The 72,089-nt window shown below is 33.6% G+C and overlaps 4 protein-coding genes across 7 annotated transcripts in view; 3 read left to right on the plus strand and 1 right to left on the minus strand.

Moving 5' to 3' along the window:
- The first annotated feature begins 6,853 nt into the window (after positions 1-6,853).
- LOC111380364 (putative Myb family transcription factor At1g14600) lies at positions 6,854-8,395 on the plus strand. Its single transcript, XM_023003897.1, has 5 exons — positions 6,854-7,464; positions 7,704-7,780; positions 7,870-7,922; positions 8,042-8,108; positions 8,366-8,395. Exons 1-5 carry the CDS (start codon positions 7,338-7,340, stop codon positions 8,393-8,395), a joined length of 354 nt encoding a protein of 117 aa, XP_022859665.1. The 5' UTR covers positions 6,854-7,337.
- An 8,364-nt stretch (positions 8,396-16,759) lies between these two features.
- LOC111380361 (myb family transcription factor PHL13-like) lies at positions 16,760-20,409 on the plus strand. The gene is made up of 6 exons (XM_023003895.1): positions 16,760-17,370; positions 17,610-17,686; positions 17,776-17,815; positions 18,214-18,346; positions 18,508-18,772; positions 19,933-20,409. The coding sequence occupies exons 1-6, from the start codon at positions 17,244-17,246 to the stop codon at positions 20,209-20,211; spliced, it is 921 nt and encodes a 306-aa protein (XP_022859663.1). The 5' UTR covers positions 16,760-17,243; the 3' UTR covers positions 20,212-20,409.
- A 3,493-nt stretch (positions 20,410-23,902) lies between these two features.
- On the minus strand, positions 23,903-27,128 carry LOC111380369 (NADH dehydrogenase [ubiquinone] 1 beta subcomplex subunit 7-like). Of its 2 annotated transcripts, none has more exons than XM_023003907.1 (2): positions 26,673-27,103; positions 23,903-24,149 (listed from the first exon to the last, which is right to left on the minus strand). In XM_023003907.1, the coding sequence occupies exon 1, from the start codon at positions 26,988-26,990 to the stop codon at positions 26,682-26,684; it is 309 nt and encodes a 102-aa protein (XP_022859675.1). In that variant the 5' UTR covers positions 26,991-27,103; the 3' UTR covers positions 23,903-24,149; positions 26,673-26,681. The 2 variants fall into 2 exon arrangements, with proteins under 2 accessions (XP_022859675.1, XP_022859674.1); XM_023003906.1 differs by having other exon boundaries at positions 23,925-24,131; positions 26,673-27,128.
- Positions 27,129-51,641: 24,513 nt separating this feature from the next.
- Positions 51,642-72,089, plus strand: part of LOC111380368 (probable manganese-transporting ATPase PDR2) — a 22,479-nt gene continuing 2,031 nt past the window's right edge. The window contains exons 1-21 of one of the 3 annotated variants that reach the window (XM_023003902.1): positions 51,642-51,792; positions 52,808-53,095; positions 54,729-54,818; positions 55,769-55,971; positions 57,335-57,407; positions 57,554-57,726; positions 57,834-58,005; positions 58,796-58,900; positions 58,989-59,099; positions 59,183-59,269; positions 59,357-59,539; positions 60,765-60,815; positions 60,898-61,023; positions 62,683-62,762; positions 64,059-64,167; positions 65,641-65,769; positions 69,869-69,934; positions 70,053-70,124; positions 71,319-71,470; positions 71,714-71,825; positions 71,902-72,018. In XM_023003902.1, coding sequence (XP_022859670.1) covers positions 52,847-53,095; positions 54,729-54,818; positions 55,769-55,971; positions 57,335-57,407; positions 57,554-57,726; positions 57,834-58,005; positions 58,796-58,900; positions 58,989-59,099; positions 59,183-59,269; positions 59,357-59,539; positions 60,765-60,815; positions 60,898-61,023; positions 62,683-62,762; positions 64,059-64,167; positions 65,641-65,769; positions 69,869-69,934; positions 70,053-70,124; positions 71,319-71,470; positions 71,714-71,825; positions 71,902-72,018 — 2,460 coding nt within the window. In that variant the 5' untranslated portion in view covers positions 51,642-51,792; positions 52,808-52,846. Of the gene's footprint in view, positions 51,793-52,768; positions 53,096-54,728; positions 54,819-55,768; positions 55,972-57,334; positions 57,408-57,553; positions 57,727-57,833; positions 58,006-58,795; positions 58,901-58,988; positions 59,100-59,182; positions 59,270-59,356; positions 59,540-60,764; positions 60,816-60,897; positions 61,024-62,682; positions 62,763-64,058; positions 64,168-65,640; positions 65,770-69,868; positions 69,935-70,052; positions 70,125-71,318; positions 71,471-71,713; positions 71,826-71,901; positions 72,019-72,089 lie in introns of those variants that run through there. The other 2 variants (XM_023003903.1, XM_023003904.1) reach the window with 2 other exon arrangements.

A 72,089-nucleotide genomic window follows, 5' to 3' on the forward strand; every position in this document is an offset into this window, starting at 1 on the left:
GATATAATTGTAAACTTGGTGCTCTTAGCTGCCTTTCTTTCCTTGATGAGTTCGATTCTTAATTAAAATAATGAATATTCTAAACTTGTGTTTGGTTTTCATTTTCTAGATTTCATTTATCCTCAAAAATCATTTTTAAATATGCATTTCAGGGTATTCACAATTTTTATTAGCTTTTCAATTACACGATTTATCAACCTTTATTAAAATTTACGGCAAATATGATTTTACCTAAATGAGTTAATTACCCAAATGGTCACTGAATTTTGCTAAAAATTTTCAGGAACTTGAAAACTTTCCTAAATAGTTATTGAACTTTGTTAAAAGTTTTCAGGGGATTATTGAATTTCATAACTTTTCTAAATAGTTACTGAAATTTGCAAAAAGTTCTTAGAGAGTTACTCAACTTTGCAAATTGGGACCTTTACGTCACTGGTTTAGTGATTGAATAGGAATTTTTTACAAAATTCAGTGACTATTTATGAAAATTTTGAAGTTTGATAACTTCTTGGAAACTTTTAACAAAGTTTAATGACTATTTATGAAAGTTTTAAAGTTTGATGACCTCCTGAAAACTTTTGATAATGTTCAGTGACTATTTCGAAAAGAATCGTGCTTTTTAGCCAGGTTCAAAACTAGGCCTAAAAACAGGGTCGTCATGTGGCGCCCCTATTTTGGTTTTGAACTTGGCTTTATGACTTTTTTGATTTGGGAAATTAACTCTACCTAAATCATAGAGGGTTTAATGTTCAAATTATTTCATCTTCCCCCATGTTGTAATCCACTTGTTTGTTTCGTTTTTGCGATGACATTTTTGCTCCTCTTTTAAATGGGAATCAATTAAGCCTATTTGTCGAATTTATGGAAATTAATTTTTAAAATTATTTTCAATTACTTGTCTGAAACTCAGTACTTTTTTAACCTTTTCACTGTACAGTTTTACCTTGAAAAAGTCTTCCACCAAACAAGTTTTTAGACCTTCATGATTGAGTGAGAATCAATTTGGATTTTTTTTCAGCAAAAAATCTAATAGTCTATTATAATTATATTTCTATTTATCGAATCATTCATTAAATTCCCCACACACATGTCGAGGATCGATACGTACACGCCAAAAGTATACCTATTGCAAACCCTAGTTCTGTTTGACGTGACAAGGTCAAACTTTCGACGTGATAGATTTTGTTCTTCTTTCTGTAATTGAATCGTTTATTCTGAATTTATTATCATAAAACAATTATTATTGTCAATAAAAGCCATCAAATATTTAGCTATATTCTTTCTTTAGATCAACATAATTAATATTGCACTCATGAAAATGTTTATTGCTACGTCTCATTTGACGAGGCTTCAGAGAATCCTACGTAGCATGGCCTGCACTTCACCTCACTTTGCTCAAGAGGCAGTAGGCCAAACCCCGTGAAGAGTCCAGAACCTATGTGGGAAGTCGAGCTCGTTTGACTAAGTCAACCCCATACGAAGAATTGAAACCTCGTTACAAGAAAGGGGGCCTAACAAGAGATCTTTTGTGCACTTATTAGTATGTGATTTGATGTAACAGTTAAATGTTACCGCTGTCTTATCCAACCAATTAGATCAAGTCTCAGTCCTGTGTTAGATTTATGGACAACAATATGGCATTACACAAAAGCTTCTTGTCAAGAGTATATGTATAATTTAAATATTTAAAGGAGGAAAAATATATATTTATTTTCTATTATAATTTCAAGAAGCCTCTTGATATACGAAGTACGCCATTGACTTCATAATTGCTACAGCACGCAACAAATAAATTTTCGTAAAGTGAATTGTGGATAAAATAGGTTGTGAGGCTTCCATTATCCACTGGTTGATGGAAGCAGGTCCTCAAAGGTTTTTTAATGTCTAAAAATTTTTTCAAGGAAAATATTGTTTGGAGATTTGTCGTAACGGCCAAAAATTTCATCAAATGGTATTCAAACAGGATCAATGACAGACCCTGTTGACAGGATCAATGACAAACCTTGTTGACAGGCCGAGATGTTGGCAACACCTTGGCCCTTGATTGTTAGGTTGCGGGCCCCATAAAAGTCAAGATCAAGGGTCAAGGTAAACACCTCGACCTAGATTTAATCCTGAGTTTTGTAGTAGGGCTCAATAAATTAACGTTAGAGTAATAAATAACATATAAAATTAAAAACGAAATCACATCATCAAATTGTTATATTTACGTAGACGCAATGCAACATTCCGAAGTTTTGTCAAATTTTTATACTTGAGCCTCATTAAAAGGTTAAAAATGTACTTAGGAATAGTAAATTGAAGAACAACGTGATTAAAAAGTAAGAAAAAATTTTGAATTTACGTGTAATATTATGTTATTGAAGAATGTGTGGTCCAAAAGAAAAGAGAAAAAAAATGTATTTTTATAAGAATGAGGATCCAATAAGGCCTTAATTTTTATATGAGTGAGACAAGTAAAATTAACATCAAATAGAATTTTAATTATTGACGTATAAAATTTAAAAACGAAATTACGTTATTAAATTCAATTTTAATATTCTTCTTTACCTAGTTATTTTGAACGATACTTTTCAGCGTTGCATTTGTCATGAATACTGTGAAACATTACCAACCTGATGATAGAAGAGTATAACTCCAAAAATAAGTTGAAAAAATTGATGTGGAAATGGAATAAAAAAAAACGAATTATTACATTTATTCATAGTAGCTATTTTTAGTTCCTTATTTTGAATTCACCACTTAGAACCTGTTTAGAAGTGATTTTTTCTCCAAAAAATTGATTTTTTGATCGTTATTTAACTATTACAGTCGTCATATTTGACTTATTCTCTCACTGATAGATCCCACTTTTTTCCCAACGATCGAAAAATCAATTCTCAAAATCACTCCCAAACAGGCTCTTAACAATCTTTTCAATATGAGAAATGCATTGTGAATTTTTCATGAACACTTCGATAAGGTAACAAAAACTTGCCCCGACGACTTGAGAAGATGCATAAAAAATAAGTCAAAAGAGGTGAAGTCAGAATTAGAAAAATTTAAAATTTCTAATTCATTTTTGACTCATTACTTTGAAAACTCATTCTTTATTAATTTTTAAATCAAAAGATGTGTTGTGGAAAAACAAAGCCTTGACTCTACCACTGCCACACTAATCTATATTGTCAACCATGCTATGTTTACAAAAAATTTGCTAGATTGACAACATTTTATTGGAGTTTGTTAAAAATAGTTTGACGATTTTTCAAAAAAATTGTCGGCAATAAGATTTCATTGAATGTTAGTCAAAAAATAAAGTTAAACCAGTCGATTTTGTCTCTTCATTATTTTTAATGTTTTCCATACCTAATTCCAAGTTCCTATTGAAAATTATGAAATCGAGTCATTAGCGTTGTGGACAAAGAAAGACATAAAAGAACTGATGTGTTATGGTTCGGATGTTTAAGCATTAAAAATAAAATAAATTGTAAACACCGTGCCTTGTTTGGTAGATATTAAATTAATTTTAACAATATATTTTATAATCATTCATTTCATAATTTTTTATTAAAATTTACTAAAAATCTAACCGTCAGCTTTTTGCTAACTTTTCATAAACTATTATTTTTTTGAATGTTCATAAAACAAATTAGGAATATACTACTTGTTCATATTGTGATGTCCATCAGAAGTGAGTCCTCCTCCATATAAGTGGACAGACATCGTTATGGATACCCCGACATATCATATAAGCGTAGCATCACCCAACAAATTATCTTATAACCAAATTAAAATTGAGATAAGTAGTTAGAACCAAAATTTGGGCTCCATTTTTTTAAAACTCGTTTTCAATCACATATTTCTCATAAGCTAGTGTTATCCGTAAACTCAATTTTTTTTAACTATATATTCTTTTTGGATTGGTTTTAGATAGAAGTATCCACTCCTTAATATCAAAGAAATCACCTAAAAGTAAAGTAAAGTTGACTTTTACTCCAAACAAAAAGAAAGAAAAAGTTGAGTGGTGAATGTGAGTGGGATATATGAAAAAAATGAGGCCATCATAATAATTCCTTTTGTCTGAGGGAAGACCAGTACTTGCAGGGAGAGAGGGAGGAGGATGTGAAAGATAATAAATACTTGGTTTGGAGTTACTGATGGGAGAAAAAAATAAAAAGAGGCATCATTCTCTACTGCAACTGCACGCTGGAATTCCCATCATTCTCCTTCTCTGCCGTCCTATTTAATGCCTTGTTTGTCTGTTGCTCCCTTAGATCTCAAATCCCTAAACACATTTCTGCTTTCTGCTCCCTCTCCTTCTTACATATCATCTCAATCAACCATATTCTATATTTCTATGGCCCCCTCAATTATGGTCACTTTGCTCTTTGGTTTTGGGATGAAATTATTATTGATTTGTCAGTTTAATTTAATGCTGGTTTGGAAAATTTCATCATAATTTTCTTCAAACAAGCGATAATAAATTAGTTCTTTGTCTTTGTATTGGACTAGTGTCTATCTTAGGTACACTTTCATCTCTAATGGTTTCATACAAAATTGTACAATAATGAAACTGCAGTTGTTGGGGTCCGATCTCGAAGCACGACCCCCATATCTACTTTTTAAAATGATTAAAGATAACTTAAAACGTAGGATTTCCAAAATCTTTAAGGAGTTCGACATGTGGACAAACAATTAGGTCGACTAACGGTTGTTTCTAGAAACATAATCGTTACCCAACTGAAAAGTTGTTCCCTGATAACGCCAACATCGCTTCAGCCACTACTCCCAAAAAAATCAAATAGAGCACTTGACGTCAGCACCTCACTGACCACTAATTAAAACAAAAGTAACAGTTGCCACTGCTAAACTCATTAGCAAATCAAACCTTTTCAAATGCGATGATAACACACGTTATACGTCGCAAACAATCATTCTAGCAAACTACATTTTTCTCTTGTAATGCACTACTAAACCACCTAATGAGAACTCAGACCCTTGACACAAAACGGGTTTATATCCATCCGATCCCCAAGTACCAAGCAAGCTCTTCATCACGTGGCTAGGAATGCTTATAGTAGAGGTACGGTGCGAAGAGAGGTTAAGTATGAGCCTTGACCCATCTTGACCTGATTGTACATTGATGAGATCAAGTGCTCAAGTTTTAAGTCGTCATATTACACATTTTTACCTCGTGGTTGGAATTGATTGATCATATGTATCATCCTACCCAAACAATAATAAAATAATAATGATAACAGAGGACGATTTAAAAAAAAAATAAAAAATAGTCAAACAAATATTTGAGTCATTTTATTTGTTAAAATTTAGAATAAATATGTTATGATAAATATATTCATGCTACAATTTTGTAACTACAACACGTTATAAAATAAAATGAAGATTACATTTACATCCTCAATTTTTCGCCGGATTTTATTTAGTATATTTTGTTTCAATGCTTTGGAATTAGGAGATTTATCTGTTGAAGTGAAACTTCAAATTGAATCGATTAAATCAAGTATCCGATCTTAGTGGCCTTTCATCCTTAGCCCTTTCTTAGCTTTGTAGTCCCATATCTTTTGCTGAGATTTATTTAAACCTTCCCTTAAGGGTACGCGTTATTGGCTTCACTCCGGGGTCTAAGGGGACAGGATAAAGCCGACGCTTTGTTAGCATAAATTTGACAAAATATTTTACTCATGTTAACATAATATTTGGACAAAAATCACTATGAGAGACACATTTTAAATAATTTAAAATTAAACAAAAAATATGGCTTTGTAAATATTATCAAAATTTGAGGACTTTCATTATAATTGAAATATGATACAATTAACAAAGAGTAGTTATATTTAGAATTTTTAGTTTTTTTTTGTTAAAATACCCTATTTTGACTACATCAAATGTCATTAACATTTATTTACACTCTGTTTGAGCCCAATTATTTCCTTATTAAAATGAAATATGATCGTTATCTATCACATCAAGCTATCATATCTAACTTTTTATTTATTGTGTGGACCCATAACCGTTATATTTTTCATTCTCATTTTTACAATAATGTAACTCAAATGGGGGCTTAGTGTGACACTTATTTTCTTAACATTTTTTTTCCTCACATTCTTATTTTAATATTTCATTGATAAGAAAATTATTTTTCTTAATTATTATTTTCGTTCAAAAATATTATTAACGTGCTTTAAAATAAAGGTCAAATATTTAATTGTATTCTTGTATTATTATTTGTTTTGCTTATTTAAAAAGGGTGAAGAAATGAGTATTTTTACTCTATCTTAAAAAAAACTATTTGGAGAGAAATATAATCAAGAATAATTTATATTAATTTTAGAGTAAAAATGCAATGAAAATTTTGAAATATAAATACAATAATGTATAAAGACTATGAACCTTTCATATAATTAAAATTTAGTCTTACGATTAAAAACCGTCGTGTGATATATTTGGCCATTAACAAAACCTATCCCAGTAGCCCTTGTTTGTGCATCGTTTTGTAAGAAAATGTATTTTAAAATATTGATTAAAAAATAAGAAAAACTTTTAAGTTACACGAAAAATTATTTTATCAGAGAACGTATATGATTAAAAATGAGATTTTTAAAAAATACCAAACATAGGGTTAATATAATTCCTGTAAGTTAATTGACCAACTTTTCTAACTTATATTATAAAAATAAGAAAAGGAATAACTTATGAAATTAAACAAACGTACAAATAAAAATAATTTATTGTATTAAATTAGACAAAAGGTTTTGACAAGAGTACCGTCGCAAATATATTAATTTTTAAATGAAATGTACATATTCCTGGGCATTTTATGATCATGACGACGTTAGCGTATTCACAAGATTCTAGAGAGAGAAAGGGAAAAAGAGTCAAAGCAGCTGCAGGAATGGCTCGGCGTAGCAGTTGGTATTTGTAATGGTAATCATTCGGGTTTACAGGTGAAGATTAGAAGCTCGTGACCAGAATTTTTTCTTTTGCAGCATTACAAATAAGAATCACAATGCTACCCTTAGCTATATCATCAGTATCCTTCTCGAGGAATTTGCAGACACCATCTTCTTCACCTTCGTCTCTCTCTCTCTTCCTCTTTTTTTCTTGTCTTCATAGCCTCTATATGCTGGAGCTATAAAACCTCAGCATTTTTAACGGGTTTTGCCTAAAAAGGGAATTCTTTTCAAAGCTGAATATGATAGAGTTCTTGTTCTCGTTGAAGTTCTCTATAGAAAGAGTCTCTCTTTTACCCTTTCTGTGGTAAAAGTCCTTTATTTTGAGAGGATCCTTTGGGATTTTATTTTATTTTTCTGTGTTTCTGTGAGGAAGATTGAAGAATGGGTAGTTGTGCGAGGAACAGTGGGGTTAGGCAATATATAAGATCAAAGGTGCCTAGATTAAGATGGACTCCTGATCTTCATCACTGTTTTGTTCATGCCATAGAGAGGCTTGGAGGCCAGGACAGTAAGTTTTTTTTTTTTTTTTTGGCTTTATTTGTTTACATTCTAGCAGGGGATTTTTGTCAAGTTTTGTTTTGTTGTTCCGGTCTTTGGTTTGCTTTTTATCTGATTGTTCTTGATCATGGTGTGCCTTTTTCTTGTAACTCCATGTGCATGTGTCTGCATGTGAGAGGACTCGCATTCTAATGTTAAAAAGTTATTATTTGGTCTTTTGACTTGATTCTCTTTTCTTCTGATGTACAGAGGCAACTCCAAAGCTTGTTCTCCAGTTGATGGATGTTAGAGGACTCACCATTTCTCATGTCAAAAGTCATCTTCAGGTTGGTTTATTTTTCACTTATGCTTCAATTCTTTTCACCTTTTTGGGTTTTCTTCATTTCTGGGTTTGTCTCTCTTTGTTGTTGAACAGATGTACAGAGGCATGAAGTCTGATGTGATGAGCAAACAAGGTACATATTCATTGTCTTTTCTCACCTATACCGAACCACTTAATTTTTATGGATTTCGTTAAGGGATAAATAGTCTTAACATATCGGATATGTTAAGGGAATTCTATGTTGGTTATAGATTTTATGAAGCAGTTTGGGAAATGATGATGGTTTCCTCTATTGGTTCACTTCCGTGTCCATTGTTAATGTTGATGACATAGTATCTTTTCATATCTTTTAGAAATGAGTGGATATCTCCCTTCATTTATTACTTATTTCCCCATAAAGTTGCATCCAACAAGCATGAGAATGAACCCTCATTTCTTTAAAATCTTCTAATATTGGCATTTCTAATGAAGACTGCCGTTCTACAGATTCCCAAATCATTTGACCAGATACTTTTTTTATTCAAATGTAGACAGAAGCTCTGTTCTCTATTTTAATTCTGTTTAATTAAATTATCTTTTTTTTATACAGGTTGTTGATTCCTTGATACTGACTATTTAACTGCAGTACCATGCACATAGTATATTTCGTAAAGAAAATTGATTTAAGTAAAAATAATTTAAAATATCAAATTTAAAAGCTTGTTTGGAAGTGTTTATGAACGGTTTAAATTATAAATAGATAGAAATGAGTTATAAATAAGTGGATAATACTTGTGGGTCCATGAAATGTATGGATAAAAAGTGGTTTGAGTGATAATAATCAGTTAATAAACATTTGCCAAATATAGGCTAAGATTACTCATGGGTCTAGAATATGGATTTACTCATAAATTGAACCTAATTGACTTGTGTAGCATCTGAAGTTTGCAATTCTATACGTTGATACTTGATGAAATATTAATTAGATCCTGATTAAGCCATTTCATTCCGGACCCTAGCTCAATCTATTTACCAGTTTCAAGTTTGAAATGGAACAGATATTTTCAATATTCCTACCTTTATTCATTTTCTACCATTGTTGTATTATTTAAATAATAACAGGATTCATGGATTGGAAGGATTACTTTGTCCCCAAGGAGTTTTTATTTCTTTCGTTTGAACGCATTGAAGCATTTCAATTTTGCTAAAATCTAGATACAATGACCTATAAGGAAGTTTGAAAACTGAAACTGAGGGCCTCTTTGGCATAGCTTCTCGTAGCAAAGCTTCCTGAGTAAGCTACCTTGGATTAGTTTCCTCTAGAACCTCTTCTAGCTCGACAAAACACTTTTAGAAGATGTTCTAAAACTGGCCAAAAGCTGCTTTTTATTCTCAGAATCAGCTTTTGGTTTTTTTTTTTTTAAGCCCTGCCCATTGACCTGATACATACAAAATGAAAGCATAAAGGAAATATTTTCCATTGCAATCAATAGAGACATCCAAGGATTTAATAATTTCGAGCATTATTTGAATTAGTTATCATCTGAAGTTTTTGATTCTTAAAGTATCAAATAATTGACATAATTTTCTTACACTGCAGGTTTCATGAGATATGGGATGAAGGTGTACTTGTAAGCCAGGAGAAAGTCGATTCCGATGCTGTAGCTTGTTGATTTTTCCGTTCATTTTGGATCTGTAAATTTATTGTTTGCTTGGCAAAATTTTCTTCTCTTGCATTGCCACATGAACAAGTAAATGGTGTCTATTTTGTTGATAGAGATGGAATTAGCACTCAATTTCTCACTTGGCTACTTTCCCATTACTCTTTTGGTGAAGTGCACAAGTGACAGCATTCTCGTCTGTGTTTGTATAGAGAAGTCATGTCTACATATTTATAGAAAATAGCGGATTGGGTTCAATACATAAATGTGACATGCCAGTGGTGTTGATATAATTGTAAACTTGGTGCTCTTAGCTGCCTTTCTTTCCTTGATGAGTTCGATTCTTAATTAAAATAATGAATATTCTAAACTTGTGTTTGGTTTTCATTTTCTAGATTTCATTTATCCTCAAAAATCATTTTTAAATATGCATTTCAGGGTATTCACAATTTTTATTAGCTTTTCAATTACACGATTTATCAACCTTTATTAAAATTTACGGCAAATATGATTTTACCTAAATGAGTTAATTACCCAAATAGTCACTGAATTTTGCTAAAAATTTGCAGGAACTTGAAAACTTTCCTAAATAGTTATTGAACTTTGTTAAAAGTTTTCAGGGGATCATTGAATTTCATAACTTTTCTAAATAGTTACTGAAATTTGCAAAAAGTTCTTAGAGAGTTACTCAACTTTGCAAATTGGGACCTTTACGTCACTGGTTTAGTGATTGAATAGGAATTTTTTACAAAATTCAGTGACTATTTATGAAAATTTTGAAGTTTGATAACTTCTTGGAAACTTTTAACAAAGTTTAATGACTATTTATGAAAGTTTTAAAGTTTGATGACCTCCTGAAAACTTTTGATAATGTTCAGTGACTATTTCGAAAAGAATCGTGCTTTTTAGCCAGGTTCAAAACCAGGCCTAAAAACAGGGTCGTCATGTGGCGCCCCTATTTTGGTTTTGAACTTGGCTTTATGACTTTTTTGATTTGGGAAATTAACTCTACCTAAATCATAGAGGGTTTAATGTTCAAATTATTTCATCTTCCCCCCATGTTGTAATCCACTTGTTTGTTTCGTTTTTGCGATGACATTTTTGCTCCTCTTTTAAATGGGAATCAATTAAGCCTTTTTGTCGAATTTATGGAAATTAATTTTTAAAATTATTTTCAATTACTTGTCTGAAACTCAGTACTTTTTTAACCTTTTCACCGTACAGTTTTACCTTGAAAAAGTCTTCCACCAAACAAGTTTTTAGACCTTCATGATTGAGTGAGAATCAATATGGATTTTTTTTCAGCAAAAAATCTAATAGTCTATTATAATTATATTTCTATTTATCGAATCATTCATTAAATTCCCCACACACATGTCGAGGATCGATACGTACACGCCAAAAGTATACCTATTGCAAACCCTAGTTCTGTTTGACGTGACAAGGTCAAACTTTCGACGTGATAGATTTTGTTCTTCTTTCTGTAATTGAATCGTTTATGCTGAATTTATTATCATAAAACAATTATTATTGTCAATAAAAGCCATCAAATATTTAGCTATATTCTTTCTTTAGATCAACTTAATTAATACTGCACTCAAGAAAATGTTTATTGCTACGTCTCATTTGACGAGGCTTCAGAGAATCCTACTTAACATGGTCAAACACTTCACCTCACTTTGCTCAAGAGGCAGTAGGCCAAACCCCGTGGAGAGTCCGAACCTATATGGGAAGTCGAGCTCATTTGACTAAGTCAACCCCATACGAAGAATCGAAACCTCGTTACAAGAAAGGGGGCCTAACAAGAGAAACAAGAGATATTTTGTGCACTTATTAGTATGTGATTTGATGTAACAATTAAACGTTACCATCGTCCTATCCAACCAATTAGATCAAGTCTAAGTCCTGTGTTAGATTTATGGACAACAAAATGGCATTACACAAAGGCTTCTTGTCAAGAGTATATGTATAATTTAAATATTTAAAGGAGGAAAAATATATATTTATTTTCTATTTTAATTTCAAGAAGCCTCTTGATATACGAAGTACGCCATTGACTTCATAATTGCTACAGCACGCAACAAATAAATTTTTCGTAAAGTGAATTGTGGATAAAATAGGTTGTGAGGCTTCCATTATCCACTGGTTGATGGAAGCAGGTCCTCAAATGTTTTTTAATGTCTAAATAATTTTTTCAAGGAAAATATTGTTTGGAGATTTATCGTAACGGCCAAAAATTTCATCAAATGGTATTCAAACAGGATCAATGACAGGCCTTGTTGACAGACCGAGGTGCCCTTGATTGTTATGCTGCGAGCCCCATAAAAGTCAAGATCAAGGGTCGAGGTGTCAACACCTCCACCTAGATTTAATCCTGAGTTTTGTAGTAGGGCTCAATAAATTAATGTTAGAGTAATAAATAACGTATAAAATTAAAAACGAAATCATGTCATTAAATTCAATAACATCAAATTGTTATATTTACGTAGACGCATTGCAACATTCCAAAGTTTCGTCAAATTGTTATACTTGAGCCTCATTAAAAGGTTAAAAATGTACTTTGGAATAGTAAATTGAAGAACAACTTGATTAAAAAGTAAGAAAAAATTTTGAATTTGCTTGTAATATTATTTTATTGAATAATAACGTGGTTAAAAAATAAGTTTTGAATTTGCATGTAATATTATTTTATTGAAAAATGTATGGTCGAAAAGAAGAGAGAAAAATGTATTTTGACAAAAATGAGAATCAAATAAGGCCTTAATTTTTATATGAGTGAGACAAGTAAAATTAACATCAAATAGAATTTTAATTATTGATGTATAAAATTTAAAAACGAAATTACGTTATTAAATTCAATTTTAATATTCTTTTTTGCCTAGTTATTTTGAACGATACTTTTCAGCGTTGCATTTGTCATGAGTACTGTGAAACATTACCAACCTAACGATAGAAGAGTATAACTCCAAAAATAAGTTGAAAATTTTGATGTGGAAATGGAATAAAAAAAAAAAAAAAAAAAAAAAATTATTACACTTATTCATAGTAGCTACTTTTAGCACCTTGTTTTGAATTCACCACTTAGAGCTGTTTGGGAGTGATTTTTTTCCCAAAAAAATTGATTTTTTGACTGTTATTTCACTATTACAACCGTCATATTTGACTTCTTCTCTCACAGGTGGACCCCACTTTTCTCTTAACGGTCAAAAAATCAATTCTCAAAATCACTCTCAAACAGACTCTTAACAATATTTTCAATATGAGAGATGCATTGTGAATTTTTCATGAATACTTCGATAAGGTAACAAAAACTTACCCCGACGACTTGAGAAGATGCATAAAAAATAAGTCAAAAGTGGTGAAGTCAGAATTAGAAAATTTTAAAATTTCTAATTCATTTTTGACTCATTACTTTGAAAACTCATTGTTTAATAATTTTAAAATCGAAAGATATGTTGTGGAAAAACAAAGCCTTGACTCTACCACTGCCACACTAATCTATATTGTCAACCATGCTATGTTTACAAATAAATTTGCCAGATTGACAACATTTTATTGGAGTTTGTTAAAAATAGTTTGACGATTTTTCAAAAAAATTGTCGGCAATAAGATTTCATTGAATGTTAGTCAAAAAATAAAGTTAAACCAGTCAATTTTGTCTCTTCATTATTTTTAATGTTTTCCATACCTAATTCCAAGTTCCTATTGAAAATTATGAAATCGAGTCATTAGCGTTGTGGACAAAGAAAGACATAAAAGAACTGATGTGTTATAGTTCGGATGTTTATGCATTAAAAATAAAATAAATTGTAAACACCGTGTCCTGTTTGGTAGATATTAAATTAATTTTATCAATATATTTTATAATCATTCATTTCATTATTTTTTATGAAAATTTACTAAAAATCTGATCGTCAGCTTTTTGTTAACTTTTTATGAACTATTATTTTATTGAATGTTCATAAAACAAATTAGGAATATGCTACTTTTTTATATTGCGGTGTTCATCAGAAGTGAGTCCTCTTGAATAGACACCGTTATGAACACCCTGACATATCATATACGCGTAGCATCACCCAACAAATTATCTCATAACCAAATTAAAATTGAGATAAGTAGTTAGAACCAAAAGTTGGGCTCCATTTTTCAAAACTCGTTTTCAATCACATATTTTCTCATAAGCTAATGTTATCCGTAAACTCAATTTTTTTTAGAATTAATCCATTTGTACTTATTTGTAGATACTTCCCCACCGCTCCTTTCACATGAGGTCGGATCCCATGTGGGGGTTATGATGTGGGGTCCGACCCCCATGTGAGAGGAGGAGGTGGACTCGAGTAAACAAATAAATATAAGTAGCACGATTCTTTTTTTTAATCATACATTCTTTTGATTGATTTTAGGTAGAAGTATCCACTCCTTAATATCAAAGAAATCACCTAAAAGTAAAGTAAAGTTGACTTTTACTCCAAACAAAAAGAAAGAAAAAGTTGAGTGGTGAATGTGAGTGGGATATATGAAAAAAATGAGGCCATCATAATAATTCCTTTTGTCTGAGGGAAGACCAGTAGTTGCAGGGAGAGAGGGAGGAGGATGTGAAAGATAATAAATACTTGGTTTGGAGTTACTGATGGGAGAAAAAAATAAAAAGAGGCATCATTCTCTACTGCAACTGCACGCTGGAATTCCCATCATTCTCCTTCTCTGCCGTCCTATTTAATGCCTTGTTTGTCTGTTGCTCCCTTAGATCTCAAATCCCTAAACACATTTCTGCTTTCTGCTCCCTCTCCTTCTTACATATCATCTCAATCAACCATATTCTATATTTCTATGGCCCCCTCAATTATGGTCACTTTGCTCTTTGGTTTTGGGATGAAATTATTATTGATTTGTCAGTTTAATTTAATGCTGGTTTGGAAAATTTCATCATAATTTTCTTCAAACAAGCGATAATAAATTAGTTCTTTGTCTTTGTATTGGACTGGTATCTATCTTTGGTACACTTTCATCTCTAATGGTTTCGTACAAAATTGTATTGTAGTGAAACTGCAGTTGTTGGGGTCCAACCTCGAAGCACAAGCCCCATATCTACTTTTTAAAATGATTAAAGATGACTTAAAATGTGGGATTTCCAAAATTTTGAAGGAGTTCGACATGTGAACAAACAATCAGGTCGACTAAGGGTTGTTTCTAGAAACATAATCGTGGTCCAACTAAAAGGTTGTTCCCTGATATCGCCAACACCTCGTCAACCACTACTCCCAAAAAAATCAAATAGAGCACTTGACATCAACACCTCATTGATCACCAATTAAAAAAAAGTAATAGTTGCCACTGCTAAACTCATTAGCAAATCAAACCTCTTCAAATGCGATGATAACACACGTTATACGTCGCAAACAATCATTCTAGCAAACTACATTTTTCTCTTGTAATGCACTACTAAACCACCTAATGAGAACTCAGACCCTTGACACAAAACGGGTTTATATCCATCCGATCCCCAAGTACCAAGCAAGCTCTTCATCACGTGGCTAGGAATGCTTATAGTAGAGTTACCGTGGGAAGAGAGGTTAAGTATGAGCCTTGACCCATCTTGACCTGATTGTACATTGATGAGATCAAGTGCTCAAGTTTTAAGTGGTCATATTACACATTTTTACCTCGTGGTTGGAATTGATTGATCATATGTATCATCCTACCCAAACAATAATAAAATAATAATGATAACAGAGGACGATTTAAAAAAAAAATAAAAAATAGTCAAACAAATATTTGAGTCATTTTATTTGTTAAAATTTAGAATAAATATGTTATGATAAATATATTCATGCTACAATTTTGTAACTACAACACGTTATAAAATAAAATGAAGATTACATTTACATCCTCAATTTTTCGCCGGATTTTATTTAGTATATTTTGTTTCAATGCTTTGGAATTAGGAGATTTATCTGTTGAAGTGAAACTTCAAATTGAATCGATTAAATCAAGTATCCGATCTTAGTGGCCTTTCATCCTTAGCCCTTTCTTAGCTTTGTAGTCCCATATCTTTTGCTGAGATTTATTTAAACCTTCCCTTAAGGGTACGCGTTATTGGCTTCACTCCGGGGTCTAAGGGGACAGGATAAAGCCGACGCTTTGTTAGCATAAATTTGACAAAATATTTTACTCATGTTAACATAATATTTGGACAAAAATCACTATGAGAGACACATTTTAAATAATTTAAAATTAAACAAAAAATATGGCTTTGTAAATATTATCAAAATTTGAGGACTTTCATTATAATTGAAATATGATACAATTAACAAAGAGTAGTTATATTTAGAATTTTTAGTTTTTTTTTGTTAAAATACCCTATTTTGACTACATCAAATGTCATTAACATTTATTTACACTCTGTTTGAGCCCAATTATTTCCTTATTAAAATGAAATATGATCGTTATCTATCACATCAAGCTATCATATCTAACTTTTTATTTATTGTGTGGACCCATAACCGTTATATTTTTCATTCTCATTTTTACAATAATGTAACTCAAATGGGGGCTTAGTGTGACACTTATTTTCTTAACATTTTTTTTCCTCACATTCTTATTTTAATATTTCATTGATAAGAAAATTATTTTTCTTAATTATTATTTTCGTTCAAAAATATTATTAACGTGCTTTAAAATAAAGGTCAAATATTTAATTGTATTCTTGTATTATTATTTGTTTTGCTTATTTAAAAAGGGTGAAGAAATGAGTATTTTTACTCTATCTTAAAAAAAACTATTTGGAGAGAAATATAATCAAGAATAATTTATATTAATTTTAGAGTAAAAATGCAATGAAAATTTTGAAATATAAATACAATAATGTATAAAGACTATGAACCTTTCATATAATTAAAATTTAGTCTTACGATTAAAAACCGTCGTGTGATATATTTGGCCATTAACAAAACCTATCCCAGTAGCCCTTGTTTGTGCATCGTTTTGTAAGAAAATGTATTTTAAAATATTGATTAAAAAATAAGAAAAACTTTTAAGTTACACGAAAAATTATTTTATCAGAGAACGTATATGATTAAAAATGAGATTTTTAAAAAATACCAAACATAGGGTTAATATAATTCCTGTAAGTTAATTGACCAACTTTTCTAACTTATATTATAAAAATAAGAAAAGGAATAACTTATGAAATTAAACAAACGTACAAATAAAAATAATTTATTGTATTAAATTAGACAAAAGGTTTTGACAAGAGTACCGTCGCAAATATATTAATTTTTAAATGAAATGTACATATTCCTGGGCATTTTATGATCATGACGACGTTAGCGTATTCACAAGATTCTAGAGAGAGAAAGGGAAAAAGAGTCAAAGCAGCTGCAGGAATGGCTCGGCGTAGCAGTTGGTATTTGTAATGGTAATCATTCGGGTTTACAGGTGAAGATTAGAAGCTCGTGACCAGAATTTTTTCTTTTGCAGCATTACAAATAAGAATCACAATGCTACCCTTAGCTATATCATCAGTATCCTTCTCGAGGAATTTGCAGACACCATCTTCTTCACCTTCGTCTCTCTCTCTCTTCCTCTTTTTTTCTTGTCTTCATAGCCTCTATATGCTGGAGCTATAAAACCTCAGCATTTTTAACGGGTTTTGCCTAAAAAGGGAATTCTTTTCAAAGCTGAATATGATAGAGTTCTTGTTCTCGTTGAAGTTCTCTATAGAAAGAGTCTCTCTTTTACCCTTTCTGTGGTAAAAGTCCTTTATTTTGAGAGGATCCTTTGGGATTTTATTTTATTTTTCTGTGTTTCTGTGAGGAAGATTGAAGAATGGGTAGTTGTGCGAGGAACAGTGGGGTTAGGCAATATATAAGATCAAAGGTGCCTAGATTAAGATGGACTCCTGATCTTCATCACTGTTTTGTTCATGCCATAGAGAGGCTTGGAGGCCAGGACAGTAAGTTTTTTTTTTTTTTTTTGGCTTTATTTGTTTACATTCTAGCAGGGGATTTTTGTCAAGTTTTGTTTTGTTGTTCCGGTCTTTGGTTTGCTTTTTATCTGATTGTTCTTGATCATGGTGTGCCTTTTTCTTGTAACTCCATGTGCATGTGTCTGCATGTGAGAGGACTCGCATTCTAATGTTAAAAAGTTATTATTTGGTCTTTTGACTTGATTCTCTTTTCTTCTGATGTACAGAGGCAACTCCAAAGCTTGTTCTCCAGTTGATGGATGTTAGAGGACTCACCATTTCTCATGTCAAAAGTCATCTTCAGGTTGGTTTATTTTTCACTTATGCTTCAATTCTTTTCACCTTTTTGGGTTTTCTTCATTTCTGGGTTTGTCTCTCTTTGTTGTTGAACAGATGTACAGAGGCATGAAGTCTGATGTGATGAGCAAACAAGGTACATATTCATTGTCTTTTCTCACCTATACCGAACCACTTAATTTTTATGGATTTCGTTAAGGGATAAATAGTCTTAACATATCGGATATGTTAAGGGAATTCTATGTTGGTTATAGATTTTATGAAGCAGTTTGGGAAATGATGATGGTTTCCTCTATTGGTTCACTTCCGTGTCCATTGTTAATGTTGATGACATAGTATCTTTTCATATCTTTTAGAAATGAGTGGATATCTCCCTTCATTTATTACTTATTTCCCCATAAAGTTGCATCCAACAAGCATGAGAATGAACCCTCATTTCTTTAAAATCTTCTAATATTGGCATTTCTAATGAAAAACACTGCCATTTTACTACTTCCCTAATCACTTAACCAAATATCTTTTCTTCAAATGTAGATAGAAGCAGCAGTACACAGCAAAAGAAAAAGTTGCTTGAAGAAGATCATCAAGAAGGATGTGTTGAACAAGAAATTCCAATGGAAAGATCAGATCCACAGCAGTTCATTTACTCTCCTCTACCTGTAAAAAGGTGAGCCCTTTTTTAGTTTTTACAGCCTCAACATTAGGCTCACATCTCAAAAAGGGTTCTAGTAAGAAACAAAAAGGATTTGCATGTTGAGCTTTTATCTTTTATTTTATTTATGCATGAATAGTCATGATATTCTTTTTGCTTTCACATATTCTGGTCAGAGCTCGAATCGAGAAGATTAATTCTGTCTCAGAGAAGCAAAGAATACGTGAGTCAGTTGCAAATCCGTACTGTGATGATGATTATAACATGCAGACTAGGGCCGAGAAAAGTGACAATGAAGAGAGAAAATTCAAATGGCAGATTCAAGAAACACCTCAAATCTGCACTGCTACTCCATTCTCTATGCTACAGCAAGATTTCTTACACACCACCCTCAAACCTTATTCCCTTGCAGGTTCACTAGTAGAATCTGAGTTTTTCAAGGTACAGTAGCCCCACTTTTTTCTGTTTTACCTCTTCCATTCTCTCTGGAAACCTATTTCTTTTGCACAGCTTTTCTAGTTGTGGATTTAGTTTAACTCTCTCTCTCTCTCTATGCCATCTTTGAAGAAATTTAAAAATCTTATTCTCACTCTCATAATTAATTCGTCTACTACGACCTTTTGTACAATGGAATGACACAAGATGGAAACACAGAATGAGTTTCTTCTTGGAACAGGAAGCCAGGTTTTCTAATGCTTAATAGATTGTTTGAGTCCCATTCTTGACGTACATTTTTTAATAGTGTATCGATGTGAAATATGTGGTTAGAAAATAAAATTTTTTTTTGAATTTATTAGTAATATTATTTTATTGAATAATATATGATTGAAATGACGTAAAAATATTTTTTCCAAAGAAAAGCTCAAACAAGGGCTTAAAATGTAATAAATTAACACATCCTTAGCCCAAAAGTTGTTCAAGTTGGGTGAGAAATGATTGAAAAGTGTGGCTAGGAGTTTGAAATCTTCTGCCCTAAATTCTCAATAATTCTCTCCTTTCTGATGCAAGGCTGGACAAAGACAAAATGAAGGATTACAGTTCTTGTGTTTGACTATAGAATTCAATGTGTAATTAATCTTTGTGCCTAATCTTTTTCAAGTGTTAGACTTTTGACTAACAATTCTTGCTTGAAACTTTTCATGGTTTGACTTGTAAAAAAACGCAATTTTAGGTCCATTGTTTTTTTGTCTATGAATTTTTAACAACGGAAAAAAAAATATATTTTTTTTTCTTGTTTGGCACGTGCGTACATGACCCTGCTGTCAATGGATAATTGCATGTGGCACGTGTAATAGTATATTAATGATCCTATGGTTTAAATGTAAATATCTCACATGTTAAGTTGTGGGGGTTTGCCTCTTGGGGGAATTTTCAGAATTCATAATTGAGATTTAATGCAATGGAATGGTGAGTACAAATTTAGGTACTGTGTTAATAGTAAGTGGGACATCTTATTTAAGAAATATGTACTATTTGGTTTGATAAATTAATTCTCTTTCTATTATTATTCCTCATGAAATAGAATTAGAAAATATTAAGACTCGAAAATATGCGAGATATATGATTGGCAAGCGAAACTATCACCTTTTCTTGTTTTATAGGTGGTTCCGAATCAAGAGAAGGAAAAATGTGAATCATTTGTGCAAAGGAAACTCGAGAGCTTAAGCCATATTCACAATGCAGCTGATGAAATTGAGGGTTGTGAATTGTCATTGTCCCTCTCATTGCAGAGAAGTAATGGTTTTTCCACTAGCGAAATCGTCAGTGAGGCAATATCGTCGACCTACACCAGAAGGTCTAACATTAATCAGCACTCGGCTTCTTCTTCGCAAAATCATAATGTTAATCTAGACCTCTCTATTGCTCTCTGTGGTTCTTGATTTTGCAGTCGAAGAATTTGTATTTGGCTCGTATTTTGGATATCATATTTCGGTCTACTATAATTGGTTCTGTACACAATGTTTAAGTTAGTCTAGATATCCTTGCATGGTCTTAGTTAAATGTTTGATTACCAACTATTTTGGTTGGGTGGTTTACTAAATATTAGTTTTCCTTAAAAAGTAGGTTTGGGTACTGACTGTAGAAGTTTATAATACCTAGTAATGTGTGCTCAAGGTCAAACGATAGATTGGAATGGATTATGAGTTGATAAATGGTTTTCTAAATTGTTGGTCTAGTAAAGCATACGAAACATACTAATCATGGAGTTAATTGTTTCAATAATCACCTAATTTATACCATGGTCACGATTTACTCACTGAATTTCAAATTGTTCCATAGTGCTCACTCGCTAAATTGTCTGTTTGCTCTTCATCCATCACCCTAAAAAATTTGTTATCTTATTTGTTGACGTGGCTAACAAAAATTTGATGTGTCAAGTTATATTCGTAAAAAAATTACAAATCGGTCAAATGATTGTTTCATCAATCATCCAACTTACATTAAGTCGCAATTTACTAATCAAATTTCAAAATGCTTTGCAATGATTATATTCGTAAAAAAATTACAAATCGGTCAAATGATTGTTTCATCACTCATTCAACTTACATTAAGTCATAATTTACTAATCAAATTTCAAAATGCTTTCCAATGATCACTCATCTTCGAGATATTGGATTTCATCTATCATTCACATATTTAGTTCCTTTTGATGCTAATGTTCACATAGAAATTTAGGCCTCGTTTGGATGTGATTTTTCATCTCAAAAAATTGATTTTTTTATTGTTATTTCACTATTTCAGTGGAAATTTTTGACTTATTTTCTCACAGGTAGCTCCAACTTTTCTTCTAACGGTTAAAAAAATAATTATCAAAATCACTACCGAACACTCTTAACAGAGTAAGTTACAAATGTTAAAAAAAATTACATTTCAACAAAACTATCAATTTACAAGAATCACCAAATGGTAATTTTGGTGTATTGATGATTTGGTTGAGTTGTAAATTTTTTTGTATGACTGTACTTGTGAAATTTTCGTACAATAAGTTGGATTTAGTGCACAAAATATCACAGATAATGGATTTAGTGCAATATCTCAAAAATGAGTGACCATTGAAAAGCATTTTGAAATTCGATGAGTAAACTATGGCCTAGTGTAAATTGAATGAGTGATGATCAATGATTTGGATGATTTGTAATTTTTTAACGGCCGTAATTTGACACATCAGATTTTCGTTAGCCACGTCAGAAAATAAGGTGATGGATGGAGTGTAAACAGACAAAATTTAGTTAGCACCTTGAAGTTTTGTTAGTATATCATGACGATGATATAAATTGGGTGATTATTGAAACAATTAACTCCTAATCATGCTATTAATATTTTAATATTTCAGCCATTTCAAAATTATTAGGCTGTCAATTAATAAAGTGAATGATGCGCAGAATTCGATATCTGCGAAACAACTAAGAGAGAAAAAAGGAAGAAGCAGCCTTTTTCAATTTCAACAACTCCAGACAAAAGTCCAAATTATTGAAAGTGAGAAACAATACAGAACTCAGGTCATTTTTTGCCGACTGGATTCCATGCTTCAATATTGGCAATACTATAATAATTTCATGTTAAATTTCCCTTTTTCCACATCCAATAATGTAAATGGCCCAGAAATAACAGGAGAAAAAAAAATTTAATTACTTTCTCTATTTGTATTGTTTAATCACCTCTGCGACGGAAAATTTCAACGTTTGCAAGATGTGTCCATGCTAGTGAAGACGAAGAGAGAGTATGCGAAGTAACCCTTGTTGTTACCGTAGATTTTCACAATGTCAACTGTGCTCAAGTTTTGATGATGTGATTAAAATTAGAGTTGTGTGCTTTATAATAGTAAAACCTCCATAAAATAATAATAGCATTATTGATTTATCGATAAACGAATAATTTATTACTTTATATATAAACTATGTGAAGCCATTTTTTAGTCAATGAGTACAAAAATGCAACTAATGTCGAGCTCTTTCTTGAATTATCCTGATCGAGATAGGATAATGGAATAGTCAATTACTGAAAATATTATTTTAAGGATATTGAATACGCCGATTAAGGATGATAATGACTTATATGATGGTTATGTTTTACCTACTTTTTCTCTCGAAAAAGCCTTTCAAATATCGTAGCATTAAATAATCAATTTCTACAAAATAGAAAAAATATATCAAACGTGGTTATGCATTACAAGAAAAGTATGGATGAGTTTGAGTTTAGTTTGGGCACAAAGAAAAAATAACTAGGTTTAGACGCATATTTTCTTTGAAGTTTGAATTGAATATTTGGAAGTTATCAAATAAAAAATTCATTAATATTTATTAAAAAAAATTATGTATTTAACCAATTATTATTTTTATATATTTTTGTTGGGCTCCAAAGCATTTTATATAAAAGTATTATCTTATACATTTAGCAGTCTCTATTTAGCAAATTTATAAAGATAAAGTAGTAGTAGATCCCATGAAACATGAGAAAAATAATAAACAATAGTTATGAATGTTTGGTTTTAATATTTAACTTCGATTGAATAATAAACCATTTATATTTTTGTATTCGAAGGGATGCTATTAATTTATCACACAAGCGATTCGAAATTGAGGATATTCTTATTTAAATGAAATGATTTAGAACATCTCCAATACAACTTTTTTAAGTATAAGATCATTTCTATTTTAAACGGTCGATTCTTAAAATTTTGCTTCAAAAGGCTATTTGAATTAACATTTTAAAATAAAAAGTGGATTTGAAGGGCCAAATTTACTCTTTATATAATGTACTCAAACTATTTCAACTTTCAATGTACAAAAATAATATAATATTTTAAAATGAAGCTAGTAAAAATAAAAGATGGATAAAAATAATAAATGCTTTTTGAAAGTAGCAAAATTAAGTTATAAAAATAAAAGGCATTGTAACACTTAATATTTTTTTGCTCTCTAAATTTATAAACTCCTTAGATTGTTAAATATACTCTTTAAAAATAGAATATCTCTTGTAAAGATTGTTAAATATACTCTTCAAAAATAGAGTATCTCTTGAAAATACTTTTTGTGCGCAAACAAATAGTATTTGAATTGAACTAATAGAATCTTATACTTTAGTTGAGAATCCTATTTTATTTTTACAATAATGCTTAAAAAGCCACTATAAAGATCCAAAAGCTGGTAATGAATGTCTTAATGAACTCAAAAAGAAAAGTACATATACAGCTCTAAATTAGTTGCTTTCTCGGTCAGAGGTCGAACAAGACAAGCAAGTGATACTATGATTATGCTAGGCTTTTCCCCAGAAAAAATAGAATCAATCTACTTGTATATATTTTGTGTACATTTTGGATGACATTCCAATACGTGTCAAAATCGAGGCCATTCATTGAATCATTGCTTGTGTTAGGACAAATCAATGGCAAAATTGTGTCACATTGTCAAATATAAACTAGAATTTTAAGTGTAGCAAGACTGAAAAAAAAATAATAAAAAAAAATCGATTTTCTAGAAGTAGAATTTGTAAGGAAAATTCGTACCAGAATACGAATATTCACACCGCATCATTCGTCCTTTTAGTAACGACATTATCTAAGCCTTGACAAAGTTACAAATTTATCATAAACTTACATAAAAGTTGAACTAATAATCACTTGTGAATAATCAAAAACCTCAGAAAACATTTGTAAAATAGACATCAAATATGTAAAATTTATTTAGAACTAAATTACCAGGGAAAATTCAGAGTAGTCTAGTATCATGTTTACATAATACCAAAACAATTTCAAATTAAGTCCTCCAATGACTACCACTTCCCACAGTTTAGCTTCTTCCTGAAGAGAAAAGCAACCCTGAAAACTTCAATGAAGGAACTAAAAAGGAATTCGCATGAAAATTTCAATAAAGGAACTAAAAAGGAATTCCGTGACATCTTACGAAAGTCTAAGAACAGCTATGGAGAAAAATATAAGCAAGTGCATTATATCAATTAGTAACGACAATATCTCCTTTGCCATTGCAAATATGTTTCCTATAGAAAAAATATGTTAAAAGTGTAGAAAAGCAACTTGCTATCTTCTTTTTTAGTTATAAGTCCTGAATAACTTAATGATATACAGGATATAGAGCAAGGATAGAGACGTTCCAGGTTTCTAGATTCTTGTAGAAAAAGTGAATTATCAAAGAATGAAATTGGCAAACATCAGAACTACCTGAACTTCAGAACTTGTTCCAGAACCATAATTCTGAAGTACAGTTCATTGAACTCCAGTTTTTTCTCATAAAGGAAATTCATACAAAATCACAAATTGGAAAGTGACTAGATTATTTTTGGTAATTCCCAAAAAGGAGGCACTGGAATCTGAAACTTGTACAATAGCATTCTACTCAAAATCATTGCTCTTTCTAACATGTCGCGAGATTTTTATCTTCTTGAAAGTTTTTTTATTTTCTAAAAGCACTTCTAGCAGGGCTCCTATTTGAAGCCTGAAGATGCCAATAACATAAAAATAATTAGTAGGAAGACGGGCAGAAAAATAAAGGGAAGTACACAATGATTTGCAAAGATGAACATCACCTCAACCTTTTAATAATTAAACAAAACCAAATTGCAGTACTGCATCCATATAGATGAGCACCTAATATGGTAATATAGATGATAAGATACAAATAATATTCTGAAGTGGGAACATTCTAAAGAGCCTTTAAAAAAATGGTACAAGTGGGTAAAAGTTGTAATTTGAACAATTTAGCATTGAAACTGCCCCCAAGATAGTGTAAATTACAGCAGTTTATATGATATTAGTCAATATAATCCAAGATACTGTTCGTTTAAATGTGGGTTTTTCTATGTATTATAGCTAATTGGTCCAGAAAGTCTGTAAGACCATAAGATAATAGAACTCAGCCAAACGAGTTTAGTCTCCAGGGTGTACATAATTCCCTTGTAAAGAGGATGTAATAAAACCTTGCCATGCCATAAAGGAAATAAAAAATAATTCTACAGGTGCATGAGTGAGGCATCATCTCTATGATCAGAAGCCTTATGTTTTTTTTTTCTTTTTCAGAGATTTTCTTATTCAGTCTCTGAAATCCGAAGGCTACCTCTCTGTATTTAGATCTAAACAATTTGCTTCCTAGTTCCTTCAAAACTTTTCAGTCAATGAAAGATATAAACCGACCACTCAAAACCTATAAACGCTGAGGATATACAATACATGGCAGTGTCACAATGCTGCACATGCAACCTGATAGCCGCCATAGATCAAATCTTCCAATCCATATCTACTGTATTAAGATATGCTTTCTGACTGAAGCAAAAATGCTATTAAGACGTATCCAGAAAGTGCCAAAATTTTTACGGAAAAACCCACTTGCACTCAAGAAAGCAGCCATAAATTACATGGCTTAAAAATGTAGAGTTAAAACCTAGTAACTTGACCTGAAAATTTCCATAAACATCCTAGTATTGAAGAACTTGAATTAAGCAAAGGTCCAAATGATACATTGTCTTTATTGTTAACAGAATCATTGTCTTTATTGTTAACAGAATCTGGCAAAGAAACTATCATGGAACCGCTTAAAGATTTAAATTAATTACCACCTTTTTTACATAGAGAGTAACAAAACAAATGAGAAAAATGATATTTGTGCATATACACCCATGAGGCATCAATTTGTATGTGTATCCCCAATTTAACAAACCTCCATCGATAAAATCTTCAAATTAGAACAATTATATAGAACTTAGCAAACATGCAAATATAGATGTGTAAATAAAACACAACTGCAATATCTAACTCACAGAAACACGAGAAACCAATCGATAAATACTTCAAAAGCATAAAATAAACTTATCTGAGTGACCCATTTCATAATAAAAGAATTCGAAAAAACAAGAGAAGCCCATCAATAAGCTCAATGTAAAAAGTTGAGAGAAAATGTCAGATAATTCACCAAAAATTGATTCAAAGAGAATCCTGTTAATCGAAAAACTCAAACCCCGTTAACTAAAAACTCAAAGTAAACACGAGTGAGCATTCAGACACCACACTCGTCCAATCATAAAGAGGCGGACAGCAGATTGGTTCTGCACATTAAGTCGTACCCATAAGTTTAATAGATTCCGCCTTGACCTGGCAAGACAAAGTATTTTCTGGCACTATAATTTCCCGTTCAGATTACGCAAAACATAAAATCTCTTGAAAACCAAGGAAAACCCATATCCGACAATCAAAAACACAATTTAAGAAAAATACAAAATAAACGCACAATACTTAAACAGCAACGTATGATTGGCTATTTAAATACACCATCATACTATTAATTTCACACAAAATCCGCAATTGGATTTATCAAGGGCTTAAAGAAATCACCTTTCAGAGTCAAGCATCGGCTGTTTTGGGGATAAGAGGAATGGGCAACTGGCCTTTCTGAGAGCCCTTCATCTTGGCTTCTTGCTCTCGAATCTTCTGCATCTGGAGCATTCTCTCCATAACAAGCTCATACTCGCACTTTTCATAGGTGTGGCGCTCCGACTCACACTTCCAGGGCAAATAGAACTCGGCCTGCCTGCACTTGTTCAGTGGGATCAGCAAATGGGCGCATTGGTCTCTGTACGGTATTGGCACCTTGGCCTCCACCATCTCTTCCTGTGTAGCTATCATCTTCTTTGAAGAACCCGGCACCTCCATCGGAGTGAATGATCGATTGAGTGATTCTTCAATTTCGGGTGAAATTTGGAAATTGGGATTCAGCGCTTCCTTAATTCTTCGTGAGACCCTTGAAAGGCTGAACCTTTGGGCCTTTACTCTGATGTCGGGCCGCGTACGGTTGGACAAGGTCGGGTTTGGTCCATCATTATAACCACATTTTTGTTTCAAAATGCATCACAATGACTGATGTTATAAGTAAATCCAGACTTTCTCAATCGAAATATTAATAGATTCTATTGAAGTTCATTGAAATTTAGGTGTATTCAATTTAGGTTATTAGACACTTAAAAAATTTTAAGGTGCGTTTGATTGCAAGCATGAAATCTGTATGAAAAGAAAATACATGGAAATTGTCAAATGTGTTTGATTGATTTAATTTTTAATTTATAAAATATTATACTTCTTCATTTTTTATTGGTGGGTTGACGAGATAGTGTGGATAAATGAGAGAGAGAAAGAGTGAGTGAATTTCTTGGAAAATAAAATCCTACTATCCCTAAAAAAAAAATATTTTCCTTGATTTTGAGGATAAAAACGGTTACGCGATCAATAGTAGAAAAATATTTTTCATGAAAGAAAATTGCAATCAAACAGCATAACAATAAGAATTTTGGTGAAAAACACATTTTCATAAAAGATATTGACAATCAAATACACCTATAGGGTATTCAATCAAGATTACATAAAAATCTTGGGGTATTCAGTAATAGATTTATATAGAATTTTAAAGGGATAATTGCAGTATCGGTCCAAAACCTTTAAATTTTTCTACACTTTACCATAATCTTTACTTTGTGCCACTCACGATTTCCCAAACCTTTCAAAAATTAGTACCGGAGGTCCAATTGGATGATTTATGTTAGTTTGACCATCAGTTGACCCAAAAAATGAAAACTTGACTAATTTTGACTAAATTGAACCCATCTTCTTCGAACAATTTTTAGATCTCAAAATTCAAAATTGCTTGAAAAGTTGAGGAATGCTATTGAAAATCCAATAATTTCTTCATGATGTTGAGATCAAGGTACTAATCCCTCAAATTGCGGAATATCATCTTAACTGATAACATCACGTGAAAATTATTCATGCTTAATGTTTATGCATAGCAAAATGCTGTTTTAATCCACGCAATTGTTGGATGGAAGTCCTCAATCGGAAGGTGATCAAGAGTCCAAGTAAGTGGTGGAAGTCCAAATACATGGTGCCCAAACATATTAAAGCTTCAAGCTTCAACAATGATAATTAAACTACTTTGACACAATTATTTTTTTTTTTATATAATGGTTGACATTCTGACATTCTGTAATGGCTTGTGGGCATCTCGTCAATGTGAATGTCAGTCATCCATTATGTCAAAAATATTATATCATCATTGCATTGTTGCAACAATAATGGTGGAAGTCCTAGGATTTTTTTTCTTTCCAAGTACTTATGTTTTTGACAATTTGTTTTGTTGGAGATTTAGATAATAAGGGTGGTCTGGGTGTGCTGACGATGTTTTGTGATGAATTATTGCCCAGCTTGACTGGGCTTTGGTGGATCTGATGATAGGCGATAAGTGACAACGAGATTGTGGTGACGAGTTTTTTTTATTGGGTTTAGGTGGAAATGGTGGTGACCGTGGGTTTGAAAAGGAGAAGGTGAACAATGACTGAATTTTGTTATTGGTTTTTATGTTTTTTAGTTTTTAATTTTAATTTAAAGTTATCATTTTTTAATCCCTTTTAAAATTAGTCAAAGTCAATTTATTGGGTCAACTAACGATCAAACTAAGAGAAATCATCCATTTAGACCCCATGTGTTAATCTTTGAAAGATTTGGAATTGTAGGTAGTACAAATTGAATTTTAAGTAATGTATGCAAAGAAGTGAAAGATTTGGGATCGCTGATACTATTATCCCAATTTTAAAAGTCGATAAAAATTATGAAGTATTAAATCATGACTTTTTAGAAGTTTTTAAAAGTCGCGAGTTATTCAAAATATCAATGACTTATATTAAAAAAATATAAAAAAAAATCACGCATTAACTTTTATGTTAAAAATACAAATACAGAATCTAATTTTTATTGTCAAACCAAAATTTTGAAAGACTTTAATAAAAAAGTGTATTCACCGTTGACTTTAAAAAATGTCTTTTCGGTTGACTTAGAAGAATGTAAATTATTTTCTAAAGTCAACAATCAATATTTCTGTCCGAATTTTTCGCACATTTAGGGGATACTTTTAAGTTTGACCCAGTCAAAGGGAGGAAATTTTACTTTGACTTTGAAAATCATGAATATTATCACATTGGCCTCTTGAATGTTAAAAGACAAGGATGCCCTCAAATGTATTATACAATTACAAAACAATGTATTATTGAAAAGACTTTACTACCCTTTTAATTAATAATTGAAAATCAAACACTTCCCCACTTATAAAATTTCAAAACGAGCTTCCAAGACAGAAAAAACTCTCATCTTTCATCTGCTTGAACCTCAACTTCTCAGAAAACGTTCAAACGCTGAAACCGGAAATTTTTTTCATATCAATTTTTTCAAATCGGTAAGTATATTTACACATGTTTAATTTCTTTTTCAGTAAATTAGTATACGTTTGAATAGAAAAAATTTATTTCGACATAATAATAGTTAGTATTAATTTTTTTACCAGATCGAATGTATGAAAAAAAATTTGAACAGATGTATAATTTTTTTCTTCTACGTAATGCGGAAAACATAAAAGCAGTCGACTGTTTGGCTGTTAAACAGCCAAACAGTCACGTGACAATCGACTGTTAACAGCCGACTGTCTATTGATAGCCGACTGTTGGCACTGATTTTTGTTGGCAATGCATTATTTTTTTTATAATTAATAAATGAAGTTGATTAAATCCATTTCTTCATGCAGATATGATAATCCCCGTCTGTTATTTCGGTGATTTCGAATTGAATGAAAATAATCGGTGGGAATGGAGATGGACGAGTGACATACATGGTTGTATTGCAATTCCCATAATAGAGAGTACACCATATTTAGAAATGTACCACGATTTGCAAAATAAGCTGAATGTCGATCAATCTCAATACGATATGCAATCGAGATGTTTATTCAACGGTTATGGGAATTCATCCATTCCGATACCACCGGTATTCGTTACTAATGATGTTGAATTGAATTATCTATTAGAATTGAATAAAATGCATCGGACTCCGACTGTTCTTGGTACGACTTTAATTATGAAGGATGTTATCGAAGGTGAATGCGAAGATTCAGATAGGGCCGATAACAATGATCGAAGTTTTTGGGAGACGGTGGAGATAGTTCCTGCGGATGATGTGGTTATTCCTGAGACAGTTGCTTCTGATCGTGATGTTGCTGTTACGCGCAGAATTCCGTTGAAGACAATGAGAATATAAACGAGTCTACAAATAAAAATTTGATTGCTTTATTCCGACAGAGACATGAGCTGAGTGGGAGCTCACAGGTTGGAACAAGTTGACTGTCCTTCAATTCTTCCCGTGTGGCTCCCGATTATGAGGACTTGTATGTCGAGTAACTGTTTGAAATCAAGAAAGATTTGCAGGAAGCTATCCACCGGCTGGCATTAAAATATAACTTTGAGTTCAAAGTAAAGAAATCAAACAAGTCATTATTGACAGTTGCCTGCGTCGAAGGCAGTTGCAATTGGCGCTTGAGAGCAACTAAAATTGACACGAATGAGTGTTTCGTAATTCGCAAGTATTCACGGAACATACTTGCGAAGTGGGAATTTTTCGAAACGATCACAGGCAAGCTCGAGCATGGTTTATTGGTCAGGGATAATTGCAGTATCGGTCCAAAACCTTTAAATTTTTCTACACTTTACCATAATCTTTACTTTGTGCCACTCACGATTTCCCAAACCTTTCAAAAATTAGTACCGGAGGTCCAATTGGATGATTTATGTTAGTTTGACCATCAGTTGACCCAAAAAATGAAAACTTGACTAATTTTGACTAAATTGAACCCATCTTCTTCGAACAATTTTTAGATCTCAAAATTCAAAATTGCTTGAAAAGTTGAGGAATGCTATTGAAAATCCAATAATTTCTTCATGATGTTGAGATCAAGGTACTAATCCCTCAAATTGCGGAATATCATCTTAACTGATAACATCACGTGAAAATTATTCATGCTTAATGTTTATGCATAGCAAAATGCTGTTTTAATCCACGCAATTGTTGGATGGAAGTCCTCAATCGGAAGGTGATCAAGAGTCCAAGTAAGTGGTGGAAGTCCAAATACATGGTGCCCAAACATATTAAAGCTTCAAGCTTCAACAATGATAATTAAACTACTTTGACACAATTATTTTTTTTTTTATATAATGGTTGACATTCTGACATTCTGTAATGGCTTGTGGGCATCTCGTCAATGTGAATGTCAGTCATCCATTATGTCAAAAATATTATATCATCATTGCATTGTTGCAACAATAATGGTGGAAGTCCTAGGATTTTTTTTCTTTCCAAGTACTTATGTTTTTGACAATTTGCTTTGTTGTAGATTTAGATAGTAAGGGTGGTCTGGGTGTGCTAATGATGTTTTGTGATGAATTATTGCCCAGCTTGACTGGGCTTTGGTGGATTTGACGATAGGCGATAAGCGACAACGAGATTGTGGTGACGAGTTTTTTTTATTGGGTTTAGGTGGAGATGGTGGTGACTGTGGGTTTGGGAAGGAGAAGATGAACAATGACTGAATTTTGTTTTTGGTTTTTATGTTTTTTAGTTTTTAATTTTAATTTAAAGTTATCATTTTTTAATCCCTTTTAAAATTAGTCAAAGTCAATTTATTGGATCAACTAACGATCAAACTAAGAGAAATCATCCATTTAGTCCCCATGTGTTAATTTTTGAAAGATTTGGAATTGTAGGTAGTACAAATTGAATTTTAAGTAATGTATGCAAAGAAGTGAAAGATTTGGGATCGCTGATACAATTATCCCAATTTTAAAAGTCGATAAAAATTATGAAGTATTAAATCATGACTTTTTAGAAGTTTTTAAAACTCACGAGTTATTCAAAATATCAATGACTTATATTAAAAAATATATATAAAAAAATCACGCATTAACTTTTATGTTAAAAATACAAATACAGAATCTAATTTTTATTGTCAACCCAAATTTTTGAAAGACTTTAATAAAAAACTGTATTCACCATTGACTTTAAAAAATGTCTTTTTGGTTGACTTAGAAGAATATAAATTATTTTCTAAAGTCAACAATCAATATTTCTGTCAAAATTTTTCGCACATTTAGGGGGTACTTTTAAGTTTGACCCAGTCAAAGGGAGGAATTTCACTTTGACTTTGAAAATCATGAATATTATCACATTAGCCTCTTGAATGTTAAAAGACAAGGATGCCATCAAATGTATTATACAATTACAAAACAATGTATTGTTGAAAAGACTTTATTACCCTTTTAGTTAATAATTAAAAATCAAATACTTTCCCACTTATAAAACTTCAAAACAAGTTTTCAAGACAGAAAAAACTCTCATCTTTCATTTGCTTGAATCTCAACATCTCAGAAAACGTTCAAACGTTAAAGCCGGAAATTTTTTTCATATCAGTTTCTTCAAATCGGTAAGTATATTTACGCATGTTTAATTTCTTTTTCAGTAAATTAGTATACGTTTGAATAGAGAAAATTTATTTCGACATATTAATAATTAATATTAATTTTTTTAGCAGATCGAACGTATAAAAAAAATTTGAACAAACCTATAATTTTTTTCTTCTACGTAACGCAGAAAACATAAAAGCAGCCGACAATTTGGCTGTTTAACAGCCAATAGTCGGGTGTTAACAGTCAACTGTCTGTTGACAGCCGACTGTTGGTATTGATATGGTTGTATTGCAATTCCCATAATAGAGAGTACACCATATTTAGAAATGTACCACGATTTGCAAAATAAGCTGAATGTCGATCAATCTCAATACGATATGCAATCGAGATGTTTATTCAACGGTTATGGGAATTCATCCATTCCGATACCACCGGTATTCGTTACTAATGATGTTGAATTGAATTATCTATTAGAATTGAATAAAATGCATCGGACTCCGACTGTTCTTGGTACGACTTTAATTATGAAGGATGTTATCGAAGGTGAATGCGAAGATTCAGATAGGGCCGATAACAATGATCGAAGTTTTTGGGAGACGGTGGAGATAGTTCCTGCGGATGATGTGGTTATTCCTGAGACAGTTGCTTCTGATCGTGATGTTGCTGTTACGCGCAGAATTCCGTTGAAGACAATGAGAATATAAACGAGTCTACAAATAAAAATTTGATTGCTTTATTCCGACAGAGACATGAGCTGAGTGGGAGCTCACAGGTTGGAACAAGTTGACTGTCCTTCAATTCTTCCCGTGTGGCTCCCGATTATGAGGACTTGTATGTCGAGTAACTGTTTGAAATCAAGAAAGATTTGCAGGAAGCTATCCACCGGCTGGCATTAAAATATAACTTTGAGTTCAAAGTAAATAAATCAAATAAGTCATTGTTGACAGTTGCATGCGTCGAAGGCAGTTGCAATTGGCGCTTGAGAGCAACTAAGATGGACATGAATGAGTGCTTCGTAATTCACAAGTATTCACGGGAACATACTTGCGAAGTGGGAATTCTTCGAAACGATCACAGGCAAGCTCGAGCATGGTTTATTGGTCGACAGATAATGCATAAGTATCAGGACCCACGGATGATCTACAGACTTTCGAACATCATTAACGACGTCCGTCAAGAGTATGGAGTGGTCATAAGTTACCAGAAAACTTGGAAGGTCAAATAATGTGTGTTGGAGGATTTAATGGGATCGGCTGAGGAGAGCTATGCTAAATTGGCCAAGTATTGTCATAACATGGGGAGAACTAATCCTGGCACGACATTTTTTATTGAGACGGGGAGCGATAATTGTTTTAAGTATTTCTTCATGACTCTCGGACAATGTATTTGGGGTTTTCAAAATGCAATGCGACCCGTAATTCTAGTTGATGATACAACTCTGAAAACTAAATATCAAGGCAAATTAATTATTGCTACATGTTAAGACGCCAACATCCAAATTTATCCTATTGCATTCGGCATAATCCGACAGCGAGAATGATCTGTCCATGCGTTGGTTCTTTTCGAAACTGAGGGAAGTGGTCGGGGAAGTCAAAGACCTTACCTTTGTAACCGATCGGGGACAGTCTATAAAAAACGGTATCGCTGAAGTTTTTCTAGAGGCACATCACGGGTATTGCATGTACCATATATAAGGTAATTTGAAAACTAGGTATCGGGGCAAAGGCATCGTTTCATTGTTCAGGAGAGCAGCTAAAGCTTACAGTGCTGAAGAGTGTAATAAGTTTATGTTTGAGATAGGAAGTAAATCATTACCGGCGTTGGAGTATCTGACGAACATGGGGATTAAACATTGGGCGCGGTCATACTTTCCAAAACGTCGATACAACATGATGACGTCGAATAATGCGGAGTCTCTCAATGCATTGTTTAAGAAGGATCGAGAGTTATCAATTCTCGCAATGATTGAGAACATTCGTAACAAACTGCAACATTGGTTTCATGACTGACGTACGGCATCACAGAGTTACAGTAGCGTTCAAAAGGAAAAACCCTTTAAGGCGGCAGATGTTGCGAGGAAGTTGAATGTGAAAGCACTAGATGAGTTCCGCTTGTCTGTGCAATGTGTACCAATACGGCATATATGGTGGACTTGACTGATAACACATGCACTTGTATGAGATTTCAGTTAGAGAGTTTTCCATGTGAGCATGCAGTTGCGGTGACCATGTATCGAGGCTTTGCAGCGAGAACATTATGCTCTTTGTATTATACGACCGAGTCTTGGAGAACAGCATATGCGAAGACTATATTTCCTCTGCCAAATGAAACAGAGTGGGAAGTTCCAGAGCACATTCTCCCGTTTAATGATTTGTTGCCACCAGCAGTTGAACCGCGTGGTCCTGGATGTCCAAGTACATCTAAAATACCATCTACCGGAGAGTTTCCTCGACCGCGTAGGTGTGGCAGGTGCAGAGCCATAGGGCATACTCGACAATTTTGTACCAGTCAAATTCTCCTCAATGACAATTAGACAGGTACGTTCAATATTTATTCTTCACAAATGTTCAATGTTCAATATTTATTCTTGATAAACGATATTTACAATGATTCATATGGAAAAATTAGCTCCATTCTCAGCATATGTGTAAAATAACAAAAAATCAACTTACAGAAAAATAATTATATACATTGAATACAAATTTACAATTATTTCATAATAAAAAAAATTACATTTACAATGTGAATGTTATATACACAGAACACAAATTTACAATTATTTCATAATCACAAAAAATAATTAAATTTACAATTCGAATGTTACATATATTTAATACAAATTTACGAGTCAGTATTAAATTCGAACAAATCACATACTAACTTCTTTCTCAGTTCTGTATCCACGATTGATTGATTCCATCAACCTTATATCCTATACTTAAAAATTCAACGTACTTAATGGCAAATATACCGTAGTCGCCGCTACAATTGAACAAGAATGGATCAGTTCAGTACTGTGTAGCTAAAAAACTAAGTCTGAAAGATGAAAACAACAAAGTTCAAACACTTACCTTACGGACTGTCACGATGTCGTCGTGTTCCGAACAATCTGCAATTTGTCCTGTACAGTCATCCCCGCTTGTCTGGCCATCATAGGAATAATTACAGTTACGGACTCCAAGTTTTGCTCCAACTGGCCTTGCGTCAAATATGAATGATCTAGGTCGTACACATATATAGTCGTGTCAGCCTCCAGCGTAACATAGTGCTTATTGAAGCACGCTGAAATGTATATATGTGTACAACCCTCCCATAATTTCCCTCGACACTCGACGACAATCCTATGACCTACTCGAGCATATATTCTGGCACCGTGTACTCGTTACCCATGAGTTGGAGCGACTGATACTCTATGGTAACGGCACGCAAGAACTCAGTGTTTAATATGACTCGACCATGGACGTCAAATGATTTTAGATATCTCTGAGCTCGATCTCGCAACAAGTCCATGGCCAGGTCGATGTGCTGTATCAAGAAACACCAAAAAATTATTTGTTATTCATTTAATAAACACAAAGTGACGTATACATACAAAACACGAAATGAATAGTTCACTTACATCGTCGGCGAGCCAAACTCCCAAAGTCGTGATATCGCGGAACCACTTATAAGCGTCCGAGACCATTCGGTTACTTATCGTGCGGGTAGCTCTGAAAAAATAGGGAAATGTTAAAATAAGCATAGATGAGTTAGCGTACAGTACTTTATTAAAATCATACAATACTTACCCGGGGATAATTTTCCTCCACTCCGTCTCGAATGCTTTCCACTTGGTATTGTCCACCTCTCTGAATAAGTTTGGGTACGTCCCATCGATGAACGTCCTCCTCTTGGCCTCAGCCATGAAGAGGGAAACAACATACTGTGACGGCACTCTTAACCTCTTGCCAACCACCTGCTCCGTCTTATCAACAGCATGTCTCTTACCCTCAATCACGATGGGCGTCCTCTCACCCTCCGGGGCCCCCTCTTCCGTCGCCACCTCATCTACCCCTCCCATCGGAGCTACCACTTTCGTCGCCACCTCATCCGTCCCCCCCATCGGTGCCTCCCCCTCCGCCGTCACCTCCTCCGCCCCTCCCATCGGGGCCTCCCTCTTTGTCGCCACCTCCTTCGTCTCTTCCATTGGTGCCTCTCCCCCCGTCGCCCCCCCTCGGGGCCACCCTATCCCCCTCCATAGACAACCAGAATGACTCTAATGTCTCGTTATGCCAAAAAATGTGGGTGACCCCCCTCTCCATCACCATCTCTGCCACCCTCTCGATCATCTCCACCATCTCCTCTGTCCCCCTATCGCCTAGCAGCTAAATCTCATATAAGTATCGCTACCGCATCCTGAAGATCGACAACGCAAGATCGTAGCATTCCAATATCATGGGATAGATCGTCAACCCTTCCTCTCAACTCTCGTCCCATATCGTCGACCTTCCCTATCAGATAGTCGACCTTCCCCGTCAGATCGTCGACCCTCTCTGTCAACTCTCGTCGTAGAGCGCCGACCTCCTCCTCTATAAATCCAGTCAGACGGGCATACAAATCATCAGTGTGTGTCGGCGATACACGGGGGACATGTCTGAACGATGGAGAAAGAGATACCCTCGGCGGAGGTGATCGTCAATCAGCTGGACCACCCTCCTACATAAATAACATTAAAAATTATTCAATAAATTTATACGTCGACGATATTCAATAAATTATATTTAATTCACATACCCAATCTCGGTCCACACTCGGATCAGACATCTGCTTGTCTTTGGTGTGCGAAACGCCTACATCCCGCACAAGACATCGAGCCTCCTCTTCCATCGACAGCGTCAACTCAGGTATGACTTCAAGCTGACATATTGATATTTGAGTAGTTAACGATCATGTAAACAGATTTAATTACGTATAATATAAATCACAAATGCATAATACTTACTTGAGAATCGTCGAGGAGGGCCGATAACTGTTTCCCAGTGGGACATCCCTCCGCTCGTAACGATCTCCAACGATCCATCTGAGGGCATCGTGTCTCCCCTCGCTCCACGAAGCAGGCTCTCAGTGTAGGGACTGTCTCATACACCCAAATCTGCAACACATACACTTATTATGCATAAATGTAATATACTAAAACTTTAACTTTAATTATATTAAACATTTAGCTGCATCGCTAAGGGCAACCTATATGTATCGTATTTACGCATTGACCCTCTGGGCTTCGAGTGTAATCTGGTGAAAACATGTACGGTGTTTTCGTAACATCTCTGGCCCTATGGATAGTTGTTAAATGCATCAATGTCGTCAACAACTTTCAAATAAAAAATGTCGATGGCAGTCTTCTTGTGACGACACCTTATCACACTCTCGAAGATGTAAACCAGCCCAAGTTTCAATCTATCTAGCATCTGGTCGCACCCCCTAATCGTGACCATCAATTCGGGTAGATGCACCGACCCATGTCCCTGAAAGTACGTCTCGTACAGCCTATTGCTTTTCTCAATGGCTGCATCGTCGCCCGTAATCCTCAGTCCAGTGATCAAGCTAAACTCATAAATCGAGAAACTGACGACCTTGCCCCAGAGGTCGAAGCGGAGGGAATCGCCGTCGACTGGCATCAAAAGTCGATATAAAAGTGCATCGATGATCTGTCCTGCGTACTGCACCTCTCGCATCTGGTACAGTGGCCACAAAAAAGACTGTCGCAGCATATCTCTGTGATGATCATCAAGCAGCTCCAACACCTCAATAAAACTCTCAAAGCTACTATTCCAAGTAGCTTTCCCCGTCATCCGTCTCAACTCCCCATCTAAATGATACTCCATCCTACAAAAATTCAAATGTTAGAATATTGAACAACAGATAATAAAGTAACGCATAATCTCAAAAAATCAAGGCAGTCGAATTATAACTATTATACAATACGCAAGACATTGACGCTAATGACAAAATAAATTCAATGCAAATTTAAAAATTAAAATAATTTAGTTTATCTGGTATATTACATTTGAAAAATATATTGATAAAAAAATTCCAAATTAAATACATTTAAAAAAAATAAAGAATATAAATATTAATTAAATAAATTAGAACAAAATCAAATATTATTTCTTAAAAGAAAAATAAAAGGAACAAAATAAATTGTTAATTTCGGACAACATTATCTATTCAATTATTAAATTATATAAAAAAGGGGAATTATAAAAAAATTAACATAATTATTATTTAATCAAATTAATCTTGTAATCATTTGGAAAATATATTTACGAACAAAAAATTTCAAATTAAATCATTTTAAAAAAAATTTAAAAACAAATATATTATCTAAATAAATTTGAAAAAAAAATTCAAAGATTATTTCATAAAAACAAAAATAAAAGGAACAAAATAAATTGTTAATTTTAGATAATATTCAATTATTAAATTATATAAATAAAAGACAATTATAAAAATTAAATAATTAAATAAAATAAATAAAATAAAAGACAATTATAAAAATTAAATAAATAAATAACATAACATAATTATTTAATCAAATAAAAAATAAATTAATTATAAAAATTGAAAAAAAATAAATAAATAAACGGTCACTGGACCGACTGTTAACAATCGGACCATGACTGTTTAATAGCTGGATCGACCCGACTGTTAACAGTCGTCGTCTTCTCCCAGGCGAAATCGCCATTGTCGACGATGGAGAGGTCCAAAAATTACAAAAAATTCATATTTTCACCCCATTCACACCCACAATCTAACAACTTTACACGATGATGAATTTAAACCGAATAAAAGTAAAAATAATGAATCTAAAAACTGGAACTTGTAATAATAAACTTCGAGCGCCAAAACTAACCGGAATAGTAGCGTGCAGGTACGGATTGAACGTTGGTGTTTTCGGCCGGTGGTTGATCGGTCATTCTTCAGGCAGTTGGCGTCGGTTTTCTTCGAAGGTTGGTCAGTCGGTTTGGATTTTTTTCTAACAGTCGGGTGTATAGTGAAGAGTAAAATCGCCCTTTTAGTGTAAACTTATATTTTAACTTTTTTTTATTCATTTAATGGGTCAAAGACCAATGTTAAAATTTGCTACAGTCCAAAGGTCATTTCCATGTATTTCCTCCCACATTTAGAGGGTTTTGGACTTATTTAGAGGGTGTTTGGAAGATATTTTTATGTAAAAATACATTTTTGAATAGTAAATTGATGGAAAATGTGTGATTGAAAAATAATGAAAAGATTTTGATTTACGTGTAATGTTATTTTAATAAAGAATGTGTGATTGAAAAGAAGAAATAGAAAAATGTATTTTGAAAAAATGGGTACCAAACGGGGCCTTAGAAGTCAATTTGGGTTTGGGGGGGGGGGGGGGGGTTTTTGACATTATTTTGTCCTAAAAGTGTTGTACGACATTAAGGGAAAAAATCATAATTTAGGTGTATTATTTACATCAATTCACAAATCTGGTATATAGCCCCTGTTTTGGTTTTCATTCTTTTCTCATTAAAATAAAAAATATGACTGTTATCCATCACATCAAGCCATCAAATTTGAATTTCTATATCTTGTGTGGGGCCCATAACGACTATATTTTTCATTCTCATTTTTCCAAAAATGAGAAACAAACGGGGACATAGTTCAAAAATTCAAAATTCAGGTATCTATATAATTAATTGAAAATATTTAGTAATTAAATATAATAAATTCACAGTTATACAATTAATGGTCACAAATTCACAATTATAGGTCACAAATTTATTTACTGATCACATATCATCAAATTAGTAGGTCGAAGATTATTTCGAAGTCACAAATCAAAAATTTACAAGTCACGGATTATTTTGAGTCCAAATTACTTGGTCGCAGATTATTAAATTTTTAAATCACACTAAATAGTTGATCACAGATAACTGAAGGGTTGGTCACATATGCCAATTTATTGGTCACAAACAATCAAATCATTTGTGAGCCCCACATCACCATTACCACCAACCGCATCATAGCCACCAAAACCACCAACGCCTTCAACAGCCCCATCACTTCAAACACCAGAACTAGCACCACCTCACAACGAACACAACAAATACAAAACCACCAACACCTTATAAAAGCCATCACAGCTATCTCGTCGACACCACCACCGCCAACACCCCAACATCACCACCAACAACAATCATCACCACCAGATCCAATCAGCTACCAACAAAAACCACAACAATCGACTTTATCAGCTCTCTAACCACCTCCATCTCCACCTCCACCGCCACCAAAAACCACTACTACCAGAAAAATGCCGTCGGATAAGGCTCCATTTAATGATCACAGCAGAGCCTGATCTCTCAGCTGAACCACACAAATCCCAATCTCCCCTTACTCGCACGATGACGACACAGCAGAGATGAATGAAGGCAGTCAAATGAACGGGATGGGCGGCGGCCACATGAATGGAATGGATGGTGGCGTGGGTATGGTGCCACCGCCAGGCATCTTCAACCACCACCACATGATGATGCATATGACCTTTTTAGGGAAAAACTAGATTTTGTTCTTCGACTGGCTGCGATACAACAACTCCGATATGTACATTCTCGTGGTGGTGGCGGTGTTTCTCTTAGCATTTATTGTCTAGTGGCTTTCGCATTGTAATTACATCAGAGAAAGCTCCAATTGCCTTGTTGTGGTGATGCTTCAAACCTTAATGTACGCTAATAAATGTTGGTTTGGTATACACGGTGATGCTGGCCGTGATGTCTTTCAACGTCGAAGAAGGCGTGGCATTGTAGATGGCGGTGATCAATGAAAAAGAAGAGAGAAGGGGGAGAAATGTCGATAGAGATTCAGAGAAGGAAGCTGCGTTCAAAACCTAGGGTTTGGAAGGTGGGGGATGGGTGGATATATTTAATATATAATTATTATATTGACGCCTGATTTATGCATAATGAAACTTCAGCCCTAATTTTTGAATTATGATGTTTAAACACCTATTATTATGTAATTTTCCCTAACATTAAAATCTTTGAGTGGGCCAAAAATTAATTTGCCTTGTTTCAAGGCTTAGATATTTGGATCTTAGACTTTCAATCATTTTTTTGTTGGGCAAATGGCCAATTCTATGGACGATTTATAGTTTTTTTTTTCAAAATCATTTTTATAACTTAACATTTTCCTTATTATTATGTTGGAGTCATGATTAAGTTAAATTTCAAAATTTTGTTGAGATATGTGCTTTTGCGATGAGTTACGATATACTACCCAATTGTTTATGTTCGCCTAATTAATTATTGACACATCATTTTAAATTAACATATCAAACTTTTTTCTAACTACTACTTATGCTTAAAAATAGGTGATATTTACTGTAAAATTATGTGTTAATAACTAATTGATGGACAGCAAATTAGACATTGAAAATTGAACAGCAGATCTCAACTCTTTTATGATATTTGTTAAGCAATTCATTGCGCGCACGAATGAGTTTATTGCAACAAACCTATATTGATTGTGTTGGAATTCACACTAGCACCTTCATCCATATTCGAGGCTAGTGTGTAAGGCCTTTGAACTTTTGGTGATCGAGGCTTTTAATTGTGCTCTTAGCAAAGTGTTTGGATTTTGTGTCTTTCGTTGCTAAATTATGTTTCGATGATTGAGGCATCTTTTGCTTCAACTGTGCCTCATGTCGAGGTACGAAAACATAGAAACATGTAGACATGCAATGGTACCTCATTATGGGGTTTTGGTGGACAATAATTGTTTAAGCACATAACATTTTCACTTTAAATTTCTCTCTTTCTTCAATATTTCCCTATCCCCTATCATTCTACAAACCTTCGAATCAAAATACAAAAAATAATATTGTCCTCTATCTTTAACATGTAACTACTGTTCTCATTTCAATTTTCCTATTTCTCTTACCTCTCTCTTATTATCTTCATCATTTTCTCAGTGACGGTCCTGACTATGGACTGGGTAGACAATCGCCTAATACCCAATTTTTATGAGGGCCCCCAAAAATTTACAAACAAAATAAAGTTCAAATGGAATCAATCAAGCCCCTTTAGTTGTCCAATTAGCAAACATACCTATCTTTAATTAAATTGTAAATGTTAGGTTAGTTCAATATTTATTCATAGAAGTACTTAAAGCTTAATTATGTAAATATCTTATGTCATATATTTTTAAAATACCTGAACTTCATATTGACAATTTAATAGGATAGTGTTTGATCATATACACTAACAATGTCAAAAGAAAAGTTGAATAGATTGGTTGTGATGTCTATTAAAAAGAAGTTCTAAAACAAATTGATTGTAATTATATAATTGTTGATTTTCTATAAAAAAAGAATTCTAGAAGAATGAATTTAGCCTCGTTTGATTCTCATTTTTATCAAAATACATTTTTTTCTTCTTTTTAACCACGCATTTTTCATTAAAAATAATATTACACGTAAAAAAAACTTTTTCTTATTTTTCATCAACACATTTTTCATCAATCTACTATTCTAAAATTTATGTTTACATAAAATAGGTGTCAAACACCCTCTTAATTTAACAATTTGAAAGTTTTGTATATATCATTTTCATAAATTTGAATATTTTTATTTAATAAAAAATATTTATTATTACCATTACATATGTATTGTTAAATATTTATAGGGGCTCCAATGTGAAGTTGGCATAAGGCCCCTAAACTCTTAGAGCTGACTCTGCATTTTCTCCTAATTATTTCATCTATAAGTAAGGTCTCATAAGTTGATTTTGGAGGGAGATGAAATAAGGATAAAAAATAAAAATAAAAATTGCCCAATTTCGTAAGATGAAGGGATTAAACTAATAAAAATAAACAAGCAAATTGTACGAAGTTTTAATTTAGATAGATAACATTAAGCCACTAAGAACATTTCTAAAAGACTTAAAAAATGAGACGCTCTCTTTTTCAAAGTGAATCTTTAAAATCATGCTCCAATAGATTTTTTAAATTAATACTTTTATTTAGATATTAAGGTTTGACTCTCCCTCTCTATTATTAAATGCATTCAAAGTATTTCAATTTTTAATGTTGAAAAACAATATAATAATTTAGAGAAAAATTTAGTTAAAATAAAATATAATAAATATTTGTTTGGGAGTAGTGAAATTAAGTGTTAAATATAAAGGCTTGTTGGAGTAATTTAAATTTTTTTCTCTCTAAATATATAGATGCTTTCTAAATTATTGAATATGTTCTTTAAAAATAGAGTCTTTTAGAGATGTTCCAAGTATTTTTACTAGCGAAAAAAATGAGGCTTCACTAAAACATGCTACATAAAGTTTTTTTCCTCGTAAGGCTAAAATTCTAGCTGTTATTGGACTTAATCCCTTATTATGATACTTGATCGCTCTCAAAATTGGGGTATTAGTTGGGAGGCGGAACAGTGTTATACAACATGATATGAAATATTGATCACAACAACAAAATGAAAAAAAAAAAGTTAGAAGAACTGGAGATTTTATTCAACAATAATGGAGAGAGAATTACACAATTGTACTTCTCACAATTATTCTAATTTTCAGTAATAATTTAATTTTAAAGAAGTGCCAACTATATATAGGAGTTTCTCCATTACACCATTGTATTTCTCACAATTATTCTAATGTTCAATAATAATTCAACTTTAAAGAAGAGCCAACTATATATAAGAGACATATCAAAATTCTAATGTTCAGTAATAACTCAACTTTAAAGAAGAGCCAACTATATATAAGAGGCATATCAATATTCTTAAAAATGGATATAGTATAAAAAACGTGTGGAATAAAGGAAATAATATTTTTTCAAAAGGAAAACCACAATTGAATTTGGCTCACAAATGGCAAACTCAACAATTTCTATTTTAACACAAATTCCACTACAACAAATGAAAACTCCAAAATTTCTCTACTAGGAGAAAAAATCTAATCGTAAGGAACGAACTGAACATTTCAACAAGAATTCAACTAACTTCTCAAATGAACCAAAAGTTCTCCACCTTTTCGATAATATCCAACTAAGATAAATGAATTAAAGCATTGCTCCGCAAAATCACCTTTGGTTAAATCAGAAATCATAAATGATTTAAAATTTACCAAACAGGGCTGAAACATGCCTCGAAACTGAATCAACACCAAATGCTTTGTTAGAAGACCCTTGCTAGACTTAACACCTTCAAATACACATAAAGCATGCACAACAAAATCAATATCCTCATACTTTTCTTCACTGGGTTTGTCGGTAACATTTGAATATGATGGCACAGCAGGTGTTGCATTACACATATCCTTCGAATTGGACTGGGCTGTATTCTTCAACATGGCTCCCAAACCAAATCTTAATGGTATTGTACCGAGTTGAATATCCACCACAGCACTAAACATTTGTTAGTTGTTTTTCAATGATTTTGCACAACTTTACAAGATGTATAACTAAGAGTTTTTCTGCCCTTCTAATACAACGTGGACACCTTTATAAACCCTCGACGCTATCAAAGAAGTTGTACCCTTTTGAATCAAGATGACTTAACAAAATGAGATTTTCTTCAAATCTGGAACATGTTGAAACAGATCAAGTTTTCTAGTTATCCCATCCATCAATCACTCGAGTCGACGCTGTTTATTGAACTTAATGAAATTTTTCATTTTAGTGACGGATGGGTAATATGTGCATAGTTCAGTGACTATTGAGATGCATTTTTAAGTTTAGTTATGAAGTAATAACACTTTGTGAAGTTTAGTGACCATTTAGATACATTTTTAAGTTCAATTATTAAGTAGTAACATATGGTATAGTTCAGTAATCATTCATTTAATTAACTCGTGTAGGATCTAGAGTGATCTGCGATGGAGGTGTGGGTAAAGTATTGGGGGCGTGTGGGTAGGGACAGTGGTAGTAGGACGGGGACGGGGGATAGGAGTGGGTGCACCTACTTTTTGAAAGATAAATTTTTATATTTGATTATTAAAATTGAAAGTTAAAAAGTACATTTGAGTGTAATTTTCTCATGGTAAAACAAGTAGGGGCCCAAAAGAAAGAGCTACTCCTGCTAAAGAAGAACCCAAGTCCAAAACAACATATAAAGTAACGAGGATGGGATTGTTGGCATATGACCAATTGGAAAGATTGCTAGAATCTTCCCACGAGACCATAAATGAAAATGGAAAGGAGCTCTATTTCTTCTTGTAAAAAAGCACTGCCATAGACATACTTGAAGGACAAGATTGCAAACTAAAATAGTATAATTCATTTCTAGCCCCTGTTTACAACTTTTTTCAGCGACTTTTTCTATAATTTCTTGCCTAGGTGTAGGGATGAAATTTGTGATGCAATTGTAATATTCTTTTTCTTTCTTTCTTTCTTTTTTTCTTTTTATCGATAAATGTCAAATTCTATTGATCAAAACTCATATATAAGTACGCCGGACAAACAAAGTTCAAGTGTAATATTCTTTTGCCCATTGAAGATTGGTCTTTTAAAATAAACAGCCCTTATAATGCTGAGAATCTGATTATGTGTAAAAGTTGATTCTTCGAAAATAATATAACAAATACAGCTTTCGGCCCACCTTGACATTGACAAACGACCATTTTTCCTATTATCTTTCCTTTCCTTTAATGCTAGTTCAATTGACGAAGTTGTTCTCCACATAATTGAAGATATTTTAATGCAATTACATCAAAACAGGTAGTTTTATCAATTGAACAAAAAGATTGAATTCGATTACACCGTTGGGGAGAGTTGTTCTAGGGATGGTGGAATATTATCGATTATTTAATGCACTTTCGGCCGCATGTTCAAAAATCAAAAAGGTGATTTTGAACATTTCAGCAACATCAAACAAGCGCTTATTATAATAAAAAGTTATTATTATTTTGCAATTGATTTTTTGATTCATCAAATACTAGTATCAAATAAACACGAGAAATATCATCTTTTGAGACATTAACATTTTTAAAGGGGTATAAGTGTTTGTTACGTGGTTATCATTAGTGAACTCTTGAAGTCTTGATTTTGATCATATATTGAGATTTAATTATGTTATTCACAATAACCAAAATGCTCTTATATCATTATTATTTTTCTGTTCTCTTGATTTCCCTCCTCGTGAATCGATCTTGGACTCCCAAGAGTTATAACTTTTGGACAATTTACTTAGATCTTGACAACAATACCACATGTCAAACAAAGAAATAAAGATTCTAAACTGTCTTTACTTACTGTAAATCTGTAATCTTGCGTGTGACAAGAAACTTCTCTATCTTTTTGCACGCAGTCTGCATTCTCTTCCATAATTTTTCAATAACCGTGGCACTACAATTTTTACAGATCAACCTAACTTCTTGTTTTGAAAATGAAACCATGTCTAGGCCTTGTGATGAGGAGTAGCATGACGATACAAATCTAGGTGAAAACAATCTCTTCAGGATATGTAAATTTAACATAATCTTTGCTGCCGAGAGAGTAGATCCCGACAGTTATGAGACAACATAATAATAAAAGGGAAATTTGGCCCAATGACCCGTTTGGGCAATGAATTTGGACACAAGGCCTTTGACCAACATTGAAATAGAATAAAAAATTTTAAAATGTTTTAATCTGTAAAATGACAAACTTGTCCGTCAATTTATATCAAATTATTCACCCAACTTCTTTCATTTCACCTTCTTCTTCCTTCTTCATTTTCATTATGAAACCCTATTTCCCATATTTGAATTTTAAAACCATCTTCTTCATATTAAATTTCAGTACATTTCAATATTATAAAAAACTTTTTCTCTGATTCAAGTTTATTTCACTTACTTCATCTCTCTTTGGTACAAACTAGTACAACAAAAAAGGTAATTTTTCTTCAAATTTTTTTTTTAAAAATTTCGAAATGTGATTTGTACTTCCATTGGTGTAGGTTTATAATGAAAAGATGAAAAAATGGCATATTTTATGATTTCATAGTTTGTTTATATATTTAGCTTAGTTCTAGTTAAGTTTTTTTAATGTGGATGGATTTTTGATACATTTGGGGTTTTGAAGATGATGAGTTAAAATGAAATTCAGTTATTAGCTTTGATATAAATGGAAATTGTAATATGCAAATTTGCTTGTTCTTTGATATAACCTAAAACTTAGAGAGCTGTACCGTGGATTACTTGATTTAAGTAATTTGAAGCTTTTAAGTAAAATTCTTCATAGTATGCTTTACTCTATTTCATGATTTCTGTGAATCCCATCATTGAACTTTACACTTGTTGATTTCATGATTTTTTTCATATTATATTTTGCTATTTTTACTACAGTACCCTTATTTATAGAATAGATATTAACCTACTAAACAATGTATATAAGTTGGCAACTTAAAAGGATGTGTATCCCCTTGACTTCATTGAATCCTTTTATTCTTTAGTTGCGTAATTGTTGTTTCATTACACCTACATTTCACAAAGAACAATTCATCACACTGGCAAAGCCACTAGTTACTTTGATCTAGAAAACCAATCAGAAGGTACCCATCGATTGATTTGGTTTGCAAGTCAAGCTCCATATGAAGGTAAAAGTAGAAGTGGTGGTGGGCATTTTGGTGGTCGCGATTTTAGAGGAGATAATTCTCATAATCGAAGTGGGGGAGGGGGAAGCACATATTAGTACAGTTGTAGTGGTGGAAATAATGGCCATTATAGTGGTGGGAGATATGATTCTAGTGTAACCATGACCCTCGATAAGATGAACTTATTTATGTTGCAAGATGGACGTGCCGTTTACAAAATTTGAGAGATATGCTCATTAATTATATTTTCTAATGAATGTAGATCATGACTTATACCCAATCGATATCATATAATTCTATTAATATTTGTCATATAACTAACATTTTTGACTTTTTTAAGTCATTGGGTTCAATACTCGAGGTCGTTGCGGTGGAAAAGAAATAAAATATTGGTGAAATCAACAGAACGGTATAGTGCCGTTAAACGTCAAAGATGTTGGTTTATCTATAAACACGAGTATGAACAGTTGTGACCCATTCGAGCCCCCGATATTCGATAAGTTGAATTCATTTACATTGCAAGATAGACGTGTTATTTACAAAATCTAAGAAATATGCTCATTAATTATATTTTCTAATGAATGTAGATAATGACTTGTGATTTTACCAACTTGACACTACATAATTTATGTCAATTATGTTGCTATTTGTTATATAATCAACATTTTCGACTTTCTTAAGTTAGGGGATCTAATGCTCGGGATCATTACGGTGGAAAAGAAGCAAAATATTGAAGAAATCAACAGAATGATACAAGTGTTGTTAAACGTTATGTGTGTCATTCTATCTATAAACACGAGTATGAGAAGCCACGACCTGTCCGAACCCCGATATTTGATAAGCCGAACTCGTTTATGTTTCAAGATAGATGTGCCGTTTACAAAATTTAAGAAATATGCTCATTAATTTTATTTTCTAACGAATGTAGATCATGACTTGTGATGTCACCCATTCAATATCATATTATTTATGTCACTTCTATCAATATTTGTCACATAACTAACATTTCTATCTTTCTTAAGTTATGGGCTCCAATGCTTGGGGTCGCTGCGGTGGAAAATAAGATAAATATTGAAGAAATCAACAGAATGACATAAGTACCGTTAAATATTACATGTGTCGTTCTATCTATAAACACGAGTACGAGCAGCCGTGACCCATTTGAGCCCAGGTATTCGATAAATTGAATTCATTTATGTTGCAAGATGAATGTGCTGTTTACAAAATTTAATAAATATGCTCATTAATTATATTTTCTAACGAATTTAGACAATGACTTGTGTATTTTACCAACTTGACACTATATAATTTATATCAATTATATTGTTATTTGTTATATAATCAACATTTTGACTTTTTACGTTAGGGGATCCAATGCTCGAGGTTATTACGGTGGAAAAGAAACAAAATAGAAATCAACAAAACGACACAAGTGCTGTTAAATGTTATGTGTGCCGTTCGATCATAAATACGAGTATGAGTAGCCATGACCTGTCCGAACACCAATATTTGATAAGTTGAACTCATCTATGTTGTAAGATAGATGTACTGTTTGCAAAATTTAAGAGATATGATCATTAATTTTATTTTCTAACGAATGTAGATCACGACATGTGATGTCACCCATTTAATATAATAAAATTTATGTCAATTCTATCAATATTGGTAACATAACTAGAATTTCTGACTCTTTTAAGTTAGAAAGTCGAATTCTCGAGGTCATTGTGGTGAAAAAAAGAAGCTAAATATTGGAGAAATAAATAGAACGACATAAGTGTTATTAAACGTAACATCACGTGTGCTGTTCTATCTATAAACACGAATATGAGCATTCACGACTCTTCCGAGCCCGATATTTAATAAGTTGAACTTATTTAAGTTGCAAGATGACATGTCGCTTACAAAATTTGAGAGATATGCTCATTACTTAACCAACATGAAAAAAGAGAACAACACAAGTGTCGTTACTGTTAAGAAATTGTCATAATTGTCGTTACGTATGCAAATAAAATATGAATAATTGATGTCGTGTATATTTTGAAATTAATTGTTATTAAATAAATAATATTTAATTTTTGAACATCATTTATAGGGTAGGCAATGGTTCGGTTCGGTGATGGTTTTTTGGGGTCGGATCGGCTAAAACCATCACCGAACCACCAATATTTTTGCGGTACCATAACCGCACCATAACCATATAAGTTGGTTCGGTTTGCCTTGATTCAGACAGTTAATAACCACGAAAATACAATATTTTTTATAGATCCAATCGACAAATTGGAAAAAAAAACAATTTATGATAAAAAGTCATTGAAAACAAAAACACAATACTAAATAGGACCGACAAAATAACGGCTGTAGTGTTGTTCTACGCCACAGGTAACGACTGGAGTGCCATTATAATCCATATAGTTGCGAACAGTACAAAAATACACCAAAAGCGAAAATAAAATCAACTAGAACATCACTTTATACTATATTCAACAATAAAAATACTAATGTACATGAGATTTCTAAAAAAACGTTGCTTTTTTCTTCAACTTCAGTAGAGATTTTATTGTAAATAATATGAAAACCAAAATTCTTGTTCAAATGCTCAAAATATTGGAGAAGATATGTGAAGAATATAATTAATAACAAGATTTTAGGGTAGCAAGCATAGAGAAATCACGTCGATGCATTTTGGAGATGAATTGAGGAATTTGATTGGATTGAAAAGGGTGTTTAAGTTTTTTTCATGGTGAGGGTATTTTGGACATTTAATATTATTTGTTTATTGTATTTTGTAATTGATGGCTATTTGACCAACAAATATTGAAATAAGGTTATTTAATCAAATACATTGTTTGACTATACTGTTTTACAAAATTATCCATAATAAAATGGTTTTGCTGTAAAATTGCAGTGCCAACGGGAGACAATGGAATTCCTCCCATTATTTTCGACGCGCCCCCACAACTTTTTAGTAATTGCAATTTCTACAAATTACCCAATTTTTTTGGTGGTTGTTTCACAAGTGAGAAAGCGTACCTAAGCTTTGACGGGTACAACAAATCTAGGTTGTGTTGAGAGTTCGCACAACAGATGAGCCACAAAATACTGATTTTTCATTTTTTTCCTTCTCTTATATTTCTATACTAAAATTATTCGTGTTTATTCATTTTATCCTTATAAAACATTGATCTAATGCTTGCTTAAGGCTAATTTAGACTATAAGGACGTTAAATAGCACTAATAGTGTTGAATATCAGTATAGGCGTCAACATATCATAAATCCTAATAAATGAGTCAAATTTTTTTGTATTTAATTAAATCTATAATTTAATGGCACATGCACTGTCACCTAGATTGGTGATTAGCATTACTCACCGATTTTGCCATAAAATGAGTATTAGCAGAACTTTACTGTCAATGTTTAAAGATAGAGGACTCATCCGAACAAAAAGCATAGGTTGCGACATCTGCTTTGATTTTCCCTGAAGGCTTAAACGCAGAATTCACTCATCCTTCCCCTTTTCTCCGTCAAACTTCGATCTTTACTTCCATACTGACTATTGCTTTCCTCTTTACCCGTTCGTCCAGAGATCCCCATTTCCAAGTAAAATCTCTGCCTATCTGTTTCCCTCTCTCACACACACACATATATAGCGTATTTATTTTTATATATATCTCGTCTAATAAATATTACCGATTTTTGCTTTGGGATTTAATTTTAACCCAAAGTTAATTTTTTTCCTTTAGGTCACATCTGTATTTTGTATGCAGTGTGTGTATTTATTGAATTTGTATTACCGTAGAAAATTTGTAGAATTGCATTAAGTTGAACTCATTTTTTATGTTTAATGGTTTATGTGAAGGTAGATTTTAGCGAGATAACAAAGTAACAATTTTTGGAAGTAATTTTGCTGATCAACTAAGACATGTAAAGAAGAATATAGAATGTTTACATTCACTTTTCATTATTTGAATACGAGAGAGAGGTTAGGAATGTAGAGGACGGTGCAGGGTGGGTTTAGAGTTATTTTTAGAATGCACTGTAGGCGATCGCCTAAGGCCCCACTTCAGTGAGGCTCCAAAAAAATTATTATTTTTTATTTTACAAGTATTTTTACATATACATAGGATCCCAATTTGAAATTGGTCTAAGGCCCCCAAAATCTAAGGGCCAGCCTTGTTTTAGATGGAGTAGACCAGGCAGAGTTCCATTCCTTCCGAGAAAGGATCCACCCCTGAGAACATAGAGTAGCTGATACAATTACGCGTGATTTTATATTTTATGATTGTTTTGTTTATTTTGGACTCAATAGAGAGAGAGAGAGAGAGAGAGAGAGAGAGTGATTGCTTTTGATATTCACAAGTTCCAACATAGTATAGGCGCTCGAAAATGTTGCAAAGCTAGAATTCCAAATGCTGAAGTATAACTAAGTCAGTCTATTTTATAATAGATAAGTAGATAATGAAAAAGAATAAAAAGTTCACAAATTTGAGTTCCATCTCATGTATGTTGTGTGATGTTCTTCTTTTGCTACCATACTGAAGAGGAAAAATTTCTTCGCCTTTTTATTTCCCCACAGGTCTAGCGGAGTTTAAATTTTCTTTCCTCCCCAATCCAGGAAATTACTGAGAATTGGAGTCTAAGCAGCAGAAGCGAGATGTCTAGGTTCCACATTGGTGGGAAAGTAGTGGACAGTGTCGATTTTCTGCAGAAGAGGCACTGGGCATGGCGTTTGGATTTGTGGCCGTTTGCAATTATTTATGGTGTGTGGCTGATGGCTATAGTCCCTATCTTGGATGCTGGGGATGCCTTTATAGTTCTGGGCGGCCTTGTAGCTATACACATTCTCGTTTTCCTGTTCACTGTTTGGTCTGTGGACTTCAAATGCTTTGTTCAATACACCAAGGTTCATTTTATGTCCCCAAAAATTACCCACTTCTAATATTTTCATTCTCTTACATTTTTGTAGCACATTTTTTATCATTATTGGATAAAAGATCTCTGTTTGTCTGAATTATTAAAAAAAAAGTGCTTGAAAATTGCAAGCAATTGTGAGTTTTGACCAAAAGTATATGAACAAAGCCTTGATCTATATATCGGATTCTAGGCTAAGGTTCCATTGATTCATTTTGCATTTTAATATCATGTTTTCTTTAGGAATTTTACACTGGCTCTTACACCACATTTTGAGGTCTGCTTGCACAGTCTGAAGATTGATCTAATTATATAATTGATTTATGTATTCTCTCGTCTCTCTAATTCTTAAGCAAGATCTTGTAACTAACCGTGTATAGTTTCTCTTCCATTATTCGATGCTTCTGGATTTATTAATCAAGTTTTCATGTTTTACATGTCTGTAAATATTGACATTGTTAGTATTTGTAATGTTTATACAAGCATCGTGATTAGGGGCGTATCTAGCCCATCCCTACCCATATATAAAATTTAGAGTAAAATATAACTTTTTGGCCCTAATATCTGTGTTAGCCCAGCTCTAGCTTGAATCCCAACCCAAGCCCAATGCTTAGTTATCCAAATTTGTTTAAAGACTCTACAATTATTAAATATTCTTTTCATGACATTAATGCAACATGAATAGCTTATTCCCAAATTAGTTATTTTATTTAATGCACGTTTGACAAAATTTACTTATGATTATATAAGTAAATTTTATAATAAATAATTTCTATTGATAGAGCTAAAAATAAATTACTTATTCTAATATTAAGAGACACTACATGTATGGCTACGCTTAAAAGTAAATAATTTGTTGTTCCTACGTATGTTTTCACGTATTACTTATTGATACTTATTAGAAAAAATTACTTATTTTGATCATGAAATAGATGTTATGATCAAAATAAATAATTTGCTCCAGATTTGGTCTTGTCAATAAAAAGAATAACCTTATTTATTTATAAACAAATCTGATTTAAGTATTTTCTTAAAGCTGGGCCAAACATGGACTTGAACTAAATCCAATTTCTTTGGACCCTGAGAATTCTTGTTCAGTTTTTCTCACTCACTATGGAATGTGTTGACACCAAATAGTATTTTGAGAACAATAACATATAATGATATATTTCATTGAGTGTCACGCACTCTTTGTCGTGAATGTCATGAGCTTAACCTCGTAAACTTGATCTCTTGTAGCATGAGTTCATTTAGAATTTTTTAAATTTTAGCCCATTCTAATATCATTTTTTGGCTTAGCTCTTGATCGTGACAAATGACTCATAGTCGAGTCAGTGAATAAAGCATCACTATTTACTATCAAGGAGGTATCTTGGCCTCTCAAAGCACACCTCATTAATACATATTGCTACATGCATACAATGTTACATGCTGCAGGAAATTACATGACAAAATAATTTAGGACATTTGCAACAGCCTAATGTCTTAATGATTTGATATTCTTTTTCTGATTGTGTTTGTGCACATGTAACATGATTTACTAGTTAATCTTTGGCTGGAAACATATAGCATTCTGCTTTAAAGATATCATTGAATAAATCTATTTTGATCGCTTTATTTGGCAGGTTAATGATATACACCGCGCAGATACATGCAAAGTTACTCCAGCTAAATTCTCTGGGTCTAAGGAAATTGTTCCCCTTCACTTTCGGAAGGTTGGATTCTCTCCCTCTCTTTTTGCATGCACTCGTGTGCTTACTTTCCATACTAGTTCATACTGAATAATAATAATGATTTTGCATGTCTATGTAAGTAAATATGTCAATAATTGAGTGGAAGTTCGTTAAATAGTTGACTGTAATTGTGTCATATAGGTCTCACACTGTCCCTATCCACACACCGTTTTAAGCACATCTATGCATACATCTATGTCAAACGGATATGATTATTCATGTGCGGATTGTACTTGATGGCATTGATGCCTGAGAGTGCGGCTGCAAGTTTGATATACACACTATCATCTTGTTTGAGAAGCAATAAAAAACACTCGAATTGATTGAAGGTACTTTGTGGCCAAAAAATGTAGAAGCAGGCAATTGGAATACCAACATGACAAAAATACAGAAAATGGCAACCATCTAACCATTCATGTTTCTCATCTTCTGTTTGCATAGGCCCCGGAGCATCTAATTGTGTGCTTAATCAGTATACGGCGAGGGTAATTGTGAAGCATATAACTCCTTCTCACACCCTAGAACATATTCTCACAAGTGTGTATTGCACTTAGTTAAGATCTTCTCCGACATGAGCCTTCCTGGGGCTTGGAGAAGAATTCAAGTAATGTTGGCTGAGATTCTATCAAGAAATAACAAACAAATAAATAAAATAAAGCCGACTGAAGACTTTGGTTTTATAATTTATATGCCTAATAACTTCAGTTATAGAAATTTTTGTTCATGTTAAACATGTTGCTAATTTTTACACCATGGGTATTTTAGATTTCAACCTTATCATTACTGGATTCTACCTTCACAAATTTTGGGGGTTACAACTTCCAGAAGAAGTTTTTCTCAAACTATACGCTTCATGAAAAGATAAACAAATATGAATAAAAATGTGGTGCTTTTACCCAGATTATTATCTCAATTTAACTTTGCTTCCACAGTTGGCAGGTTCATCAAATTCAGTAGACGTGGAAGAGATTTATTTTGATTTCAGGAAGCAAAGGTTCATCTATTCAAAAGAGAAAAATACCTTTTGCAAACTTCCTTATCCTTCAAAAGAAAAAATTGGGTATTATATCAAAAATACTGGCTATGGCACTGACGCTAAAGTTATTGCTGCTACTGAGAAATGGGGAAGAAATGTGTATGTTTCACCTCTTTCTTTCTTTTTTATTTTTTATTTTTTTATCATCATCATCATCATCATCATCATCAATTTTATTGTTGATGACTGTCATGTTGACTTGAAAAAATTTCATTTGTGATAATGGAGATATTAGATATCAATTCCAACAGTTTCCTCTAGCCTTTCTAGGAAAAAAATAAAGAAAAACATTTTATCTCTTTCCCAACTTTTGGTTTCCCTTTTCCTGTCTTACAAATGGAAACCATCATTTTGTATGATTGCTTTGTTTACAAAAAGAGTCACGTTCTTTATAATATAATACACTCACCAGACATTAGAAGGACGTGCCTCTCTCTCTCTCTGGCGCTTTGATTAATTATATTGGGAGACACATCTGCTTATCTATGAATCTGCTTAAGCGTGATTCATTTTTCTAAATTGAGTACACTAATGTTGCAAATTATATACTAGCTTTAATTGACTGAAATTTAGTTGTGCAATTCAGCAGTTAATATTGGTGCTGTCTTCTTGTACATGGCCCTTGACAACTTCAATTTTTTATCTTACATGTTCATTGTAACAATAATATCTTATCTACTCAGTATAATAAATGAAATCTATGTTTACTATAATTATTTAGTGTTATCCTCAATATCTATGTTTTGTAGTTACTTTGTTCACACATATCTATCCTCCCTGTAATTATTTAGCGATATCTGTGTTTTTAAGGTGCCTCTCTCTCTCTTGCTTTGATTAATTATATTGGGAGACACATCTGCTTATCTTTGAATCTGCTTAAGCATTATTCATTTTTCTAAATTGAGTACACTAATGTTGCACATTATATACCAGCTTTAATTGACTGAAATTAGTTGTGCAATTCAGCAGTTAATATTGGTGCTGTCTTCTTGTACATGGCCATTGACAACTTCAAATTTTTGTTCATAGATGCGATGCACCATGAAATTATGTTGAAATTAGTTGTATTTTTGCATGTGTTCATTGTAACAATTATATATTATTTACTCGGTATAAATAAATAAAATCTATGTTTACTATAATTATTTAGTGTTATCTTTGCGTATTATAATTAGAATTATTCTACATGTACATCAGGGTTTATACCCAATTCTACATAATGTCCAAGTGACATTTCATCATTGGCTAACCCTAGTGTACATAATGCCCCACTAGGGTGTAAGCCTTGATGTACACGTAGAAAAACCCTTATAATTATTTAGCAATATCTATATTTTGTGATTGCTTCGTTCACACACATCTGTCCTCCTTGTAAGTTAATGCCGCTTAGTGGTAAAGGAGATACTGTGTGTGTCAACTGTAGTAGCTTTGTCTGCTTCTAATGTTGATCTTGATTATGTAGATTTGAATACCCTCAGCCAACATTCCCAAAATTGATGAAAGAGCAAATCATGGAACCATTTTTTGTATTTCAGGTTTGTTGTCATTCTGATTAGCTTTTTCATTTCAGCTTGATTTGTTTTCTTCGAATATGAGTTACACTGACACATTTCTGTATCTATGCATTCTATTTCTCTTTGTGCATTAAACTCCAAACTTCAATTCCGACCACCACATTTAGGTCTTCTGTGTGGGACTATGGTGCTTAGATGAGTACTGGTATTACAGTCTTTTCACCCTATTCATGCTGTTCATGTTTGAGTCTACTATGGCAAAAAGCCGTTTGAAGACCCTATCTGAGCTTAGACGTGTAAAAGTGGACAGCCAGACTCTGATGGTGTATCGTTCTGGGAAGTATGTTATGCAAAAATGCCAAATGTCGTCTCTCATTTTGATCTTTCACGTTTTATTTTACACATGATTGGATTTTTGTGCATTGACTGTTTGAATTTGGAATTTAGGTGGGTGAAACTATCAGGGACTGAGCTTCTTCCTGGGGATGTTGTCTCAATTGGCCGTTCTACTAATCAGAGTGGAGAAGACAACTCTGTACCTGCAGATATGCTTATTTTAGCTGGGAGTGCTATCGTTAATGAAGCTATTTTAACTGGCGAGTCAACTCCTCAATGGAAGGTGGTATTCTATCTTTTTTTTCCTCACTTATTTGGGAATAAGTTTCCATCACTATTCACAAGACCTACAAAGATTGTATTCTTGGTTTTATGATAAATCCCATGTGTCTTATATGAAAAAACTGATATGATAATACCTTGATTACGTCGTATTTTTTGTGGTATTTATATCTGTATCCATGGAATTAGATACCTGTATGTGGACAAACTTTGAACCTGCATTCACAGGGTTAATGTGGGCATGCTCAGAATTGTTATGCAGAATTGAAGTCGGTTTTGAATTGTGATTATTCTGTTGATCCCGCATAAGTATAATGCATACTTTCAGCAAATTAGCAAGTAGCTTTTCCCCTCGTTCAAGACCTGGGTTAGATTTCTGTGCTGCTTAATTTTTGCATATCAGAAGGACTAATGAGGACCAAAAAAGACTTCGAAGCTCTAGGTTTCGAAATTATTTCTTAATTTCAAATGGATTTCGGCCAACTCAATTGGCTTCTAAGAAAATGTCGCCTCCTTTATCTCTTGCCCCCATGTGCCACAAAATGATTTTCAATATCTGCACTGAGCCTCATTTAGAGGTTTTGAAGCACCGTACCTCACCTCTATTGAACCCCTCCCAAGCACCGTGTTTGCCATACTACTTACAGAAATCTGTGAAACTCATTTGTTGAAGAAAGTGCAACTGCTCCGAGTCTAATCTGGAGCACCTTTGATGATGGTCATGATTTTGAAGCAATTTTTTGTTTTATTCTTATCTGGAATTCTCATCTCAAAGATCAAGCAATTTTCAGGTTTCAGTAATGGGTAGAGGAATTGAAGAGAAACTGTCACCTAGACGAGACAAGGCAAATGTTCTTTTTGGTGGTACGAAGATATTGCAACACACACCGGATAAGGTGATTTTTGTTCTTCATTACATTTCACACAGGTATCTGGGGACACAAATTTTAACATTTCATCCCCCCCTTTTTTCCCTCGAGACAGACATTTCATATGAAAACCCCTGATGGTGGCTGCCTGGCAGTCGTTCTACGAACTGGATTTGAAACGAGTCAAGGGAAACTGATGCGGACTATACTATTTTCTACCGAGAGAGTAATTTTTTTATTGTTTGTGAATGATTATATGACAATTTATAGTATCTCTCCATAATTTCTTTATGATGTTTTGTTATATAGGTTACTGCTAATAGCTGGGAAAGTGGACTCTTTATTTTGTTCCTTGTAGTATTTGCTTTAATAGCTGCTGGATATGTTCTTAAGAAGGTAAAGATTGTGCATTTATTAGGTTAAAATGTCAGACTTAGCCAGAATTTCATATTGGTTATGGTAACAAAATGTGCTCTGATGTAGGGGCTGGAGGACCCAACAAGGAGTAAATACAAGCTATTTCTGAGTTGTTCATTAATCATTACCTCTGTGATCCCCCCTGAACTGCCAATGGAGCTATCAATAGCTGTTAATACGTCGTTGATTGCACTAGCGCGTCGTGGGATATACTGTACGGAACCATTTCGAATTCCATTTGCTGGGAAGGTGAGCATTACAAAGTTTTGGATGATCTTGTATAGTAGCTATTATATACTTACTTTATCACCAGAGATAATTCTAATGGCGTTGTCTTTGCCTCATTCCAGTATTTGTCCCCCCCCCCGCCGAATGCTTTCTCGATTGTGCAATACATTTTAGATTTCTCTTTTCTTGTTTTATTGCTTTAGAATCATTTGCCTGTGCATGGTTGTAGTTCAGATTTTTTATGGTTTATTTTGCTTGAAGTTAATATCATGGCTTGGACTCCATTAGATTACCTATAGTTACACAACATTTTGTAGCGTCAGAGTTGGAATCACAATGACCCATTATATCCGTTACAAAAAATGTCCTCTTTTCTTGAATTCTTTTCATTCTATAAAACAATTAAGTGCAGTAATTAGTGAACCTTGACAGAGTTTGTATGGAAACCAAAATGTTAATTATGATACAGGGGATTGAGCCATGGTAGGATGCTATGCTCAACCGATAAGCTTTCTTTGATTTAGCAAGTTGCAACTCGCAAGAATAGAAAACTTTCATTCTTTGCTTTTTAATCTGAACTCTATAGTACTGCTTTTCTTTTTATTACTGATGCTGCTAACTTGCAGATTATCTGACGTAAATGAGATTCTTATTATTATTATTATTTTTTTTAATGGACATCAAACCAACCTTGAGATGTAGTTGGGCTGTATCCAGTGTTTGTTTTACATTTCTTACAGTCATGTAATTTTCTGACTCTCAATCTGTTGCATTCTTAATGAGTGTAAAACGTTTCCAGCTGTATCTGAAATCTAATATATACATGTTGAGTAGTGTTCTCTTGGTTTATGGAAAAGCAGTCCTTAATCACATTGCTCATCTTCTGTTGAATATATGCTTATTTGAAGTATTTTTACTGATGAATACTGTTAATCAAAACATCAACTTTAGCAAGCCTTTGGCTATATGAACTCTACACCTGTTAATTCCATTCTGATGGTACTATTCACATTCACATTTTAAATGAGTATTTCCTGGAGCTTCTTTATCTTCTCTGGTAGCGTTTAATAGGTTTTCCCCATTGCTTGCAGTGTTTTTAATATTTTTTTACGATGTTACAACGTGATTTCAAAATTAATATATCAATAAAATGAAGAAGGGAAATAACTTTATAGGTTTGTAGTTTAAATATTCAATTATTTTCATTTTATGGTATTTTACTACATTACCTAATCTTTTCCCTCAGGTTGATATATGCTGTTTTGACAAGACTGGAACATTAACATCTGATGACATGGTATTGCAATTCTAAAGTTCCGATATATTATTCTAGTTCAAGAATTACCTTTCATGGTGACGTTTTATGCTCTGCTATTCAGGAGTTTTCTGGAGTTGGCGGGTTGATGGACAATGAGGACCTAGAAACAGATATCTCTAAATTGCCTACACGCACTTTGGAAATTCTTGCTTCTTGTCATGCCCTGGTTTTTGTGGACAATAAGCTGGTATAATTTTTTATCATTGAACAAAAGTTATGAACTACTCTATGCTGTTTTTCCTTTCTTTTTTTTTTTTTTTTTTTTTTATGGTGGCATAGTAGTATTCCTTTTTGCTTTTTTCTTCCCATGGAATCAGCATTCCATCAGTGTCGAAGTGTTGAATTCTTCTCCTCACATTTTTCAGTGTCAGGCCTGTTCTTTTCTGGTTATCATAAAGCTCCAGATAATCTGAAGTTAATCAAAATTTCCTTCCAAGAGAAAATAACCAGTTTATCTGATCACTCGCTCTTCTGGTGTATATTGGGGCGGAAGGAAGTTGAAACGCCAAACCTTCTTGTGCTACACTAGTGACTCCTTGATTTCTATTTACAAATTTGTTTAATGAGGACCAAGTTGGAAGAAAAAATAATAAAAGTATCGCCGCTTAATAATTTTATGTAAAATAACCTCCTTTTGATTGAGATTCCCAAAGCACCTCATCTTCTTCATCACCCTCTACTCCAAGTCCAACCTTGCATCTCCCCTTCTCCGACTTGCCCGCCCCTTCCAGCTCACTGCATTGTAATTCTTTAGTCCACACAGAAAGGAGTGATATATATTAAGTAGCATATGTGCAAACTTTTGTACAAAGACACAAGTGAATTTGATAGTGATAAAGTTTCCTAAAAAATGAATAAAAATTTCTACATATGATTAAATCATTAAAGCAGAAGTTTTAACTGGGGAATAGAGCCTGAAGTATTGCCATACTAATAAAAGGCTGCCCAACCCCTTTTGATAAATCCAGGCAGCAAAAAATGATCCCGATGTATCTCCAAACATAAATATGCCAATATGAGAAGAAACACAACTTTATATTAATGAGTAAAATAGAAGATAAATGAAAAACAATGGAGCTTCACATTAATGCATTTCGCACCTTTTGCAAAATTTTCTTCCATAATCTTCTCTATGGGAATTAATTTGGAAGGCTCGTCCTTTGCTGCATTCCCCCTTCCCTCCCTGGCCCGTACCCCCCAGCCCATTTGTTACTCCGCAGATCATGCTAACAAGGGCCTCGGGGGAACGCAGCTGGGCTATTTGTTGGGGGGGGGGTGTAGTTGGTGGGGATGGAGGATGACTTTTGAAGATGAAGTCCATTTTTTAATAAGGTCAAATTAATCATTTGATATAAAAAGGCCTTTTAATTGTAAAGATTTTAGTAGACAATTTTTTGCTCAAGCATTACAAGAGTGTTATTTTGAAAAATTTGTCATCACAGTTTACTGTCTACGACAATTTTTTGTTGATTTAACCATGAATGATGAAAGGTAGTCTACTAGATCTATAGTAGTATATGTAATATGAGCATGCCTTTGTGTTTATTCTCTGGAAAATGTAGTCAATTCCCTCTCAAAACACATTATTTTGGCAACGGCATTAGCTGGAAGGTGAGAGACTCCCTATCATCTCCCACAGGTTTGAAGGTTCAGTTACATATATTCTTGGCAAATCAGTATGGACCATTCATCTTCTAATACCAGTTTCTTCTTTCATTTTACGCCCCTTAACCATGTTCATTTAAATTCTAGGGTAGATAACAAATAACTTTTGAGGTTGTCCCTTTTTGAGTGGTACTTGAAACTCTCATGCATTACAGTAGTGTTTCTGAACATTTGGATGTAGGTTGGTGATCCTCTTGAGAAGGCTGCATTGAAAGGAATTGAGTGGAGCTATAAATCAGATGAGAAGTCCATGCCAAAGAAGTATGCTACAACATTTGTTGTTTTTTATACATGTTTAAATGTGGTTGATTGAACTTTGTTCAACTTTTCATGTATCTCTATAGTCTCATTACAAACGTTAAATGTCCTTGTTTCTTTTCTTCCCATTCTTCATGAGTTTCTCTGAGACTAGTTTGCCAGAGCATTTTTGCCTCTAGAAAAAACATGTTGCTTTCAGGCTCTAGAGGAGTGTAAGTGAGAGAAAGCCTTTACTAAATCAAGGTCAAAATTCGTCTGATCTAGAACAAGCAGACATTGTGCCTTCCACTATTGCACAGCGTTTGATGGAGAACCCAATCAGAGAGAGAAATATAAATGTTCTGTTTCAGATTTAAATAGGATCTATTCCATATCTTTTTCCTACCCTCAGTCAATGTCATGGTTATTAGGACTTATTTTTTCTTTCTTGTACTTTAATGTATATATCCTTGCAGAATAAGTACATTAAAACTTTCTTTTTATAATGTCTGTATCATACTGATGGATTTGTACTCATCTCAACTGGGAGAGCACATACATACTGTACCGCCTTTATGCCTCGTTTGGAAAGAGATGTTGAATTGTGCATTATTGACTAAAAAGTGGCCCTTTGGGCCTTCATGGTGTTGTTCTCTTTGGTTTGGGCACTGGGAGGAGTCGAGTTGTTTCACACTGGGACATTCTGTTTAGATTTGATGGTGTAGCTTCGCTGTATGATAGACTGGTCATATTTACTCACAAACATTAACATTATTATAAATAGTTAAAGGTTGTAAGTTTTAAGGTTCTGACTTTTGGCTTTCATTAATTGGAATTAGTTCAGATATGCATAATTGATCTAGAATGTTATAATTTCGATCTTGCTTTTGATGCAAAAGACAAAAGATACTGCAGAAAGTGTGTTACGCTAATTAATGAATAGCATATAATTGCTCCCCCCCCCCGGGGGGGTTTTTTGGGGGAGAAGAGGATGTCAAGAGAAATTAAGGTAGACACTACATGAACTTTAATACTATGGAATCTGTACAGGGGAGTAAATAATACCAATTATATTTGCATAGATGCCTAATGTGCTCTGTTCCCAAAGTGTGTATGGTCTGACCAGCTTTCTTGTCTAGGTGGAATTGTGTAGTAAATTCCACTCTCAAGAGCAAGAGTTTGAGTCGATATGAACCCACATTAAAAAAAATTGTGTGTGATCTCTTCTTGAAAATTTACAAGTATATTTATCTTATTTATCTATTGTCAGCTAAATGGCATCCCTGTGTTCCAATTTTTCTCTTGGTTCAACAAATGCAGGGGGGGTGGCAATGCTGTACAGATTGTGCAGAGACACCACTTTGCTTCTCACTTAAAAAGAATGGGAGTTGTAGTTCGTGTTCAGGAGCAATTTTTTGCATTTGTGAAGGTTTGAACTTGCATTTTTTTGTTTCTTATTGCATCATAGATTTAGGTTGATCTAGAAAATACAAATTTAATTTTTTTCTAAATGTTTCTAATTTTATTTTGGCTTCTTAATTCAAATTTTTTCAACAATATATTCCTAATTGTTGAGATCATGTACTTTTTCCAAGATCCAATTTGAATGATATATTTGTGAATTGTTTGATCTGTGATTCCATATGATGAATTATCACTAGGACACAGATGACTGTAGTAATGCTACTGATTGCTCAATACAACATATAAACAAGGACACTGCCTGAAACTTCAAATTTAAATCATATTGAGAATTTGTCCTAGAGAGAGTCTCGCACTTCTCAAACAGAATAATGCCAAAGTAGAGCTGAATTGGCTAAAGCTATCGGAAACAGATGTCCTTCACTGGCTTAGAGGCGTTGGCCTATTTTACATTATTACAATCTACTCAAGATAGCTTTATCTTAAAGTATTCACAGTTGGCTACAGGATACTTCTTTCATGCTGCTCTTTTAAGAAGTGTATCCATAGTTAAAGTCAAAGGCTCCAATTGTTTTTAATTATGTACTCCAGTATAAGTTAATCCGACCTCTTTCTCTAAGTTTGTCATTCTGCCAGTTTCACTTTTCCTAATAAGTGCTTATAGCATTCTCTTTTTATTGGATGTGCCCTAACCATCTTGACCTGATGTCTGTAATTTTTCTTTATGTGCTACCTTAACCACTACAAGTTTATGTTTGTTTCTTATTCCATCTCTTCTTCACCTCAAGTTCTCCTTAGCATGCTCTTTTCAATGACACTCAGTCTATGTATATATTGGCTTTTTGATTGCCCTATATTTGGTCCCATACGAGACAACTGCTAGACTTGTTGAAGGCGGATAGAATTTTGAACCTGTCATACAATATTTCAGAATTCAATTTTACAAGTCCAAAACTATAAATCACCGTGGAACCAATTTTTATGTCTTCCAATTCAGCTTGTATGAAAATGGGTTGTATGCCTAGATTAAACATGGAGTCTGACTGCTTTTCTTCTCACTGTCTTTTATGTCTGGATAAACATACCCAACATTTACCAGTATAAATTTGCACCCTTTTTTTCCTTCTCTTGAATTGATCATCATTTAGTCTTGATTAGATATACGTATATTATTGACATGTGTGCATATATAGTTTATGTTTCATTTTTAAGGTCTTATACTCTATTGCCATTTTTGAACAAGTGCTATTATGGGTTCCTTTTCATGTAGTGAAATGATTTTTGAATTTTCACCACGTTCCTGAATAGGCTCCCGCAAGTATTTTTTATTGGCCCCTGAACTTTTGATCCGGTGATGACGGGGAAATTATTTTGTATTTCTAATTTGTTCTAATTGATTTAATTTTTATTTTGTTTTCTTCTTTGATTTTACTGAATTTCATGGATTTTTTAATTTTTTTTTTGCACTGTAAAATTTCAGGGTGCACCAGAAACTATTCAGGAAAGACTTGTTGATGTGCCAACGTTCTACATGAAGACCTACAAGAAACACACACGTCAAGGATCTCGTGTCCTGGCATTGGCCTACAAGTCTCTTCCAGATATGACAGTAAGAATACGCTGTTAGAATATTTTATCCTTACAGTATTCAGCTCTTCAACCATTTCATAAATCTACATTGTTAATATTCAATCTAGTGTACATGTAGATGGCAGCAATCTGTCACTAAGAAACGGTTATGGGAATAACTCTTTACCTGTACCTTACATTTATTTGGTTTCTTCATTTTTCTCCTGGACTTGTTTGTACCTATTAATACTGCATCAATAGATAAACTGGTAAAGGGCAATATACTCTTGTGGTCTTGCATTTTTCCTTTTAAATGTTATATGACAACAATAATAAACAGGCCCTTTATGTAGTCACTCATCCTCCGAAGGCATGTTTGGTGGGAGGGAAGTTGGGTGGAAAGAAAAGGCAGAGTGGGAAGTGTACTATAAGCTGGGTTGGAAGGATCATAGACTGGTGTGGAAACAGAATCTCTTATTTTGTTAAAGTAACTTGTTGCAAATTTTTAGTTGCATTTTCTAAATTTTTTACCTAAGGAGAGGGACATTAGTTTCCCCAACAAGGGAAGCAATTGGACTTCCACCTATTCTTCCCATTTCCACTTAAAGGTTTCTGTAATCTTTTGTGGTAGTTAATTGATATACTCTTGTATATTATCTATTTAATGACCTTGTTCAGATTTTTATTTTTTATTTTATTTTATTTTTTTGTTTTAAAGTGACCAGCTCAGTGAGTTACATTATTACATATCTCTTTTGTTTGTATAATTTGCAAGTCCTGATTTCTTTTTAATCGAGAATGGCCCAATCGCATAAAATTTTCATAAAAGAAGAAAGAAATCCCATTTTTTTCATGAGATGGATAAAAAAACTGATGCAAGTAAGATTTGAATCTTTATTCTTTTCATCTCATGGGGGGGACAAGGTCTTCTATTTTGGTTCCTGGTTTCTCTTGGCTATATGGTTCATCCGTGGGAGAGATCGAGCTTCAAGGAATAGTGAATGGTCTTATCAATACACAAATGTATAACTCTCCAGGAATTTCAATTGTGCTCCTTAAGGTCCTCTCGAATAGAAATAGAGAACAAAGTAACTAGAAAGATTGTTAGAATCACCTTATTCTAGAAGGATCATCTAGAAAGCGATTCGTTTTGTCTGAACAGAGATCTACAATTTTTTTTTTTTTTTTTTCACTTTTGAAAAATGGTGATGCTTAGTGTTCTAAGGGGAGAGTTGGAGAGACTGGTGGAGATGGAGGAGATTGCTTGACGACAGAAATCTAGGGTTACATGGTTGAAAGAGGGAGACAAATGCACCAAATTCTTCCATAAAGTCGCTAATTCTAACAGGCGCAAAAACACTATCACCCTATTGGAGGTTGATGGGATTACTTATGAGGATGCGCAGGATATTGAGAATCAGATGGTGAGATTCTATCAAAATCTCTATCGGGAAGAGTTTGACTGGAGACCAAAGGTGGATGGACTGTACTTTTCATCTATCACGGAGGAGGATGCCAGTTGGTTAAAGAGACCATTTGCAAAAGATGAAATCAAGGATGTGGTTTTTAGTATGAATGAAGATAAGGCACCAGGACCGGATGGCTTCTCGTTCGCATTTTATAAGGCTTGTTGGGAGGTGGTGGGATCGGACATTATAGATGTTATCACTTATTTTTTTGAGTACGGCAGGTTACTGAGAAGTTCTAACGCCACATTTATTGTGCTGATTCCAAAGAAATCGGGAGCAGTTGACATTAAGGATTTTCGTCCTATCAGCTTAGTTAGTGGGATGTACAAGATTATCGCGAAGATCCTGGCGAATAGATTGAAGGAGGTGATGGGAAAGTGGTGACTAAGAGTCAGAATGCTTTTGTGAAAGGAAGACAGATTTTGGATTCTGTGATTATAGCGAATGAATGCGTCGACTCCCGATTGCGCTTGGGGGTGCCAGGAATGTTATGTAAACCTGATATTCAGAAGGTCTATGATCACATGAACTGGGGGTTTCTTCTGTACATGCTCGAGCGATGTGGCTTTGGGGAAAAGTGGTGCAAGTGGATTCAATTTTTTATCTCCACCGTTTCATTCTCCGTTTTGGTCAATGGCAACCCAGAGGGTCATTTTCGAAGTAGTAGAGGTTTCAGGCAAGGGGATCCCGTCTCCGTTGCTGTTTGTGATTGTTATGGAGGCAATTAGTAAGATGCTTGAGAGAGCTGTGGAAGAAGGATTGTTAAGGGGCTTTACGGTTGGACATTTACAGGTTTCCCATTTGCTATTTGCAGATGATACACTGATCCTCTGCGATGTAGATAATGAGCAGTTCAGGAACTTGCGCCGGCTACTTCTATGTTTTGAAGCGGTGTCGGGATAGAAGACTAATTTAAGGAAATCCGAGGTCATTCCAGTGGGAGAGGTTGCTAACGTGCATGAGTTGGCCGATATTTTGGGTTGTAGGGTTGCGCAATTGTCTATGTCATACCTTGGGCTTCCCTTAGGGGCAAGGTTTAAATGTCAACATATCTGGAATGGAGTTGTTGAAAGGATGGAGAAGAGGTTAGCGAGGTGGAAGCGCATGTACCTTTTGAAGGGAGGTCGCCTTACTCTTATTAAATCTACTCTGTCCAATCTCCCGACTTATTTCTTGTCATTGTTTCCTATCCCTAGTAGTGGCAAACAGATTAGAGAGGATTCAAAGGGAGTTTCTTTGAGCAGGGCTAGGGGAAGAGAGGAAATTTCATTTGGTTAATTGGGGTGTGGTTTGTTCTCCTGTTAGGATGGGGGGGCCTTGGAGTGAGGAGCCTTGTTCTATTTAATAAGGCTTTATTGGGCAAGTGGTTGTGGCGATTTGGAGTGGAGAGGGAGAGTCTTTGGAGACAAATCATAGGAGCAAAGTTTGGTGTGATGGAGGGGGGTTGGTCTCGATCGAGGGTCGTGAATCTTATGGGATGAGTTTGTGGAAGTATATCAGACGAAGATTGAATGACTTTCGAGAGAAATTGACTTATATGACTAGGAATGACAATAGTATCAGATTTTGGGATGATTGTTGGTGTGGAGATCATCCGCTAAAGGCACAGTTTCCTTCTTTACATCGCATTACCCTGGAGCCTACCGCTATGGCGAATGACGTCCTAGCCATACATAATGGAAATTATTGCTAGAATATTGCCTTAGAGAGGGGTTTGCAAGATTGGGAACTGGATGATTATGCACTGTTTTTGACCTCCCTGCACGAGGTGCATATTCAAGTGGGAGAAGATGATAGGAACAGATGGAAGCTGGCACGAGATGGTAATTCTCTGTTTGCACTTACTTTAGATCCATATTGGGATTGACGGAAAGTTCATTTCCTTGGAAGATGGTTTGGCAATGTAAACTGCCCCCACGGGTGGCTTTCTTGTTATGGATGGCTGTGAGGGGGCAGACATTAACGGTGGATAATCTTCGTAGAAAAGGTTTTTATGTTACCGAATGGTGTTATATGTGCAAGAGAGACGGAGAAACGAATGACCATTTGTTCCTCCATTGTGAAGGTGTACGGTGGTTGTGGAACACTATTCTAGCTTCCCAACATATGGATTGGGTGATGCCTAGGCGTATGGAGGATGTGTTGCGGGCATGGAGGAGAAAATTCCGAGATAAGGATAGTAGGCTTGCGTGGAACATAATTCTAGGATGCATTGTGTGGTGTGTATAGAGAGAAAGGAACAACCGTTGTTTCGAAGGCCAAGCAAGAGCAACCGAGCAAATTAGAGAATGGTTCTTTATGACTTTGTATACTTGGTCTAAGGCTGTAGCCACAAATTATGTAGAAGGGTTACCAAACTTTATGTCGTTTCTTTCCTGTTTAAATTGATAATACACCCCCCATGTATTATCTATTAATAAAATTACTTGATTACTTATAAAAAAAAAAAAAAAATGGTGATGCTTAGTTATTCATATATCTAGTATTTTCTGAATATTTCTATAGAAACATTTTCCCATAAGTACAAAATTATATCTTTATTCATTGATATGTGATAGGATCACATGGTGTTCTATGTGTGGTTTTCTTATCTGCGTATCTTCATTTATCCCCATAATTGTTTCATTTATGCCTGTTTAAGCTGATGACAATTGTGTTTATTGTTTGAAGGTTAGTGAAGCTAGAAGCTTAGAGAGAGAAGTGGTGGAAAGTGGTCTTACTTTTGCTGGTTTTGTGGTAAAAGATCTAATTCAAAGAATGCAATTTTCTGGAATACACAAAATTTGGGGAGAGCATTAGTATGCTCTCTTCTTTCTTGTTATGCCTTTGTTACTTTGTGAGTTGCATGCTTCAGGTATTCAATTGTCCTATCAGAGGAGATTCAGCAACTATTCTAACTGAATTAAAAGGGTCATCACATGACTTGGTGAGTTTGATATTCTTTCAAGTAATTTCATTATGTGCTTCTATCATCCACAGTCTATCTGATATGTTTGCCTCAGTTTCAATGGAAAAATAAGGAAATGGGAGAAAGGAAAAAGAAACAAAGAATCTGGACAGCACCTTTTACAGTTAAAATATGAAAATCAGAGTTTCTTCCAAATAATCTACATGGTTTTTAATAAGGAAATGTTAAGAAAGAGAAAGAGAAGAATGTGTCCCTTGTGCTTTTTGTTTGTACATCCCGAATATTTCCTGGGGATCATTTTAAAATGATGCGAGGCTTTCCATTTTTGCTTGTGGGTTCATTCACTTCTCTGGATGTCTGCAGCAAGTGTTTGATTATGCCTTTTTTTCCCCAGTCCTGACAACAGACAAAAATGAGAAGCAATTAGAAAAACCAAAACCACCACTGTAACTTCTGTCGTAAAACCAGCAATAAAAAGGCTTGCTCTTTTGTCACTTAAAGTCGATGTACAATTAGCCTTTTTGTGTGCTCTGCTAAGTCTGCAAGTGTTACTAGAAATTATAAAATTAGTTAATTTTACTTGATGGTTCAGTTAAAGGAGACTGCTAAATGTAGAAAAATAGTTTTGGGAACTGCCTAGAGTAGAATACAGACTGCAGATAATGTATGGAAAATCATTCTAGTAACTAAAATCACAAGCATTCATGCTTAATATGCAGGCTATGCCAAATTTGGACTGCAAACTAAAAATAGCTTTTTCATTAGCTATTCAGAAAACCAATTTGAACTGTGGTAGTTAGATTTTTCCCATCGACCTAGGTGGACATTCAATGTAGTTAGCTGAAAAGATGCTAATAGTTGTGATTCTGTATGAAGATCGGTCTTCTCTCAAGTCTTTCATGCTGTCGAATTCCTTGAATTCAATCTATATATCCCACTAAAGTGCACTGGAGAGAGCTCGGGAGTGGCCGAACAATTACAGCTTACCACTGGACTAGACATGGAACGTCTCTCCTTTTATAGCTTAAATTAAATGTTTCAGTTAGGGGAGGGCAGATATGTATTGAGCATCAATAACAAATTTTACAATGCAAATAAGAAAATTTGGTATCTAGATTCCTTCTGTAGAATTTGTTTGTTTGACTTTGCCCATGATGTTCATCATTCATCAGATGGCTATATCCCGATATAGATGATGTTAATATTTGTTAGGTCATGATTACTGGCGATCAAGCTTTGACCGCTTGCCATGTTGCTGGCCAAGTTAATATTATTTCAAAACCAGCCCTGATTCTCGTCAATGGAAAAAACAGTGGAGAATATGAGTGGGTGTCTCCTGACGAGACAGATATTATCAAGTACAGGTAAGAGCTCTTTCTGATTTGAAGATGCTAACATCAGTGTTTTCCATGATCTTCCATCAATTAGCTCTATTATTTACACATCTCCTGACATTTTCTTCTACCTCATTTTGCATCATCTGCACGAGGCTGTTTTTGGAAGTTTGCTTGATTGCTTATTCCTTCAACTGCCTTAAAACTGGGAAATCCTTTTATCTTGTTATTTCTTTCCCTTCTGCTTTTCAAAATATATATTTTTGTTGACAGTGAAAATGAGGCTGAAGCTTTATCAGAGTCGTATGATCTTTGTATTGGAGGAGACTGCATTGAAATGTTGCAGCAAACTTCTGGCATTCCTAAAGTGATTCCATATGTAAAGGTTGCAAATCTCTCTACTCACTTCACACAGTACTCCATTGGTTTCTCAATCTCACAAAATATATATCATCTCTTAGGTATTTGCTAGGGTGGCTCCTGAGCAAAAGGAACTCATCATGACCACTTTTAAGTCAGTGGGAAGGGTAACACTGATGTGTGGTGATGGAACAAATGATGTTGGAGCTTTGAAGCAGGTATTATGCGAATACTATTCATCATAGTTTCACAGTATTGTTAGTCTGCCTGGAAGTTTAGTTAATCAGTA

The sequence above is a fragment of the Olea europaea genome, unplaced genomic scaffold (assembly GCF_002742605.1).
Source record: "Olea europaea var. sylvestris unplaced genomic scaffold, O_europaea_v1 scaffold2131, whole genome shotgun sequence".
In the NCBI taxonomy this organism is placed as follows: domain Eukaryota; kingdom Viridiplantae; phylum Streptophyta; class Magnoliopsida; order Lamiales; family Oleaceae; genus Olea; species Olea europaea.

Coding starts and splice junctions, on each gene's coding strand:
- LOC111380369 (XM_023003907.1), bottom strand. CDS start 26,990: ATGGAGGTGCCGGGTTCTTCAAAGAAGATGATAGCTACACAGGAAGAG.
- LOC111380361 (XM_023003895.1), top strand. CDS start 17,244: ATGGGTAGTTGTGCGAGGAACAGTGGGGTTAGGCAATATATAAGATCA. Junction 17,687..17,775: donor ATGTCAAAAGTCATCTTCAG/GTTGGTTTATTT, acceptor GTTGTTGAACAG/ATGTACAGAGGCATGAAGTC. Junction 17,816..18,213: donor TGATGTGATGAGCAAACAAG/GTACATATTCAT, acceptor CTTCAAATGTAG/ATAGAAGCAGCAGTACACAG.
- LOC111380364 (XM_023003897.1), top strand. CDS start 7,338: ATGGGTAGTTGTGCGAGGAACAGTGGGGTTAGGCAATATATAAGATCA. Junction 7,465..7,703: donor GAGGCTTGGAGGCCAGGACA/GTAAGTTTTTTT, acceptor TCTGATGTACAG/AGGCAACTCCAAAGCTTGTT. Junction 7,781..7,869: donor ATGTCAAAAGTCATCTTCAG/GTTGGTTTATTT, acceptor GTTGTTGAACAG/ATGTACAGAGGCATGAAGTC.